Consider the following 72,089-nt stretch of genomic DNA (forward strand, 5'->3'; position numbering starts at 1 on the left):
GTTTGACAGAGATAAAAGCTATCAATATTCCGGTGACGACCCATACAAAAATATGCTCTAATATGATCTTGTTTTTCACAGGCTACATCATCAAAGATCATTAGTGAATTTAATTTTGCATCTTCAGATTTTATTACTTCTGCATGCTCATTATACGGGTAAAATCCAATGTCGTTAATTGGTTTAAGTATAGATTCCAAAAACTTGTATTTTGGTTGATTCAATGATTTTGAGTAGAGATAAATATTTTCAAATTTCAATCCATTGGGTTGTATTATAAGTGAAAGTAGAGCATTTGTTTTTCCACAATTTGAAGGTCCACAAAATATTGCGCGTAAACTGTTGAGTAATAATGCACCATGCCTTTTATTTTTATTTTCCAATCCGGAACCTTGAAAAATTTTATCAAAATTTATAACTGGTAGTTTAGCCTCTCGTTTTTTAAAATCCATGTTGATGGTTCACCATAATGTCACAGACTCAGTAATATAAATATAAGTAGCAGCTTTTATAAAAATTTAGTTAGTGATCATGTTGTTATGATGGAGTGCAGACGTAAAAAAAAACTTGTGGTAAAGGTTTACTCAACAGGATCATCAATAAGCTACCCGTTGAATTACATATACCGGGGTATCAGTACTGTGGACCAGGTACAAAGTTGACTGAAAGGTTAGCTCGTGGTGATCCTGGTATCAATCCTTTAGATGCTGCATGTAAAGAACACGATATTGCGTACTCACAGAATCGTGAGAATTTAGAAGCACGACACGCAGCTGATAAAATTCTTGCTGAAAAAGCCTGGCAACGTGTAAAAGCGGCAGACTCAAGTTTTGGTGAAAAAGCTGCCGCTTGGAGTATAAATAAAATTATGAAAATGAAGAGAAGATTCGGAATGGGCTTAAAGAAAAAGGGGGTGAGGGGGAAGAGGATGAAAAAGAGGGGGAAGGAGATGAAGAGGAGGGGGAAGCGGGTGAAGAAGATGGGGAAGGGAATGAAAAAAAAACCTCAAGTGGCATTAAGAAAAATTGTAACGGCAGCAAAAAATTCTATACATCCTGGGGATAATCCAATTAAATCAGCTCTTCAAGGTGCTCGTCGGGAGGTTAAAAAATTAGGTGGAAAAAAAAATATTAGATTCCCTCGTATATTGCCTGCACCATCCAAAATTGGTGGAGTACTTCCATTCCTTATACCCCTATTTGCTGGTCTTAGTGCTACAGGAGCATTAGCTGGTGGTGCAGCAGGAATAGCGAAAGCTGTTAATGATGCGAGTGCTGCTAAACAACAGTTAGAAGAGAGCAAACGTCACAATTCCAAAATGGAAGAAATAGCTATGGGTAAAGGATTATACTTGAAACCTTACCGGCGTGGAATGGGTTTATATTTAAGACCATATCGTGTTGGTAAGGGAGTTAAAAATGTAAATAAAAAAAAACAAGTAAGGCTACCGCACCGGGCACTCACAAATATCGATTTATTGAGATATGCTAAAGAAATGAAAATTCCGTACTTTCGAGGTGTTTTCATGCGAAATGATTTACCAAAATCAGGTCCTAATAAATACGAAGCAGCTATTGTAAACCTTAATGACAAAAATAGTCCTGGAACGCATTGGGTGGCATACAAGAAAAGAGGTAATAGAGTAATTTATTTCGATAGTTTTGGTAATCTGCAACCGCCTAAGGATCTTATGGAATATCTCGGTGTTGGTAGCGTAAAATATAACCACAAAAGATATCAAGAGTTTGATACAATTATCTGCGGTCATCTTTGTCTTAAGTTTTTAAATAATCAACTATAAATTAATGGTATTAAGAGTACAATACATCAGTCATGGCTGAGTCATTCACATTAACGTTGACGGGTACATCCTTGGTGTTGGAGGCCAATTATTTTCCTCCAATTGAGTTGTCACCGAAAAAAAATTATGTTCTAGGATTGATAGAATTATTAACATTTAATTCAATACCTAACATTGATGAGGGAGCTAATAAATTTTATGTAATCTTACCACCTGTTAAAAAGCAAAGAAAGAGAGATGTGCAGGGTAATAATGTATCAGATGTGGTACCCCGGATAAGGACTGAAAAGGGTTTTGAAAATATTGGTTCAGTTGATGAGAGAGTTGTGATGATACCAACAGGGAGTTATGAAATTGGTGATATTGAAAAGTATATACAGAAGACATTACCAAAATTAAGTATCAGCATAAAAGCAAACAACAATGAATTACGAAGTGAAATCAAATGCGATCAGATTGTAAATTTCATACCTAACGATTCTATTGGTCGGCTTTTGGGTTTTACAAATCGTATGCTTGAACCAAACAAAACTCACTTATCAAATTTACCGGTAACAATTTTGAAGCTCAACGTTCTCAGAGTCGAGTGCAATATCACGTCTGGAGCCTATATCAATGAACGTAAAGTTCATACTGTCCATGAATTTTTCCCGGGTGTGCCACCAGGATTTAAGATCGTTGAGTTACTATCACACATCATTTACCTTCCAGTCTCCGTAGATGCTATACATAATTTAAGACTACGGATAGTAGATCAGGATGGAAATTTAGTAAACTTTAGAGGTGAAACTATAACTATAAGATTACATGTGAAATCTCTTTAATAATAATAATGGGTATTGTATTTGAGACAAAAAGCGGTAGTGGCTATAAAAAGTCATCAACATGGTCAATGAACATCAGTCACCGGAAATCCTACAAACCGCTAACACATCAGAACATTCAATTTCTCCGGAGCCTAGGATTAAAATTACGTGGAAAATTAAAAAAATAAAAATTTACTTTTGTTGTTTCGAGTGTACACGACCATGGCGGCGACGGCGACAATCTTAAACAATCAGAGGCCAATTATATTCGATGAATCAGTTGCACACTATGAATTACATGCACATCAACCGTATGCGTCATCAACGTTGAATAACAACGATGAAGTTCGAATTACTATACAAAATCAAAATTTTAGCATACTTCCAAGTAAAAGTGCATTACATATAATTGGTAAATTTACGAAGAATGATGGTACTGCAGTTGCTGAAACTACGAGACTAGTTAACATGGGAATTTGTCATATGATTAAAGAATTACGTTTATTTATAAATGGTGTTGAAATTGATCGAAATTCGAATGTTGGCATTACAAGTCTCATGAAAGGATATTTAACATTTAGCCCCAGTGAATTAAGTGCTTTAGAGAATGTAGGTTGGTTGTCTAACGATGATACGCAATTAACCAACGCAGATGGTTATTTTGATATTTTGATACCACTGAATTTACTGAGTGGATTTGCTGAAGATTATCAAAAAATTCTTATAAATGTTCAGCTAGAGTTAGTTTTAACCATTTCAAATACCGATATCAATGCATACATACAGAATCCAGCAGAAGGAGCCGCAGGTGAAAATGATAAAGTTACACTACAAAAAATTGAATGGATAGTTCCATACGTCACATTATCAGATAAAGAAAGAATTCAAGTGTTAAATTATATTACTGGTGATCCATCTATTCCGATTAGTTTTAGAACTTGGGAGTTGTATGAATATCCACTTTTACCTGCAACACCAAGACACATTTGGGCTGTCAAAACATCAACTCAGCTTGAAAAACCACGCTATGTAGTGCTTGGATTCCAATCAGCAAGAAAAAATGATGCGAGAAAAAATGCTAGTCAATTCGACCACTGTAGCATTAGAAATATAAAATTATTTTTAAATTCACAGAGCTATCCTTATGGAGATCTTAATCTAATGATTGATCAAAATCAGTATGCTTTATTGTACAGCATGTATACAAATTTTCAGTCTTCATACTACGATAAACAATCCGAACCACTGCTGGCGAAGAAAAAATTTTTGGATAACGCGCCACTGTGCGTTATTGATTGTTCTAAACAAAACGAAGCGATCAAGTCTGGACCGGTAGACATACGTTTAGAATTTGAGTCAGCAGTTCCATTTCCACCTAACACGACTGCTTACTGTCTAGTTATTCACGATCGGATTATTGAGTATAACCCTATAAGCAGTACTGTAAGAAAATTAATCTAAAAAATGGTGGTGGAATTTAATTTAACGCCAACGATACATATATGTTCGCATGGAGTTATGCGTACAAAACAGCTAGACGAGGTCCATGGGAACAAGCAGCTCGAGATAGAGAAAGATTTAAACGCAGAATCAATAACTTAAACGTTATTATTGAACCTGTAATGTTAAAAAAGTATAATGATATAATGAAAGATAAATAAAAATGTTTAATAGATAAAAAAATTTTTTTTTTTTATTTAATAACCTTGAATAATACATTTACTTTACAAGAATATTATATAATTTTTAATTAATAATCTTGTACAATACAATACATTTCGTTTATAAGAATATTATATAACTTTTTGATATTATTTATTCATTTGACATTTAGGGCAATCTTTTCGGTATGGATAATGCCATATTCCACAGATATCCCAATCACCACCAGTCGCTGGGTAATGATCCATACAAAATGAATAATCTCTTAATTTATCATTGTTCTGTAATTCGAGTGATAATTTATCCCACACATGACGTATTTGAGTCCTTGCAAAACGTAGAAGAAAATGATAATCGAGACAGGCGATATCACATTTTTGCATTTTTTTCAGATCAGACAATTGATAATAAATTTGTACGGATCTTTCGTATGATGGTTCGTTACCCTGGAAATCCAAAAACCAACGCTTTAGTTGTTGTACATTTTGGTAGGCACATGAATGTGTTCTTCGGCGATGAATGCTTTTATATGGACATTTTTCCTTCTGATAGTTATCCACGTTTTCAAATGAATAATGTCTCATTAGTTGAATATCGATTATTGATGTTGAGTAATCTGTCATAATCTCCAACCATTTATCCTTTTGCTTTCCATCAACAAAAAAATAACTTGCTGTGTTCACCAATTTTTTGATTATTTTTGGAAATTGATCGTATGGTATTTTACCAGAGTCCCAGCGAATTCCATGGCCACAACCACTCTCATCAACACTTTCTTTTGTTATTACGCCATCGTACTCCAATGGTGGTTGAAAGAGAAAAAGTTTACACTCATAAATACCTTCTGTGGTTTTAGTATTAGCTATATCTACTACGCACAATTCTTTTACAACGAACGTTTTATCAGGCATCTCAAACCCAACGAAATCAATGATATAATCCATTGTCGCTTATTTTTTATCGATCCGTTCTGCTAATTTTTCCAAATTTTCAAGTTTTTTATATAATTTTTTCACAGAGTCTTTTAACGCGCAACAGTGCGGACAGACTTTCATGTCACGTCGAGTTCTAATAATATCCAAATTATCTTGAAGAAGATGAAGGTCACGTAAAAAATTCTTAACACAGTCCTGAATAGGTTCGTCAAAATAACGTGGTAATAACTCAGTATAAAACACAGCGTATGGTGGATGATTTACTAAATACTCTAGTTCGTCTTCATTTAATTGATCCATATAAAAAAGAGAATACAAATGATTCGAAAGAATGAGAATGAAAGACTGACGATAAAGAACTAAGCGTCAACGGAAAAGCTTCTTTTATCCCCACCATATTTAACGAACAAAAAAGTCAAAACAGGTTAAGATGACGTGATATGAGATTTTTTTAACACAAAAATGTACGTACAAATAATGCTTCAAAGTAGCTTACATTTTTTCTACTAGCAACAGATAAATTAATGGCTACACCATATCCGCCGCTGATATTACATTCTGATATCCACTGCTGATATCTCATATCAACATCCACCGTCGACACCCGCCCCGCCCGTCAGCACCATCTGTCGGCACATGCACGACAAACAGCTGTCGGTAAAAGCGCGCGCGCACGGTCACTTACCGACGGTCGGTAGATCAGAATGCGATGTTATCGGGAGGGGGGTGAACTCCCCCAAAATAACTACTTTCCCTCACCCTCTTCCAAAAAAAAAAAAAAAACCCACAGAACATAGAGATCATACTCAGTCATGAGATGACCGTGTTAATGAGGTTCTTAAGCTTCTTCGGCTAAATCTCCTTGACGACAAAGAGCGTAAAGCAGTTATTTCCCTTATCCAGGAATACTTTGACCTCTTCCACGTACCTGGCGAGCTTCTCAAATCCATTGATATTATCACTCACAAAATACATACAACCGATGATATTCCCGTAAACACTCGGCAATATCAATATCTACCTACTGTAAAAGAGGAAATCGAAAAACATATTGACGAATTACGTAAGATGGACATTATTGAGCGATCGAACTCACCATTTTGCTCTTCTTCATGAATTGTCCCTAAGAAACTTGACTCTCAAGGTAACAAACGTACTGGTTTAGTAATTAATAACAAAAATTACAATGATTAAACTGAAAAAGATGGTCTATCCATTGCTATTAATTTGTGAAATTCTCGATCAACATAGTGGTGCTATATACTTTTTAATTTTCGATTTAAAATCGGATTTTCATCGAATTATACTATCTCGTAAACATAGAAAGAAAACAGCTTTGAAAAGACCTTATGGTCTTCATCAATTAACACGAATGCCTTTTGGTTTAAAAAATGCACGCGCTACATTTCAAAGATTGATGGACTTGCAGTCCAGTCATTATAGTGAGTTCACCTCAGAATTCGAGATACCCAGCTGTAAGTCTACTAATACTTGTATAATGACACCCTAAAAATTGTCTCAAAATCTATATATGGTATGGTGTACGCAACTATTAAATTTCAAGGTCAAAGTTCAGAAAAATCGGTTTTTTGCGATTTTTTTTGTAAATATCTCATTTCTTATGGGTTTTTCGTTATTTGTATTCATTATCAATATTGTAGAATACAAAATTCTCTACGAATTTCGTTGATAAAATTTTTTATACGGTTAACCGTTTTCGAGATAGAGGGTGGAGAGCGCGCGGTCACAGGATCACTTCAGGTCAAACGGTGCCTTCGGTCGAAAAACGCGCCATATATAATTGATAAAATATCGATAAATCAATGATTATATATATTTGTCAATGTTATATAGTAGATAATTTCTAATATTAATTAAAATATTTTTAAATATTTAATTGCCTATTAATGTCCAGGTTTGGCCTCGTTAGAGTGTCTATAGACCCCTGTTGGGCTGTGGTCGTCGATTATTTTATTTTATTTTCGTGATTTGAAGTGTAGTATCGCGCGAACCTGTCTCTATATTGTTTATTAAGATGTGGGATTTGGATAATCCTGGACAGCCGGTGGCAGTGCCCAGGATTGGATTAATTATTAGGTCGCCGGTGTCAGCGTTTCTAATAGCAGGACAGGAGGTGAGGATCGCCGGTATCCGCGTTCCTCAATGTACGGGTGAAATCTTGGGGTGCCAACAGAACCCCGAAATAAGGAGTTATTTGATTTAAAATTAAGTGTGGCTTATTACTTATTTATGGAGAGTCGAGGTTCGAGCTCTATGAGCTCTCTCGTAAGACTGACTATTTAGTCGTTATAAAAAAATATAATAGAGCCAATAGAGTTGACAAAATGTTGACGCTGCATCTCAGGTTCTCTATGAGAGAATTATCGTAGCCCGAGTCTCATGCGTCGTCATCTGTTTAGACTATCCGCGTGCCACGGCGATTCCCTTATCGCAAGAGATTTCCGTTACATTGTTGGTGATGACAAAAATAATATCGCCAACAAAGTAACTATTCGTTAATTTATTATTTATTATGATTCTAAGAAGTATCGAACCGTTTATTCGCCCACCGTAGCGAATAAATAATTCGAGACTTAAAAAAAAACAAAAAATTGTAAAATTTTTATTTAAATTTAATTAGAGCCAGAACGTAACAGTCAATTTTTATTAACTATTATATTTTATTTTATAATTTTTTTCCTTACCTATCCACTTTGTATTCAGTATTAATTTATTTAACAACACTTTTCTACCCATGTCATTGCAGAACTGTTAATGAAAATATAAGAATCATATTTGAATTTTAACGAAATTAATATTAATAACTTCTTACATGATGGAAAAAAAAACAAATAAATTATGAATTAATCTTTTTATTAAAAAATATCATCCAATACATTTATTTTTATTAAAAATTAAAAAAATGGAATAAAAGGTACACAAACTACAATTTATAATTTTTATTGTCTTATTCCTCTTCATCGTGGTGTCCCGGCTGCTGGTATATTTCAAACTGGTCTTCATTTTCGTCTTCAACGACATTTGTCTGAAGTTCTTCCATGATTTTGGGGTCAAAGGTTCCATTTTCGTTAGTGTAGCTCTGATATGGTAGAGCATTGAGACAAGCTTGCCCATTACATTGGCCACAAGCTAAAGAGCATTGCAAGTCCGCTTTCCTGCATCCGCATCGCGAACCACAACCACTCTTGCAGTTGCAGAACATTGTATTTAGCAAATCTTCGGGAGCAAGTGGTAAAATTGTTATGATAGGCTCCAGAAAATCGTTTCGCATTGCCCAACTCCCATACCTGGGGTTCCAAATCATGCCCTAACCAAGTTTAAACTTGATAATATACACGTTTGAGATGTTAATGAGCAGGTGCACTTGTTGGTAGAATATTTGAAAGCTGCACAGGTTTACTAAGTTTTGTAGACTTGACGTTATGCATATAACGAAGATGATCGAGACTTTTCACAGATTCCAGATCATTGTAGACTGCCAATAAGGTTTGAATTCCACTCTCTAATAATCTCTGGGCTGATCAATTTTCTTCCTTAAATGTTGCAGCAAGTTCATACAAATTTGTCAGTTTCTCAAAAACTTCTAAAAATGATTTTTTTCCTTTTTTAAAAAGCGCAGAAGTTGTGTCACCGCCACTTAATGCGTGCAGAAAAAAAAATATGTGTTCTAGAATGAGGATAATTATCAAACATTTAGTCGAGTATATCTCCGTTTTTACATTTCCTTTCCCAATTTTTTAAAGAAAATTTCTTGTTCGTAAGACAGTGTACACCCAGCAAGTAAATCAATATCTTTTCCTATTATAACTGCAGTTTTTTCAGACTTCGAGTCTTCAATGGCAGTTTCAACAATAAGAACATCCGTATCATCTCTGGTTTGTTTAGCATTAATATTTGCAGCTTGTAATTTTTCAATTAACATATTAATTAGCATATCTTTGTTATTTCGATTTGATAAGAATTTTTCTTGTGTAACTGGTACAACCATTGTTCCATTGAAACAGACTTCATACGTTTTTGAAAGTACAACAGTTCTTCTCTGCTGCTCCATAGCTTTTACGTTCTTACTGTAGTCTGATTATCCGTCAAATATAACAATCATTTTGGAACTGTAATGCCTTTGTAAATAATTCATGTATTTATCGAAAATAATAGTGTTCAGTCACGAGCTTGATTAATTTAAATCAAGCTTCGTGCATTTCCACTCGGTTCGGGAGAAGCCGAGCTCGCTACTAACTGAAGGTCAGAATAGTGCCGGGTCACTCGCTATTTGGGCCCGGCACATACTATTTCTAACTCAGGATCGTGTCAAGACGTCCTGAGAACCCGCTACAAGCTGACCAATCACAAAATTCGCTTCCTGTTGGCGCGCTTTTAAGCCAATGGGAAAATTCGTTATAGGCAGCAAGGCTGCCACGTCGACACCAAGCGTCTCGACGACTCAACGACGCTACCAATTTTCATTTCTACAACTATCTGTCTAACCGCTTCGCTCAGAGATTCTACAACGTGTCTTTGCTACGTGCAACCTCGTGCTTGAACCGCTTCGCTTATTAACTTGTGTGAAACTAAATCAAATCGCTACGCTAAATTATCCTCAATTCTTAGTCAGTAAATCAAGGCTGCTATTTATTGAGAATAAATAAATTATTCTTGTGATAATAAGTTAATTGTTAATTAATTATTATTGAAGTAACCGCTACTGACCACGTGTCAATTTTTATACGTGAATAAAATATCTGAGTTGCATTCGCTATCGCGTATAAATTTATCTAGTTGCATTCGCTATTGTATATATTTCTCATAATTTTAAGGTGTAAATCAGTGTAAATAAATCTATAATTTAATTTATAATAAAATCTGTGTAATTTTTAATTGTTTAACAAAACTCGCCTAAACCAGATCCATTAGTTTTATTCGCTCATTTTACATTTTGGTCCTTCGAGCCGGATCTGGCGAAATTTAAACAATTAAAAAATTATTTTAAATTAAAAAAAAAAAAAAAAAAAATTGTGAGAAAAAGTGTAGTGTCAGTTCTGTGTCGTGAAAATCGCTAAGTGCCGTGGGCATTGCTGAGCACTGCTAGAGTGCTGCCCAGGGTGATCTATTTTACACACCGGTGTAAAAAGGACACTTAATCAAAAAAAAAGATCGAAAACTTAGCGTCGGGTTCACGTCATCGCGTCCATTTTGTGTGCCACGTCAAACCAAGATGGCCGCCGAAGCTCAAGTCGCTCTTCAAATGAACCGCATCGACACGATGCGCAATATGTCTGCTCGCTTAACTGACGCTGTACTAGCTAACCAAGGTGCCGCCGCTATTGATGCTGAACTCGCTATTCTCAATGATTTGTGGAATCGCTTCAACACAACTCATGAGAGACTATTCGATGATGTGCTTGAGATCGTCGAAAATGAATATCACACAGGTAATGCATACGGTACAGCTAATCTCATATACACAGAGCTCAGAGTGAGACTCAGCGCTGCTAGACCCGCTCCAGAACCTGCTCATGAAGTTCAGCCCGCTAATCACGATCAGACCGCTTACTTTGGTGGAGTGCATAAATCTAACCTGCCACAAATCAAGCTGCCAACTTTCCAAGGGTCGTATGACGAGTGGGACTCGTTCAAGGACTTGTTCACGTCTCTCGTCATTAATGAAGATTCGCTAACTGGGTCTCAGAAGATGCATTACCTGAAGACGCAGGTAAAAGGTGAGGCCGCTGCATTACTCGCTAATCTCCAGATCACAGATGACGCTTTCCAACCCGCTTGGGAGTTGCTGAATACTCGCTACACAAATCCACGTCGATTGCTCGATATGCATATCGATGATTTGCTGGATCGCCAACCGCTAACTTCACACTCTGCTGCTGATTTGGACGCACTGTTACTCGCTAACAAAAAATCGCTGGACGCTATCGCTGCATTGGGAATTCCAATTGGTGAGTTGGACCCCTTTTTAATTCGTTTGACTGTTCGCTGCTTGCCTTCAGATCTGAGGGTGGAATGGATGGCTTCGCTTGGGTTATCCAATGAGTTTCCCACTTACCAACAGCTGCACGATATGCTCAAGGCCAAGGTTCGTGCGTGGGAAAACTCAGAGATTGGCGCTAAAATAACCTCAACGCAAGTTAAGAGTACCAGTGAGAGACCACTATCACCAAAGTCTTACGCTAAGTCAGCCGCTACAACCAAACAAGTTAAGTTTGGGAGCAGTAAATCCGCTACTCCTGCTAGATCAACGCCATCTACATCCACCGGTTCCGCTAGCTACGTCGCTTTCACTCCCAAGGAGCGTACGAGTGAACCGGGCATGTGCCCAATCTGCAGGGAGAAGCACTTCGTTCTATTTTGCCCCAGCTACCAGAAGGCGTCGCCACTGAACCGAAGGACGATTGTTCAGCATTACCGCTTATGCTTTAACTGTTTGGGACGCCATCGCTACGCTGACTGCAGGACTAAGCAGAAGTGCCGCCATTGTGATCAGCCACATCACACGTCGACTCATCTTGACGATGGTGCTGCCGCTAAACCAGCACAGGACGCTCCTGTAGCTGACCCAGGTAACAAATAGTTCCAATTTTGGTAACTTTTGTTTTGAATTCGCTAACTTAGTCTGCTTTCAGCTCATTCGCTCAATGTTTTACTCGCTACCGCTATTGTTAAGTTGAATTCGCTAACAGGAAGTACATGTACAGCCCGCGTACTTATTGATCAAGGATCGGAGTTATCCTTTGTGACGCATTCGCTAATCAAGAAGCTGGATATTCAACTCAGTAAAGCAGCTGTACCATTACGTGGAATTGGTAATGTGTCAGCTGGGCATTCGCTTGGGTCATGCAAGATGACGCTGCATTCGCTACACAACAACGCTTCTATTACCATCCAAGCTCATGTGCTTGCTCTATTGACGGTAAACTTACCGTCATTTACGCTAACTAAGAAGAAGAAATGGCCGCATATAACTGGGCTACAACTCGCTGATCCAGACTTCTTGACATCAAGACCTATTGACATCATTCTGGGTGCAGCACCAGCTGCACATATAATCAACGCTAAAATACGAAAAGGAAGTGAAAATGACCCAATCGCTCAGTCAACATCACTTGGTTGGATCATATATGGATCTGTGGACACCGCTACATCAAAATTGACCGCTCATGGTCATCATGTCGCTGTTGATGATCAACTACAAGACTTGTTAACCAAGTTTTGGTACCAAGAAGAGCCACAGACAGAATTCGCTACACGCTATACTGAAGAAGAAGAAGAGTGTGAACAACACTTTGTCAATACACACTACAGACAGTCTGATGGTCGATATGTCGTTCGCTTGCCGCTTAAATCTTCGCCAAGTCAACTGGGTGATTCGCTCAGAGCTGCACAATACGCTTTACTACGTCTTCGCAAACGACTGGAAGCTGATCCAGTCTACAAGAAGTTGTACTTCGACTTCCTGAAGGAGTATGAAGACTTGGGGCACATGAAACGTCTGAAATTAAAGGAATTACCACCGAACAGCTACCTGTTGCCTCATCATGGGGTTCTGAAAGAGCAGAGCACTACCACCAAGCTCAGAGTGGTATTCAATGGGTCCTGGAAAACTACATCTGGCGTATCTGTCAACGAGATACTTCATGTGGGCCCAAAGATCCAAGTTGACATCAGTGATGTACTTATTCGCATTCGGTGCCATCGCTATTTATTCGCTACTGACGTTACAAAAATGTTTCGTCAGATTGCAGTTGACAAGGAAGATCATCATCTACAGTGCATACTCTGGTTTGACGAAGATGACATCCCAATAGTATTTGCACTCGCTACTGTTACTTATGGAACAACATCGGCTCCATATCTCGCTGGAAGAGCACTCTTACAACTCGCTGAAGACGAAGGGAAAAAATTTCCGAAGGCTGTCGAACCGCTAACTAATACACGCTACGTTGACGACATCTATGGAGGTGCAGATGAACTCGCTGAGGCAATCCAAGTTGCTCTCGACACAAAAAATATGTGCGCCACAGGATGTTTTCCGCTTGCCAAGTGGGCAAGTAATTCAACTGAATTACTTTCTCAAGTCGCTCCAAGTGAAACCCAAGAAGATACACCAAGAGAGCTTGGGGATACTACAGTAAAAGTGCTCGGGCTAACCTGGAATTCAACACAGGATAAATTCCAGTTCGGATATTCGCTTCCAGAAGCATCACCAACAACTAAACGCACAATTTTATCTGAAATTGCTCGCTTGTTTGACCCACTGGGTTTCTTGGCACCGATTATCGTGAGAGCCAAGATGTTCATGCAGAAGCTCTGGCTGCAGAACTTTGACTGGGATGCTACGCTATCACCGTCGCTTCTTCAAGAATGGAATTTGTTTCGAGATGAACTACATCAGATCTCGAAGATTCAGATACCTCGCTGGAATCATGTTAAAAATGGTGTATCAATTGAATTACATGGATTCTCTGACGCTTCACAACTCGCTATGGCTGCTGTAGTTTATCTAAAAGTTACTGACGCTACTGGAAGCTCCAATATCTCGCTAGTGTGTGCCAAAACACAAGTTGCACCACTGAAGCCTATAACTATACCAAGAATGGAGCTCAATGCCGCTGTCTTACTCGCTCAACTGATACTCTACGTCAAGAAGGTTTTGAAACTTGAAAACGTTCCAGTTTTCATGTGGACAGACTCCGCTGTATCCTTAACGTGGATACGAAACAACCCAGCTAGATGGAAAGTCTACATTCGCAACAGAGTTACCAAGATTCAAGAATCGCTACCAAGTGTCAACTGGGATTTTGTTCCTGGAAAACTTAACCCAGCTGACTGCGCTTCAAGAGGTTTAACAGCAGCCAAACTAGAACAGCATTCGCTATGGTGGACGGGACCAAAGTGGCTCAGTCAATCAAAAGATAACTGGCCATCTTTTGATATCCCTACGCAGACGGTATCACATCTTGAAGAACGTCCAGGTCTGGTTTTTACCATCTTCAAGGCAGATTCACACCCGCTATACACGCTACTAGAAAAATTCTCTAAGTTGTCACCTTTACTTCGCACGCTTGGAATCTGTCTTCGTGCCATCGCTAAATTTAAAAAAGTGCCACAGTCCACACTGGACACACCACTCTCTACAGTTGACCTGGAACTCGCTAAGACTTTGCTGATCAAGTATACTCAAAGTCAGTACTATTCGCAAGAGCTGAAACTATTGAAGGATGGTGATTCTCTACACCGAAGTCATCATCTCGCTAAATTGATTCCCTACGTCGACTACAACGGAGTACTCAGAGTTGGCGGTCGCTTGAAGAATTCGCTGCTGGATGATGAACAGAAAAATCCAGCTATTTTACCAAGGTCATCACGCTTAAGTACGCTATTGATAGATCATTCGCATCGAAGAACATACCATGGGGGAACTCAATTGACTCTCGCTGATCTACGGAGATCTGTCTGGATAGAAGGTGGTCGAGTTCCAGTCAGATCACACATTCTTCGCTGCGTCGTGTGCACGAGACATAGAGGTGTTCGCGCACAACAATTAATGGGACAATTGCCATCCGCTCGTGTAAGACCATCTAAAGCATTCTTACACACTGGAATAGACTACGCTGGGCCAGTAACACTGAAGACTTTCCAAGGTCGAGGTGCCAAAACCTATAAAGGATGGATCGCTGTGTTTGTATGTCTCGCTACGTCCGCTATACATATTGAAATTGTCACCGATTACTCTACTGACGCTTTCGTCGCAGCATTTAGAAGATTCACTAGTCGAAGAGGCGCCTGCAGTATCCTATACTCGGACTGTGGTACAAATTTTGTAGGAGCAGACGCCACGCTAAAGAAAGAATTCGCAGCAGGATCGAGACAGCTAAAAGAACTTCAGTATTTACTCGCTACAGATGGCACAGACTGGAAGTTCAACCCACCAAGTGCTCCCCACTTTGGTGGCAAGTGGGAAGCAGCCGTAAAGTCAATCAAGTTCCATCTCATACGAACTATTGGTGAATCGCTATTGACTTACGACCAACTCGCTACAGTCTTAACACAAATTGAGGCTGTGTTAAATTCAAGACCGATCGCTCCGCTATCTGAAGATCCTGCAGATTTAACCGCTCTAACTCCTGGACATTTTCTCATCGGTGAACCACTAATCGCCGTACCTGGGCCCTCGCTACTGGAAAATAATTCAGCTACGTTGTCACGCTGGCAACAATTACAACAAATGTTCCAGAGATTTTGGAGTAGATGGTCATCAGAGTACCTGCAACGTCATCAATCTATTTCGAAGTGGCATAATCCGCAAAACAACATCAAAGTGGGTTCATTAGTCTTGTTGACTGATGAAAGATTCCCACCATCGAAATGGCCGCTTGCTCGAGTACTCGCATTACATCCAGGCAGAGATGGCCTGACTCGAGTAGTCACGCTGAAGACCGCTACCACGGAACTTGTACGACCAATCGCTAAGCTGTGTGTACTACCAGTGCACTCTCCAGAAGACAATCCAGTCGACACAGTCGCCAGCGCTGGGGAGAATGTTCAGTCACGAGCTTGATTAATTTAAATCAAGCTTCGTGCATTTCCACTCGGTTCGGGAGAAGCCGAGCTCGCTACTAACTGAAGGTCAGAATAGTGCCGGGTCACTCGCTATTTGGGCCCGGCACATACTATTTCTAACTCAGGATCGTGTCAAGACGTCCTGAGAACCCGCTACAAGCTGACCAATCACAAAATTCGCTTCCTGTTGGCGCGCTTTTAAGCCAATGGGAAAATTCGTTATAGGCAGCAAGGCTGCCACGTCGACACCAAGCGTCTCGACGACTCAACGACGCTACCAATTTTCATTTCTACAACTATCTGTCTAACCGCTTCGCTCAGAGATTCTACAACGTGTCTTTGCTACGTGCAACCTCGTGCTTGAACCGCTTCGCTTATTAACTTGTGTGAAACTAAATCAAATCGCTACGCTAAATTATCCTCAATTCTTAGTCAGTAAATCAAGGCTGCTATTTATTGAGAATAAATAAATTATTCTTGTGATAATAAGTTAATTGTTAATTAATTATTATTGAAGTAACCGCTACTGACCACGTGTCAATTTTTATACGTGAATAAAATATCTGAGTTGCATTCGCTATCGCGTATAAATTTATCTAGTTGCATTCGCTATTGTATATATTTCTCATAATTTTAAGGTGTAAATCAGTGTAAATAAATCTATAATTTAATTTATAATAAAATCTGTGTAATTTTTAATTGTTTAACAAAACTCGCCTAAACCAGATCCATTAGTTTTATTCGCTCATTTTACAAATAGAAAAAGTATTTTCTCTGCTCCATACAACATGATGAAAAAGAAATCCGCCGTCAATAATGAACGTCACATTATTTTCATTGAGAACAAAATCCATTGGGACGATTTTGTTGTTTTTCTCATGTCGTCATTATCAAATAGAGCTGTTGGATACAGACTCAATTCATATTGAAGATATTCTTCAAGATTACTTTCAAATTGTCAGCTAACAGTAATTCTTTGGAAGAGTAATAATGAATCCACTGCAACTTTATAATCATTTATTTTTACAGATTTGTTAACACTGGAAAGCGGCATTACTTTTTCGGAACGTTTCAACTTTATTTCATTAAATAATAAGCCGGTGATCTTCTTCATCGACTCTAATCTTATTTCATAAGCTCTGTGGCAGTTAATTTGCTCATTTCCAACAATTCCAGAAGCTATCGATATCAACTGCGTAGTATTTGGAAAAGGATCATGAAGATCAAACCAATCAAATAGTATATTTATGTCAGCATTGTCTTTTTTCACTCTTGAGTCTCTGGAATCTACGTGTTGCTCGGTCGACTCTAAGGAGATGTTACAGAACTACTCCATTTCCTCACAAATAGTATTTGTGGCGTACATAGCAAATACCCATTTACACAAAACACTTTCTTTCGTACTTTGACCACGAGATACTCCTCCTTCGGCTTTCATGGATTTCATGAGACTTTGTTCGATGACCATATCTGTTCATGTACCTGAATTATATTTTTCTGTTCGTTTCACCGTGAAGAATCCATTTCTGAAATTCTCATAAGTTTGCTCATCCACAGTTTCTTCTAGCTTGAGCATATCTTGCAAATACAGGTGGGCTGATTTTGCATGTAAGAAGTGACCACTGGCGTGAAAAAATATGGCAGCATCCTGCGCACTGCATCAAGGTGTTCTTGGAAAAGCCCAAGTCTTTCAGCGCGAAGAAAATCAAGTGCTATTGTAACCATTTCAAATATTGCACCCACAATTGTGCTGTTGGACCTCAAGCTTTGAAATCATCCAGTTTGTCCAGAAATGTTGAAAGAAAAATGTTAGAGGTAGCCATAAATCCTTTTACGTTTTAGAAGGATACATCTCGAGAAGTGATTTGCTGTATTAACTCATTCAACGTACCATTTTCAATCTTCATGTCGTACCAATATATGGCCTTTGATGCTTATTGAGTAAGTGTGACCGCTCAGCATCTTGTCAACAGAATTCGGTGCGTATATTTTATTACCAAGAGCTTTCTTAAGGCCACTTCCGTCCATTATGTATCCCATGCTTCCAAGAAAAGACATGAGCATATGGAATCCTCCTAATTTCATAACGACTTTACACAAGTTTGAGCTAGAATCTGACGCAGCTACCATTTCACGTGCTTTAGAGTAGAGGGGTTGATCAAAAGTAATTACACACGTTTTTTGTCCGTGTAACTTGGCAATATCGAGAGCGCAAAGTAAAGTTGTGTAAATTGTGTCTACATTACTGGCAGGATGATCGATAAAAGTAAGAAACATAACCTGAGATGTTGAAAAATTCATTTCATTTTTAGTGAGCTGCTCAAGATAACCGTTCCACCCTGGCAACGATGCAATATCCCACCATTTTTCGTATAACCACAAAAAATCAGTTCCGTTGATTGTTTTTTCTGTTAGTGCTCGACCGTCATGCAGATTTTCAACTTGAACTTTACTGTATCGAGGTACGACTGGTTAATCGTAAACTTGTAAAGATACATGTGATATGGCTGCCAACTCTTTCGCTTTTGGTTTGGTTGTACATTTTTGTTTCTGTTCATCGTAGAGAACAGCATTTTTTGGAGTTACTATCTCAATAATCCCCATAACATGAAGAGTGTTGTTACCATCAAGAGTCTGGACATTTATATTAGCATTGTCTCCAACATATCGTACAAGTGCACCTGACTCTGATGATAAAATACCTGGCTGTGGGTGATAAACTGCTGAAACTTCATACTGTACTGTACTACTATAAGAAGCTACAAATCCCAAACGAGATATAATATCCAATAGTATTTTAGATCTATGTCTTCTGTGAAGAAATACAGAAAGGCTCAAAAGTAACTGTGATCAAAAAGAACGTTCCCCGTATGGCAGCCATAATTGCATGGCTTAGTAAAGTACATTTTGTTTCTAAATGATCAATTTGTCCTTTCCTGTTTTTGACGATGAAGTCTTCTAAGGAATGTAATAAAGTTTTTAGAATTTCTTGAATAACAATATCCAACATTTTACTAGGAGGTGGATAAGATGTAATTTCAACTATAGATGTTCGGACATCTTTTCTAATAATTGCTGCGGCAGCTTCTACAATTCTTAGCCTTTCTGCTTCACGATCTATTTTTTTACTTACGTACCAAGCTTTTGATAGAATATTAGCTTGTAAATCACGGAAAGAAATGATTGTGAAAGCTCCAACTTTCTTCGTAATTACGATATCGGTTAAGTACTTCTGCTGTAGTCTTGCAATGATAGTTTTATCATCTGGCACATACCCTGTCAAGACATCTTTAAGCTCTTTTAGTGTGAATTGAGAATCATTCCTATTTTCGATGTAATTGAAAATCTTTAACATAGCTTCTGTAACTTGATTATCTTGACGAGGTATCTCAAGAGGCGATGATGATAATGAATTATTTGAAAAGTTTGTAAAGTAAGCAGCATGGTACTTTGCTTCAGCAGCGATCAAATCATACTGTAAAATTATACGACTTTTCACCAATTCTCCGAAATCATCCCCATGATCTTCTGTTTTTTTGATAACAGTATCTTTGATCTCAAGAGTACTCACATTTTTTATTTTCCGCCTGTATTTTTCTCTTTTCTTTTTCTCTGCAGCCTCATCAGCAACTTCTCCACAAAATAAACATTGATTCTTAAAATCAAACACTTCACCTCTTTTTTTACGGAGTACTAATGGAGAAGTTATTGTTTCTCCTTCTTGTTTCCGTTTTGCTGCTTGGACACAGTTTTTCCTAATGTAAACACTTTAGCACTTTTCATTCACTTTAACAGAGGTTACTGATTTTAAATAATCCATTTTTCTGTCGTTTCGTTCGACACTTGCAGTTCGTAAAGATTTCATACCGCGCACTATTTCAATAAGCGATTCACCTCCAGAACCTAACTTATTACATAGAAAACACAAATCAGCCATAGTTTTTGAAATTGTACGTCCGTAGTTGCCAAAATACGATTAAGACTTAAATAAAGAGAAGACGGTCGTAACTGTACAATACAATTAAACATCTGTCCCTACTGGCTATAAATAGAACGGTCCGTAGTGTATAATAGGGGCCCGTATAATCCTCAGGTATAATTTTTGACGCAATGGAAGGATTTTCAAATTTACAGATTTTAATGAAGATGCACTTAATTATTTGCTATTTAAAATGTCATTAATATAAATGGGAATATAATTATATTATGATTGAAGTTTTTCCCTTAATTATTTTTTAATTTTAGGAAACGGTTATCGGTATTATTGAATAGATATAGATTTAATGCATGAAGAAAATGATAAAATAGAATATAATAGTTGATAAAAATTGGCCAATATTTATAATCTTTAATTTATCGATAGTTCATCAACTATATATGGCGCGTTTTATACCGGAGGCACCGGTTGACCTGAAGTGATCCTGTGTCCGCGCGCTCTCCACCCTCTATCTCGAAAACGGTTCACCGTATAAAAAATTTAAAAAAAAAATTTGTAGAGAATTTTGTATTCTACAATATTAATAATCAATACAAATGGCAAAAAACTCATAGGAAATGAGATATTTACATAAAAAGCGCGAAAAATCGACTTTTGTGACCTTTGACCTTGAAATTTAATAGTTGCGTACATCCGACCATATGTAGGTTTTGAGACAACTTTTAAGGTATCAATATCCAAGTAATTACAGACTTACAGCTGGGTAACTGTATCAGCTTAACTGATTGGACTATTGGGTTTTAGAGGGTTACAAGGTTTCGATTTATTCGTATATTCAGATGATATTGTAATTTATGCACGACGCTCGAAGAGCATGCAACTTAATTTATAAAACTTGCAGAACGCCTGCGCATTGCAAACTTAACACTTCAAACAGAAAAATGCAAATTTCTTAAAAGAGATGTAATGTATTTAGGTCATCTAATATCAGCTGCTGGCGTCAACCCTGATCCAAATAAAATGAAAGCACTCAAAGTATTCAAAGTTCTTACTAACGTCACGTAGCGATTCAAACGTGAATCGTTGCGCGCACTTTTCCATCACGCCGTCAATTTAAAAACACCTCCTAGCTCAAATCAAGCCCATTTAATTATTATTATTTAAATATTTATATTGTTTTGATAAATTATTTTAGTATGATTTAATTATGAATTTATTGATATTATTGTTTATTATGTTGATATAAATGTTTTTATAATTATTTTGAATTTATATACTTAATCGATATTTTCATTTCAGTCAGTACCACGCGTGTGTGTGGAGCATACATAAAAATATCGACCGAAGTGAGAGTAAGTCGATATAGTGGGAATAAAATTCAATATTTTTCTCCAGCCACGTGGTGCACTGAAATAATTATTATGTTATCGTTTAAAGGGTTAATAATTATTATGTTTATGTGGATAAATAGGAAATATTATTTAACTTATTTTTATAACATAACTCAGGTCGTTTTATGATTTTAAATATTTTATTTTAATTGAAAATTTCGGGTCCGAGGTCATGAGAGGGGATAACACGGGAAAGATACCCCTCCTTCAGAAAAATCAACGAAAAATAATCAGAGAGGACCGGGATTTTGTAAAGAAAGGATGTGTTGTTGCCCGTGATTATTTTTGAGTAAATTGTTCGGGTCCAGTAGCCTTAGTGGAATAATTACAGAGTTAAAATTTGTTTAATTTGGATAATTAGTATCTTATTATATTAAGTCAAAAGTATAGTTTGAGTATTGTTTATGGCTAAATAGCTCCAGAAGTAAATTATTATCAACGCCGGTAAGTCAACTGTGTCATCATTTGTTGCATCGGCTATCGCTGGTCCTTCATTAGAGTTGATCGCGGTATTTGTTGCATAAATAATTGAACCTGAGTTATTGTTATAATAAGTTGAATATATTCGGCGTCACAAGGATAGCGTATGTAGCTTCTTGTCTTCAAACAATACTTAAAATATTATCTGTCTGGGTAAAATTTATTCTATAATTTAATGGTATGCAACCCAGTGTTGCCAAATATGTATTGAGTACCCGCGTCTTTCTCTCCCCAGAATAAAGAATATAAAATAAAAAAAAAGATTAGTATTATTTTATTTGTTTAAAATCTATATTAATCATATTGGGTAAAACTTTGTAGTGTGTAATTTGGTTTCCCCCAGTGGATAATTTAATAATATTATTTAAAGTGAATTGATTATTATTATTATTTGGCTTCTATGAGCATATCATTATTCAATCAAATCTTATTATAAAGAATTAATTACATTAATTATTCAAGTATTGTTATCATTTGTTGAGTTTATTTAAATATATTTTGAATTAAATAATTTCGTAAAAGGAACCCAGTGATAGCCAATATTTATTTATTTGTTTCCTGGATATATTTAGTAGCGATTATTCCTTATCATTATTTTTATTCATTATATATTTGTTTGGTTGTCATTCCGCTTGGTGCATACATTCTCGCTCGAGATTTTGTCCCGTGATCTCTCCCCTGATTGTTATTGGTTTTGTCCGTTTTGTAAAAACGGGCTGGCGCCCTCGTGCACTATCCCAGCCTGAGGAGCTGGTCCAGGCACACCTCTAATTTATTTATAATTATTTATTATTTTGAGTTGTAATTCTTATCGTTAATTATATTTTTTTTTTTAATACACTTGGGTGACCATATACGACTCCGGGTTGGTTTACGTTATGCTAATGTTAAATCAGCTCTGTGAACCTGGCGATTGACTCTTGAATTTTTGACCAAAAATTCTTGGGATCAATTGTACTACATAGGTACCAAATCGTACCACCCATATTTCCGTTTGTACCATAATGGCTATTGAAATACTACGAGCCCTTAAAACGGCTGAAAAAAAAAACATTTTCTTTGAAAAACGATCGTTTACAATCATTAATTAGTATTTGCACTCGATTGTACCGCTCTCAATTTTATCATAAAATTACAATTATTGAGAAAGTTTAGGGGCCGCTGAAGGGATTTTCTTGCCTTCCTCCTAGGTCACTAAAGATTTTCAATATTCCATTATACTATATTAGTACTCAATTGTACAAGTTGTGAATGCTAACAGGATCCGTTCTAGATAGCAAATAACACAAGGGTGACTATAGATATTTTTTTGCGATTTGAGTGAAACTTTGTACTTGCCACCAATCAATGGTAATATGCTAGAACCCAATTGTACCACATTTAATTGCCTTTTGAAGCACGTTTTCATAAGTGAGCGACAAAAGGGCCATGATAAATATTCCACTGCGTCTCATTGGGAACTTTGTACACGCCACCAATCAATTTTACTCCGTGCCCAATTGTATTAGTCTTAATTACGAATAAAAGCCCGTTTAACAATGTAAATGATATAAGGACCATAGTAAAGATTCGACTACTATTTGTCTGGAACTTTGTACTTGACAACAATCGATTGTACTCCATTAGTACCCAATTGTAGTACTTTTAATTGCCATATAGAGCACTACTTACTATGGTCCTTCTGCAATTTAGATAGTTCAACCTACTTTTATTCGCGATTAAGAGTGGTACAATTGGGTACTAACGGAGTACAATTGATTGGTGGCAAGTACAAAGTTCTAGACGAAAAGCAGTAGAATCTTTACTATGGCCTTTATGGCATTTAGGTATGTGAACTTTCTTTAAATGGCAATTAGAAGTGGTACAATTGGGTACTAACGGAGTACAATTGTGTGATGACGAGTAAAAAGTTCCAGATGAATAACAGTAGAATTTTCACAATGGCCCTTATGGTATTTATGTTTGAGACCTTGCTGTAAATGGAAATTAAAAGTAGTACAATTGGGTACTAATAGAGTACAATTGATTGTTGACAAATACAAAGTTCCAGGCATATAGTGGTAGAATCTTTACTATGGTATTTATGTCATTTACATAGTTAAACGGGCTTTCATTCACAATTGAGAGTAATACACTTGGGTACTAGCGGAGTATAATTGATTGGTAGCAAGTACAAAGTTCCAGATGAAAAGCATTAGAATCTTTAATATGGCCCTTATGGCATTTAGGTATGAGAGCTTTCTTTAAAAGGCAATTTAAAGTGGTATAATTGGGTTCTAAAATATTATCATTAATTGGTGGTGAGTACAAAGTTTCAGTCAAATCGCAATAGAACGGATCCTGTTAGCTTTTACAACTTGTACAATTGATTACAAACATAGTATTATGAAATGTTAAAAATTTTTAGTGACCTAGGAGGAATGCAAGAAAATCCCTTCAGCAGCCCTTAAACTTTCTCAATAATTGTAATTTTATGATAAAATTGAGAGCGGCAGAATCGAGTGCAAATACTAATTAATGATTGTAAACGATCGTTTTTAAAAAAAAATGTTTTTTTTTTTCAGCCCTTTTTAAGGGCTCACTGTATCTCAATAGTCATTATGGTACAAACGGAAATATGGGTGGTACGATTTGGTACCTATGTAGTACAATTGATCCCAAGAATTTTCGGTCGAAAATTCAAGAGTCAATTGCCAAGTTCACAGAGTTTGTTAAATCATTGGGAAAATTTCTTGGTCTCCATGCTTACTATCGTCGTTTCATCAAAGATTTTGCAATGATTGCGAAGCCTTTATCGGACCTTTCAAGTAAAAATGTAAAGTTCGAATGGACCACAAATCATCAAGTGGCTCTTGAAACCTTATGACATAAATTATGTTCAGTTCCGATATTACATTATCCAGACTTTGAAAAACGATTTATTGTAACGACTGAGGCATCAGGTTACGCAGTCACTGCAATTTTCTCACAAGGTAAGGTTGGCGAAGATCCTATGGTAGCCGCCGCTTCTAGAGTCCTAAATAAACATGAAAGAAACTATCTTACTACAGAAAAAGAAATGGTCGCAGTTCTCTTTGTTATAGAAACCTTTAGACATTGTCTCTACGGTAGACTGTGTTACGCTGTAAAACGGTTAAGAAGTATTTTATACGTCATGTCATATTTATTTGGTTAAATAAAAAAAAAAATAGGTTTTCTTTAATTGCTAGAATTATCAGTTCCATAAATCCCGTTATTTCTCTCGCAAGAGCCCATAATAGGAGATTGATGAGGAAAATCAATACCTATTCAGGTCATGTAGATGATGCCGTGATATAAGGCAATAGCTGACTCTCCGAGAATCAGTACTTAAAAAAAATGATAATAGTAGTTAGAATCTTTCGGCTGGTCTCTGTGCTCGTGATAAGCTAACAGGCTGCTACCCGATGTTTGTCGAGGCTTACTTGTATCCGGTGATATAAAAATTATACGTGATAGCTTGTTATAATTTTCAGGATTCCATTGTATTATTCAAAAATATTACAAGTCATAGCTGAAATCTATGTTAAATATGATACCACTTCGGTATCTCTTATCAGCCAAGTTACTCAACAAAGAGGCAGCCATGCCGGCGCCAAATTTTATTATAACCCGGATTACAATTTTAAAAGTCTTTCTTAACTTTAAAGCCTGCCGGTTCGCAGTCATAACTCCTTGTCTTCCATTATAAGATCTAGTCCCTTGCACTTCTAACCTACTTACTTGTTTATCCCAAGAAATTGTTCACCTGAGTCATACATTCCCCTTTGTTACTGAGCATCCCTACTAGAAAAATACTTCCCTTATCAGTCCCTCCTCCCTACTCCCTCCCTAAGCACGGCCGCATCCATCTCCCTAAGAAGAAGTACTATCCAGGGTACCCTTTTACCCACCCATTTTTATTCTTTCTCCCTACTCCGAGGGGTTCGGGCATCATTATCTATTTTATCAGAAGGCCGGGCCTTCTACTTGCCGGTAGCCATTATTTCACTCGGATCTTCCATTTTTTTTTATTCAAATTAGAGAAGCTTTACAAAAACTTAGTTGTGTACCACCTCCCCTCCTTCTTGTCAGTACCCGCCTACTCACTAGCATACATAAGGGGCCCACAAGTTACCACAGTATCTAGTTTTTTATAGTCTTTCAGTATTAACTTAAACACTATAACACATATCCACAGAACTTATGTAATTCATCATCGAATTTATTTATATTACTACGCGCACTTAAGCACAAATTAATAAAATTTTTTTCACTAAACTCGTTTAATTGATCACTGAATTTATTTTTTAATTTATTACTATTTGCGTCTTCAGTAACATCAAACGAATCACGATCGTTTTCTTTTTAATCTTTGCCTTTTCCGTTGCATCACGATATTTTGACAGATATTTTTATTCTCATTTAATATTTGTAAGCTTACACGATACACGAAAGTTACGCGCACTTATCCCACTTCTGACACCAAATTGTAGTGACTGGTATCTTAAATTAATATCACTTATACACTACAATAATAACACACTTATATTAGAAATAATAACACCACAATTAACAGCAGTAAAAGAAAGCAAAGAGATATATAGTTTATTGATATACAGATGTTTGCTGTTAAGATGTCAATATATGACTAACTAACTTAGTTGCGCATCTATAAAAACAAGAGAAGAAGGCATTTGTTTTCTAGCTATTCAAATATTTTAAAGCATCAGTTTCACATTCGTTACAGTATTATTCTTCACTCTTACTCTTCAATCGTATTCCTCAGTCTTAGTCTTTAGTCTATTGTCTGGTCTAGTGCCCATTGTTATCATTACTTGTCGTAACGAGCGTATCAGTAGTTACCGTAGATTGTTCTTTGTTACATTCTTTTGAAATTTGAGGAATTACTTAACTTTGAATCATACGATTGACTTGTTTCTTCCTGTAAAAAATAAATCATAGATGGCCATGTATGAACGCTCCTTGCACGGCCATAAATGAAAATTGGCCAGGCATGGCCATATATGACCATGTATGGCCATACATGACCATACATGACCATGCATGGCTGTGCATAGCTTGATATGGTCATATATGACTTGATATGACTATGTATAGAAATTTGAAACAAATTAAAAAAAAATTTTTTTTTTTTTCAATTATATGCCGACGCAGAGATTACCAGATATGCGAATAATTGAACTCCTTATTGAAATGGTAATTTTTCATTCAAAGAAAAAACGCTAGACTTATTAATGACCGTACCCGCATCAGTAGGATTCGAACCCGGGACCTTCCGTATGAAAGACCGATGCTTCGACAACTAGGTTTTGCGGCCAACAGTTACAACAAAGTTTAGTTGGGCTACGTAAAGTTCAATGAATATAATCACTTTTGAAAAAGCAAAATATAATCATCAATGTGCTGCTAGTGATATCAAAAAAATTTCCTATTTACACTACAACATCCTGTTTATAAGTAATTGTAATAAGCAGCTCGATTTCTTATATATATATATATATATATATATACCCGTGACAAATTAATCATACATGGCCATGCATGGAGTATATATGCCCATATATGGACATACCAACGTCTTTAATACAGTCATGCATGGTCATATATGAACCATACAAGGCCATGGAGGGCCATACATGGTTTTGTATGACTGCATATGGCCATGCATGACTGTATTAAAAAAGTTTGTATGGCCATATATGCTCCATGTTTGGTCGTATATGAGCCATGTACGGCCATGCATGGCTATGTATGAGCCATATACGACCATGCATAGCCATGTATGATTCATTTTCCACCGGTTTTTATTCATATATTATCCGGAAGTTATCGCTGATTATTTTCACCTTGTTATATTTTTCCGTTCACATATTCTCGTTTTTAAACTAAAAACTCGGTTTTTGGGAACAACATTAATTATTTATTGTAATCGGCTATTTGTAATCAAAAAGCTAAATTAAAATTATCGTCAGATCAACTCGGTACTTCATTCTTTTACAATCTCTCCTTAAGGCTTGAATATCGCGAAAACAGTAAATTCAGTGACAGTACAACCAAACAAGGAAAACGACCGGCAAAGTAACCACCTTCGCACCATTGGCCGCCAACTAGCAGCATCAACAACTCGGGAACGGTCCAAGCTTGTCCAGCCACCAGAACATCCGTTGTAGAGTACGATGTAAACAATAATTTCAATAAAACCAACGAATACAGTAAGTGCTGACATTTTTATTTTATTACATTTAAGAAACATATACATTTCCCGATTCCTATCCATGCTCGACACCGAATAACGTGGTCACCGTTACCCGAGTAAAAGACTTCAGTGTTTTGACTCGAAATAAGGGACTGAATTACACGTTATTTCATTCCGGACGTAATATAAATAAAAATTTTGGTGTCAAAAGTGGGATCTGCGTGTGAACTGCCCACGGTGTCCGAGCATGCCTAAACATTATTTTTTGGAAACGGTTCGAGATAGTTTGGATTAAACATTTAAATTAAAGCTAACAAGATGGCTACGGAAGAGTGCGTACGCAATCGAAAAAGACCGTGTATCCGAACAAAGGACGGAGGAGAGAGTGTGTATCGAATTGAAAAAGAAATATATATATATACATATATATATATAATAAAAATTATAATAAACGACTAAAAGAAGAGTGAGAGCGGAAGCAACGATTTAGAAGTATAAAAAGAGCGCGTTTAGAAGACAAACGAGTACGACAGGTAATTGAATTCAATCATTTTTTACTTACACGAGTGGAAACTTTCAGTTTAAAATATGAATCAGATTCACGTGATTTTGCCAAACTTCATTGAATATGAAGTCGAAGCAGTCCCTATTTCACTGGTCGGAATATACCACTGGCTTATTTTATTGAAGAGTGTAAAGAAGTGCAAGCGATGGTACCTCAAGAACTCAACTGAAATGTGGTATTAATGTTGCGGACTAAATTAGAAGGAGAAGCCCAAGAAGCCATCCGGGGAGAAGTTTTCGAGACGGTGAATGCTCTTTTATCTCATCTTAAATAATTGTATGAGCCTTCTAAATCATTGTATCAATTAAAAGGGGAGATGGGAGAAATTTTTCAACGTGATAATGAATCTATATTGTCATACATCATCCGGGCTCGCAAATTAGGAAATCAAATATTAGATGTAATAAGATCGAAGTTACCAAACAATACACCTTTAATCGAAGCGGACATCTTAAGATATGAAAATGAATCTCGAGACTGTTTAATACGAAAATTTAGACCGGAAATCGAACAAAAAATTTCAAAGAATCGGATCTTTCGAGAAACTGCAATTGAAGCCGTGAAAATTGAGAAGCAGTTGCACGCTAAAGAATTATTAAGGGGGGAAATTCTATCGCGAAGAGATATAAATGATCCCAGGCGCAGCTATGCGTACGATCAACCAGATAGTCAAGACGGAAAACGAGTAGCAGTCGTGCAAAAACAAGTAATTACACGTCAAATTTGTTACGAAACAGGCCATAGTGTCTTAGTATGTTACAAATTGGATCCTCACCAATATGGTAATATTGGTCTCTAGAAATATAATAGAGTGTTATAAAGGGTGCTGAGTACCCAGAAAAGGCCCTGAGAGTCTCTTTTACAAATCTAAGATAGCATAAATTATACGGATACAATATCTTTATTCAACAATAGCGACGTTAATGGTATTCTTATAGTGATCTGTAATTATAGCGGTAAAATAAAAGAAATACAATATTTATGTGCGAGCAGACGACTATTGAAATCAGCTTAACTATGGTAACTAACTCTTCTCTGTGATTGCATCTTCCACCTCAAAAATATCACTCCGCTGTTTTCCGCGAGAACTCTTTTCTTGCTGCATAAGAAAATATCCCTCCGCAGTCTCCAACAGAACTCTTTTCTTCCCACAGTCAACTGCTGACCACACAAAACATCTGCTCATCACGTTGTATTATAGAAGTAAGACTTAATGCGACTAATGGAATGCAATACTTATGTGCAGCTGTATAGCATCTAATAAAGTGCAATCAAATATATTTCTTTCTGAATTTAGATTTATCTTTTTATTATTTGTTAATTACTATTAGACGGATGGGCGTCAGCCTACCCGTCACACCTTCCCCCGGCTCGAAAAAGACAGTCATTCTCCCGAATGGTAAAAGGGACAATCCTATTTATAGGGTAGGTGGCATGTGAACTCCCTGATACCACTCGAAATCACGATCCCCCTCCTTATCTGGCCGATACGCATATTAATACTCAACTGCACAGTAATATACATTTTGTATTCCTATCAACAAAAGCAAACAAACTAAAAAAATAGTATAAAGAAAAAGATAAAGATTATACTTCCCTAAAGAGAATCTCTACATACTAAAGAAAATAGTATATTTGTCGAAATTACAATACATGTGAGGATAATAATGTTAGATATCTACTAATAAAATAATATTTTTTGTTCCGCTGCTTGCACGATGCAGTTGGGACCCTATCAACCCCAATCCTCCTGATCCTGAATTCCTATAGACTTGGACAACCGTCATGTTGGCTGCGTTTCCTTTTGTGGCGTAGCTGCAACAACAAAATACTTTGGGAAAAGGGAAAGGGGAGGGGATAGGATGCTAATTACTCGCCTACAGTCTCAAATTCTTATAGTGCCAAATACTGCAACGGACAGTGGTAGCTCTGGTTAATCCTTCCGGTCGTCGTCGTGATGAGGAAGTTGCATTAACTGAATTATCTCCATATCCGCATATGATACCCCTTATTGTTCCTGTGCTTCGTCATTTCCAATAGTCCTGGGCTTCTCTTCCAATCCGGAAGTATCCACTTTTTTTCTTTTTTTGTCCATCTCCATTTCGACGGCGGCTTTCGAATGTCTAACTCCTGATCCTTTTCTTTAACTGGTTCTATTCTAGGTTTTTCTATCGCTGTCGCTTCTTCTTCTACTTGTTTATCCCTGTCCACTCGAAATTTTCATTTTATACATATCTCCGGCTCTTCTACCGTTGAAATTTTTCCTTCCTTTGCCCGTTTCTCATTCTCTGCTTGAATTTTCTGTTTTATGTATAATCTTGAGCACAATCCACACAAAATTGAAAATATTACGACGCCTAGTCCCATATAGAAATACGCGGCCAAGGTCTTGATTCCCACGATTTCAGCTCGTATTCCTTCAATCTCTACCATATGACGCAGCTCCTGCCGCACCTCTGTGAACTTGACACCTCCTTTTTCCATGGTGGCCCCATCGACTTGCATTCGCTCTACCGCGGTCATTAATTCGTCAAGAACAGTATAAGTTCTTTGCAGTATCCCTTTCAACTCTTTTCCAATCTCTGCTCAACCGAGCTCTCTATTCATAATCTTGGCCACTGCGTGTACTCCTTGAGTTGAAGTCAAAAATATTTCGCCCGTTACTCCCTCACACTCTTCCCGCATCAACATAACTCCAGTTCCGTTCACTCTCAATTCCTCGGTCTTATTTTCCGCACAACTAATCTTTACAAAATCATCGCCCCTTGCAACTAACAGCCATGCATTTGTATTGTATAACTTCATCCAAAATGTCTTTTCTACCTTTACTACCCTCAATTCACACTCGTTAAGTCGACGTTCTTTCCTGTATACAGCCTTGCTTCGCCCCCTTTTTCGTCTTTTACCTGATGTGTAACATCTCTCCCCACCCCAAATAATCGATTACCGATTCCTTTACTCTTTGCTATGTCGTTTTCCGTAAGTGGTACATATTCACCTTCCTCTATAGCGGTGTATGGTGTAGTCGACATTATGACCATTCCGTACCTTGAAGCTGCTGACAGCATGGCGGGGAATGGGTAATGTTTCATCAATCTATATTTTGTTTTCATCATCAACGGTACCCTCCAAATGAATATAATTCTTTGGTTAAAAACCCATACCTCTGCATCTATAATCACCAGTAATGTTTTTATCCTATCTGAATTCGTCTACTGTCTTCCAAAGTAACATCGATGGCCCGCTGAAAATCCGACACTAACAATATCCCATTGTAAATCTGGCCTTCAGCTACCATGAAGGAGGCGAAAAACACTCTTCTACTAACAGACTCGCGCACTTCTAACTCCCCTTCAAACTGATCCAAGTCGACCTCGTTTCCTTCACTCCCTTTTTTAATGATAAATTCCTCTTGGAGTCTGAGTATGACTTCGTTATCCTCTGTTTTTGCTAAACTATTATTACCCCCCCCCCCCCACAAATTTAGATATTCTCTTATAAGAACTTATTAACTCGGGCGTTGATTCCGCTGTCTTCAGCCTACCCCAATCGTTACTATTCTCCACCTGCGTTTTCACTAGCTTAACCCGCTTTTCTGATTCTATGAGGTACTCCTCGCTCTTGCTATGTTCCCTCAATTCGTCAAATCTCTTCACTAACCGTTCCGTCTCAGCTTCTTCCTCATAAATGTCTATGAATGTTATTATCTTCCAGTCGTGCGAAAAGACTCTATACTCCCCAATATTCTCTAAGTACGATTCCCGTTAATTGTCCAATCTTATCATCTTTCCTGCAGTCTCTTCTCCCGTCATCACCGTGGCACTGTAACCATCAAATTGAAAATCATAATCATCCTTCTCTCCCTTTTTTTCAGAGAGAGAAAAAAAAATTTTCGAAATAAAATAACCGGTCCTGTAATTTATTTCTCTCTCGTTTTTTTTCACTTACTTATTTTAATTTGCTATTTATAAAACTAGCTTCCTTCTATTTTTACATTCCTTTGACCTCTTCTTTTTCTTGCTTTTCAACGGTTCTTCTGCTAACTGTAACAATAAATGTGTTACTGATGATAAAATTGCGCCCACTAAACACAAACTCCAGCCGTATGCTCGATGCACAATGTATCCATGTACTACTGTATCGATTATTATTTTCAGCATTTTTATACTTATCATTATGCCTATCAGACCCGCACTTGCCGTTCCGAATATTGAAAATCCTCCCCAAAATTTATCCCATCGTTTCTTTGCATTTGTCACGATTGCAGATCGTGATGAGCGTAGGTACGATATTCGTATAAAATGTAGCGAATAAAAGGGTACTTACATCGATCAAGGACCGATCCTATAACCTGGGCTTACGTGACCAAATGCTCAGTTTATTCTATTTTATATTTAATTCGCGCCCACACAATATTGTTGAAGACAATATTGATAAAACCCAAAACGATTTCCAATTTAGTATGTGACTGATCTAATTTCACAATCAAACGTCAAGGGGTATACGTAAGATTGTGTACCCCCTACTGTGAACTATCGGTCTGAGCGGCTAGACAGGTAGAAAAATAAGGGATAAAGGAAGTTGGGTTGCCGAAAAGCCTCGTGAAGCTAGTATCTCATTGTTAAAGTAAAATTGTCTGATAAATAATGTTTTTCAAATTTTTTATGTTAACGAGTATTTATTTATTAAATGACTCAATATTCTCAAAATACAAAAGGGGTACAATTGGCAATATTTAGAATAGTAAATATAAAAGTAAATGTTTCATGCATATGGGTTACAAATATTTCGGAATATATAAATATAAAAATACCAAACAATGGTTACAATGTTTAAAAACTTACCCTAAACAGGTTTTGGTGAGGTGTCAGGACTGTCAGCAGTTACACAGAACACTTATTCACGACGCGTCCTCGCGGTCAATTCAGGTGATTTAATTTATCGAATTATTTATTTATTGAGTCTACTTTGTTGTATCAATTTCAATGTTTATGCGCTTTTATACCTCCGTAGGTTAAAGTAAAATGAAGGTCTTCGCGCTTCTCGCGGTAAATAATTTCAATGTATTCAAATTATCCGCGTCTTCGCGGTAATATAAAATATAAATTTATAAAATCTTCGCGTATTTCCGCGGTAAAAGTATTTCAAAATATAATTCAAAATCTTCGCATTTATCGCGGTAAAATAATCTTTAATTTTTCACGTTTCTCGTGGTATATTTCAATATAAAAAAATAATAAAAATGAATGAAATTAAATAGATTACTATAAGATGAAGATAATCGATGCTGTACCGGTTCTGAACGGTTGATATTAGTTCACGACTTTCAACGATCAAGGACCAATCGTACGATCTGGGCTCACGTGATCGGATGCCATACGCTAATATCGCGTTGATTATGCTTCTGAAGCTAGTAGAAAATAATATACCGATTATACGAGTGCTTACGACGATCAAGGACCGATCTAATGATCTGGGCTCACGTGACCGAATGCTCCATCGGGATATCAATCCTCTAGCCACGAACACCGTTAAGTGTCCGGAGTTCGGTAAGGTTCATAGTTTGATTCCCAAAAGAACTGATGAGCTAAAGTCCATGGTCTTTTTATATGATCCTCAAATATGAAAAGTGGTGGTAACCAGTTTCCCATATGAGAGAACGCGGACTCGCCCGAAAGTTCTAGGCCCATGCACACGTGTAATCCCTGGGAAACAGATTTTGACTATTAAGTAGGCTGGCGCCAATCTGTCGCCGAGCATACCCGTGTAGGAAACCATAAATTTGGAGGTTTCCATTAGCTTTCTCTAATTTCCAAGAATCACATGCACGTGCGCATGAGTTGGGTGGTCTATAATTTTAAGATGAAAAATCAAAGAAGACTACCGCTTCTATGCTTAGATTAGTTAAATGGGAACGGATACATAAATTTCAAAAGTACGTTAAGTAAAAATGATGAAATTTCCAGAAAGAGAAATGTATAATACGCGTGGTCCATTAGTACAATACGACTTAATTGTAAAGCGTTGACAACGCTCAAGTAGGTATATTTGTCCGGTACGACTTCTGGCGTCAGTAAGTCGGCGTCATAAAAAAAAAGGTCTAAGTGCATGAGGTTTTTGGGTTCTCACGTATTGGGTGGACCCTTATGCGATCTACACTACTGATGTTCACTCTGTTAATTATTATAAAAAAAAAAAAAAACAGGACTGAAGGTCTATTCGGAACGCATCGTTTTGTGTTGTCGCCTGTGTCTCACTGTTTCTGACTATGTTGCCATAGTTCTTGAGAAAAATAGTTTTCTCATGTACTTTTTCTTTCTAAGAGAAAAAAAATAATATATCTATAAAAAAAAATTCTTATATATTTTTACGACTTGTAAGGATACGAGTTGAATGTATCAGCCGTGACACATTACTTTCGATAGTAGATCCATCCATAAACTGTGTCATTGATATTCCTGAGCTACCGACAATTGTGCGACTCATTGCCCCTCTTACTATAGTATTAACCAAAACTGGAGTTTCTATTTGTAGCATTATCCTATTCCTTAATTTTTCCAAATCCTTTTCCGTATATACCCCACTTGTTGCTAATCTTTCGTATCTTTCCGTGACAAACCAGCTCTGATTTCGATAAGTCACCGATAACTCCTGATAACATTCTTCTACTTCCGTTAACTGAACATCTACTGGTATACACTTAATAACGTAAATGATTTCTCCTGCAACTATTGCGTAGTACCCTGGCCCTTTCATTATCGCATAAGCGAATTCCTCCGACTTCAATCCTGACAACATCAGTGCGTTCAGTATTACCTGTCGTTCAACTTCGCAATTGTGTGTCAATATATCTCTATAAAGAGATCTCATTTGTCATTTAATGTGTTTTTCTACATACACGAATTTCGAATTTATGTATGCAAATATATCAAGGTCTTGCGTCGAGATTGATTTTACTTTTGTTGTTTCTTACCCTGGTTTGATTACCTTAGTTAATAATTTAAGATGTTCTGTTTGTATCGGAGTGTACCCACATATTTTCTTCTCCATCTTTTTCGTTAGGGCAAATGTGATCTCTTCTGTATTGATTGTATAGATTTCCGGTTCTCTTATTTCTCCGGAAAATAACGTACTAGGTCCCTCGCACAAAATTATGTGACTCGCTGTTTGACATGATTCCTCTCTTATGACCTCCCAAAATGTGTTACTTCCTATCTGATCTATGCACCCTCCTTTAGCCCAATCGCATCTTGCTCCACTGCTAAGAACTACCCTATTGTTCGTACATTCCACTGTAGCGAAGTAATTCCTGACCGTTATCCTAACGGTCTTCTCCACAATTACATTATACCAGGTGCCAAATGGTTCACTATGTTGCGTTCCTGCACACTTCCCATCCACCGTAGTAGTTTCTGCTAACATGATCGTCCTATAATGCGTTGCGTTCCTTGTTAATCCCTCCAATTCTACATTATAGCCCATCTTCAAACTGCCAGTTTCATGTAGCCTCTTACACCGTCTATATTCTAATTCTAAAATGTATTCTCTTCTTCCGTTTATCACCACAAATGCATAATATCACTTTCCACAATAAATTACCACCCGATTTATTTCCACCCGACATTCAAATACTTCCGTATTTCTGAATTCTGCCAACTGGAGTAATTGAAGCGATACCGACTTTTCCTCTGGATTTTTTAACGGTATGTTACACTCGACCACTTTATTTGCCGATATGGTGGTGACGTTCATAGATATGCCTCCGCAATCGTACCCCATTGTGCCTGTATGGGTTGAGCCAACAGGATTGTTGCAAGCAGTACCATTTTACTCTTGCGCTCCATCCTGCATTCAAACAAATCTTTCGTAAATTAGCAAAATTCTATACTTTGTAATTTAAATATATACTTGTTATAATTAAGTGATTATTAACTTGTCACTTTCATCCTCTGTTATATAATAAAACTAATTATTGTCGTTAATCGTGACTGTGCATACTTCCATTGTTTCATCTTTTCATTCAAAACATCATTTGTCACGTAACGATTCAAATTATTTAATTTTAGTTAGTTGTAAGTTAAATATTTTAATTTTACGTTAAAATTTGAATCGTTACGCGGGCATTCCGCAATTTCGCCGATGGAGACGACAGTCCGTGCACAGTGCTGGCGCATGCGCGCCGCGTATGAGAGAGCACGTGAGCAAAATAATTTTAACTTATAATTTAAAAATACAAACAATTGATTTTCGCTATTTTTAAGTATTTTTTTATGATTTTGAAACAGTTGGGATGCATAATCCAGTGTAACATTATGCCCCAACATTAGTTTAACATATTATCTTATTTAAACTTGTCATCCGACTAAGGATGTCAGTTTTGGTTTTGGAAAATATTGACCGCCAGGTAAAGGTAAATCAATACAATATTTAAATAATCATTCAGGTGTCCAGAAATTATCTTTATAATTTATATTTTTTTTAATTTAAAACTAGGCCCAGGGTTAAGAAAGATATTCATAATAGTAGTTAAGGGCGATGGGTGCGCCACGTGGGCGACGACCAACAGGTGGAGCATAGGGTAATTAAATTAGAAAGATAAGGACTAGCATTGTGTGTGGACGCTGTCCTTTGTACATCCCGGCATTTATATTATTTTGTTGGAAAAAGAGTATAGTTATTAAATTCCACCGGGTGAATTAGCTGATATATTTGTTCCAGCTCATATTACTTTGGTTGTCTGGAGTGTTAATTTTGAGTAAGTACTTTGGATTTCTTTCACGGCATATATTTTTCACGTGATAACCTCCCCCGGTAGTTTTTGGTCGCCACGGCGAGTGAAATTAGGTTGTTGATAATTAACTGCTGAATGATACATGATTTACGTTAGGTATAATTATTGTTAGATATTTCGTTTATTATTGTTAAAAATATTCTGATATTTCTATATATATATATTTATATATATATATATAAGTCAAATACAACGTAGTTAAACGTTGCCGGTAGACATATATATATCTATAGATATATATATCTGTAGTGCGCATACAGTACTTGAGTGAATTCCTCAAGTACTGACATCATCACTTTGGGTGAAAATTCCCCAAAGTTAAAATTATTTTTCTGTTTTCACTCAAAGTATTTGTATGACTATTGAGCATTATTATTTATATCTAATATTATTCAAAATAATTAAGTAATTTTATTTTCTTACACTTTTGATTTATTTGTTTACCCCAGCGGTCTAAAATTGTTGTTGAAATTTTTATGTTAAAATTATCAATTATTTTAATACAGAGGAATTTATTATCTCGAGTGTGAGTGAGTATAAATCCCGTGTCTTTATCTCTCTTACAAGTGTTGAGAGATAGAATAAGAAATAAAAAGATTGTTATTATTTATTATACTTATTTTGGAAAATTTAAAATTGAATAATTATTTCTTTTACTTAATACTAAATCGAGATTTTTAATTAAGTGAAATTATATTTATTTTTTTTTTTGGTCTATCAAGCTTATATAATTTATTGTGATACTGCGATCATATTTTGTGGCAATCACCAGGTATTGTTGTTGTTAATAATTTAACAAAATTAGATATTGTGAAATATTATTATTTTTCTATTGTTTATAAAAATAAAAACTGGAAACCAACAGCTGCCGGGGAAAATTTAATATTTATTTTCCTCTAGATTTTTTCCTACTGCTTCATTTTATTTTTCTTGTTCTTATCTATTACTTTCATGTAATTATTTATCATATCTATACTATTTTTCTTTTTCATTATTTATTTTATTTCTCTCGAGTGTTTATCCACTTCGTCACAAGTCACTTGCTCGGATTTTCCCGCTGATTCGACTTCCTGATTTAATTGCAAAAAAAAGTTTTTTAACAAAAGAGTACGAAAGGAAAAAAAAATAAGATGTGAGGGAAAAGAAAAAGAAAGGGAAAAAAAAATTCTAATCATCCTAACTGGTTCTTAGACTGTTGGTCTAACACTATTTACTACGCCTTTCCTAATACGTCAGTGTTTATGTATAATATTCCTAGATATAATGTAATTTACAGGTAAGTATCTCTATTAGAATTCTATGAACTTTAAATATTTCTTGCAAAGGTGATTTACCAGACTATAAATTATCGGTACATAATTAAAAATTTTTTTTTGTTACCTAGAATTTATGTAATACGTTTCCTACGATCAATTTCCACGGTATAATCGTTTAATTCTTATAGAATAATATCTTTTGCGCTTTTAAATTTTTCTGTTCATACCACTTTTCACTTTATTGTTTCTTTTGTTTAACCCTAGACTGGTCAACGTATGAGCGTGACGCCGCACTGAATTTTATTATTTTTATTACAATTACATTTTTCACTAAAAAGGTTTGAAAAAATTTGACTTTGTTCTTCAAACATTTTAGAATATCTTAAAATGTTTTTGAGCATATTTAATAACATAAAGTTGCTGTAAAAAAAATTCTAAAAAAAAGTGACGGATTTGCGGGGCTGTTTTCATCACTTGACCAGAGTCGTTAATAGATTTTCACTTGCAGCGTTGCCGTCCCTGGTCTATGTTCCCTCTTTCCGACTTCTCATTTTCATGCACAGACTTGCGCAGACTATTACCGGCTGTTATTATGTATGAAAGGTTATGTAGAGGTAAACATTTATTTTTATTAATTAACATTTCTAAAAACTCTGCGATGAAGTAAATAATTTTTTTATTTATTTGGTGGTTGAATTTATAAAAAATTTATTAAAAAATTTTTTTCTACCTTCTATTATAAAATATTCCCATCTACTGCCGAAAGCATTAACCTATGTTTAAGTGATATTGTTATTTATAAAAAAAATAGTTGAGTTCTTTTAAAATTAAATAAAATCAAATATTAGCAAAATTTAATTAACAAACAAGTATGTTCAGATTGTTTAAGTAACTAATTGTTTTAAACAGAGTTTGAAATTTTTGAAAATAAAGTTGAAAATTTTTTGTTCATGTTCGAATTTTTTACAATATTCCCGCCGGAAATAATACACCAATAGAAAACAGCCAGAGCGATCAGGCAACGTTGCACTCTCAAAAGCATTGCGGCGATTCTCTCATCACTTGACTAAAGTCGTTGGGTCGCGTTTGTTGACCAGTCTAGGGTTAAAGAACAACCACAACCGAGGAAAAATTCAAAAAAAAAAAAAAAAAGAACGTCCCTTTTTCCTAGAAAAGTCTATTTCAAAACTAAAATTGTATTATTATTATTATTTTTTTTTTATTAAATAAATGTTTTTTTTTTTTAATTTATTGATAACTTTGACTAAAAACAAATGTATTTCTTCATTAAAATTTAAGGATACACTCATTATCTGAAAAGTCTAAAATCTTAACAAAAATTCTTTTATATTTGTACTCGTTCTGTCATTTATTTATGCAATTTGTTTTTAGCTTTGTTTAATTAGCTTTGGCTACGGCAATTGTCGCAGCTTACTACTATTTTTTTTTAATTTCAGCCACAGTTTATTACGTATGCGCAATTAATACTTAAGGGCTTTTATAAATGTATGCATATTTTAAAAAAATGTGTGAGAAATTATAATAAAAATTTGTTTTAAGTAATCCTGAGGGTTGTTCTACATTTTATGTCATTCTCTTTGATTTTTGAAATCTAACAGCCTATTTCTCTCTTTTCTCTTCGCCGATAACATTAAAATTTTAGTGAGAGGAGAGAAAAAAAAATTGTACGGTTTTACTAATTCCTATTTTTTTTTTTTTTTTTTGCAAAAAACGTTCATTTTAATCTCCTTTTGGAATGATAAAATACGATATTCAGTGTTAGATTAATATTCCTAAAATTTAATGAGTTCTTGTGTAACTTTACCCGATTTTGTTTTTCTTTTTTTTTTTTTTTTGAGAAAAAAAATGTATCTGCATATTAATTTATCTCTTCCCATGTCTTATTTTGCACGTGTGCGTCTCGACACTCCGTTTGTCGTTATCAACCTCGTGAGCTGATGTTGCTGTTTTAGCGATATCTTCGCTTGCTCTCTATGTCTTTTACAAATGAGATCATTCATTCTGCGAAGTTAATTGTTTCAACACGTTGGTGCATGAAGAACACAAAAATAAAATTTAACATGGATCGACTCCTTACTCTCGAACAATGTTGCAAGCGATTCATCCCTGTTGATGTAAGTTACATTTCTATGTATTTTTGTTTTTCTTTAAACTCGGTAATTTATTTCTTTTTCATATATTCTCCAAATCATCCTCCGTATTTTCATATATTTCCGAAACCTAACTTATGATCACCATCCTCCACAACGCGGTGTTCTCTTGTGTGACCATGTCGATTATTTCATCCGCTGGTACCTTCCTCCTGGTCAGCAGTATGAATTGCCCGAGTCAGTCATTCAAACGTGGTTATTTTTCAGCGCTCAAACATTACAGCCAGGGGCTACACCTCGTCGAACTACCGAGTTTCACGCCCTGCATTGCTTGCCATCTGACCTTGAAATCATCGCAGTCCGTAAGATCTTTAGCGAACAGTAAGTTCCAAAAAATTAAAAAAAAAAAATAGAGAAAAGGTCAAAAAAAAAAAAATTACTTTTATTCATTTTTATTTTCCAGGGCTTTGTTTTCTTGTCTCGCCCCGTTCTTTCGAATTCTACAATATGATAGTTATAATATAATTTTAAGTAATTGATCATCAAATGAAAATCATTTAAAGGTTTAATCCTATCATCTATGGTTATCATTATTTATCATCAAAATCAAATATCATTATTTTTCCTAAATTTTTCCTGTCGAAAATCTAAAATACAACAATTATAGAATATAATTATAAGACATTTAATATTAAACTAAAAGCATTTAAGAGTTTTATCATGTAATTTATAATTTTTATGCAAGAAAAATTTTCATCCTAAATCTTACGCTGCTTAAAGCCTGAAGTAGACACTTATTAATTTTCTAACTTCCCAAATTAAAATTCTAAGGTACAATAGCTATAATATAATTATAGGGCAATTAATTTTAAACCAAAAAAAGAAATCATTTAAAATTTTAATCATATTATTTATAGTTTACCCCAAAAAAATGTATTTAGGTCGAGATTTATACGTTGCTTAAAATTCACAACACTCAGTCATTATTTTCCTTAATTTCCCGAATTAAAGTTTAAAAATACAACTTTTATATCATAATTATAAGGTAATTAATTCTAACTAAAAATCATTTGAAAGTTTAGCCCTATCATTTATAGTTTATCCAAAAAATAAATTTTGTCGAAATCTATACGTTGTTCAAATCCAAAAGCAGGCGCTTATTATTACTTCTCGCTGCTTAACCTGAATTTTTATGGTAAGAGACTCAATTGACAAGAATAAGGTAATTGAATATGGAATGTCAATTGTCTACAAATTTGCCGCAACTTTTATATTTCAGTTTACAAAGTTTAAAAAGAATTCAATATTTTGCGCTGTAAGGTGCTTGCGTCATTGCCCATGCGCGCCGGAGGAGGAATTTACTTATTGATTGTTAGATCTTTGCATACATACATAAAATTCCACAATTGACAGCTAAATAATAATTTTCACTTTTATTCAAGTTAATTTCAAAAATGATCTGATATTACCGAAAAAAAGAGAAAGAAAGAGAGAGAGAAAAAGAAAATTTTTTTTTTTTTTTTTCCGATGACAAGTTTTTTTTCAACCTCCCTAGAGAGAATCGCATTTTATTTCAGGTACTGAGTTTAGGTCAATTTGTACCACAAGTTGTATACAAATTGCCATTACAACGCTCAAGCAATTGTGTCATTAGGGTTCCTTCCCTTTCCTCTGTCGGTTGAAAGATTCCCTCATCATTTTATTAATCTTTTTTAAATTCGAGGTTTTATTTATTTATTCGCACCATTGTAGCTTGAAATAATTAACAAAACAAGGAAGGAAAATTACCAGGGACCCAAAATTAAATAAATTTATTACTATATTCTGTTCTGATTGCAGAACTATTATAACTGTACTCCCGTTATTACTATCGAGAATGAAAATATACTTTTTTTGCATCATCCTTTGTCTTCTATATACTTTGAAATTAATTCATGTCCGTGAAAATATTCGAAAACCCTATAAATTTCATTGAAATTAAATAACTCTCAGTTAGGATACCTAACAAGAAATCGACATCAAGTTATTTCACAAAGTACATACAATGTAGTTTCAATCTAAGTCACTGGTCTTCTTATCTACTATAAACATAGCCCATTACCAAATTCCGAAGTCAGAAAAATGATTTCATTCGGGCTCTGACTCTCATCATCGGTCTATCAAATTCAAAATTTCTTTTATTGTTTTCCTCGTCTTTAAAAAGTTCCCCTCCTTTTTTTTTTACCTTGTCCATGTCACGTTGGGGTGATATTAAAAGTGTGTGTTAAGTGTAAAACCCAAAGTATACTATTAAAAGTGTCTCAAATGCAAAAAAAAAATTTTTTTATATTCAAAGTGTAGTGTTCTGTGCGAAAATTCGAACGTATATTTTACTCAGACTTAGTGTTTTGAAAATTGCGTTCCATACAAGGTAATAATTATTCTCTTTTCTTTTATTATTTTTTTTAAAATTTATATAGGATTTATGATAGAATTATTACACGCTTAACAAAAATTTCCAAACTCTAACTTAACTATTTCCGAAAATCTTACAATCAGTGATCGGCAAAAAAAAAATTATCTATTTTTATTGACTAATTTTTTTTTGCAAATTAGTAATTACTCACAGAACAATTATTAGTTATTCAATAATGAAATTTTTTTTTTTGAAGTCTCGAATTATTTATTCGCCACGGTGGGCGAATAACCGGTTTGACACTTCTTAGAATCATAAATAAATAATAAATTAAGAAATCGTCACTTTGTTGGCGATATTATTTTATTCAACAATGTAATGGAAATCTCTTGTGATAAGAGAATTGCCGTGGCTCGTGGATAGTTTAAACAGACGACGCATGAGACCTGGGCCACGACGATTCTCTCATAGGAAACCTGAGATGCAGCGTTAACACTTTTGATAATGTATAACACCAAGGAGCGACAGAATCAAGTCAGTCGATCGCGAGATCTATGAGAGATAAGAAATCTGATCAAAATTACGTTGACTTGGTCCTGCCTCTTCGTTCATTTTAAGCAATAAATCTGTCACTACTACATACGTAGTAGTTATTATTAAAGACCACTTTTACCATGAGGAACGCTGCCACCGGCGTCCTCGCCTCCTGTCCTGCTACTGGGAACGCTGACACCGGTGACCTGGTACTCTACATGAGCGCTGTTACCGGCTGTACAGGTAATCCCTAAGCCTCAATCCGAGCTTATGCCAAAAAAGAAACGAGGGGGCAAAAAGGTCCAATTACGCCAGATTATCGGAACAATACACGAGGATTTCGGTCATTTAACTCACCAACGTCTCCGCCGAGAGATCGTTGCCGAGGAAGTCCTCCTCAATCCGGTGACGTTGGTCGTCCCAAAAACAGTTAACGAATTATCAAGTCCGGGTATCGCGCTAAGTGAGGTTCGAACGTCGTCAAGCTCTTGTGTCACTGAGCCGTCGAGCTCTTGTGGTGTGGTCCAACAGCTGAAGTATTTCGTCCTTACCGAGAAACCGAGTTTTCAAAGCCCTTCCTGTGCAGAAGAGGATTCACGGGAGAATCCAGTCCTCTGGACTGGTATCAGTGAGGGTTGGCAGTTGATTTCAGTGGACGTTCTATCCGTCCAACCACCTAGTGGAAGCATCCCGTTCCACGACCCTCGTTACGGGTATTATTCCGAGGCCTATTTCAAGGCCACCGGCAGGGATGAGTACGCACCGGCGGAGGAGAAGAATTTACGCAAGAAAGGGATTATTTGGGCCGAATTATCGGGCCCATAATCTCCACCATGGTGACTAAACTTTATGCATAAAATGAAGGAAGGTCAACAGCTGATGCACCTGGGGTCTATCGACACTCTAATAACGTCAACCTGGTCAATTAAAAAATATTCTGTCTGATAAATAAATAAGCCAGAATGTAACACATGCCTTGATAAAAATTGCATTCAATGTTATTCCGTTACTGTATCTTATAGTCTCATTCTCTTTTTTTTTATTAATAAATAAATCAATTATAACCTATCCAGTGTAACTACAAGTAAAATAATTTCGTTAAAGATTCATAATTAGTTATTATCCTTTTTTCTTTTCGTTAAATTTAGATATTAACTATTGTTTAATTAATAATTAAATCATGATCAATTAATATTAGCCAAATTTGTGTTAATGTAACCGATTGATTTATTTTGCCTCCGTTATGTCCTATTTAATTAATTATAATTGAGTCTTTCTTTGTTCTATATTTAAGATTTTACAATTATCGTCATTTTATTTAACTTCTCTGAAGGAGGTCCTTTTCACTCCAGTCGAATCAAATAAAGTGATTAAAAATCGGTCTGTCGGTTGACCCTGCGGGCCAGCCCCAAAACTTTCCGCTGTTTTCGACCTCAAAGAGCTTGAAAACATTAGTGTAGATATATTTTCGAGCTCTTCGAGCTCGAAAATGCTATCACATGCAATTGTTTTTTTATGATCTTTTCAAGCTCTAACAAGTTACCTGTTATGCTGAAGTTTGAAAGTTTAAGAATCGAAAATCATCAATGAAGCGGTTTTTAAAATTTAGTTCCTAATTTTGTTCAGTAAAATAAGTGTATTGAGGCAGAAATCAATGTCGGAGATCAAAATCAAGATTTAAATAAATTTTGACTCATGTAAGAAACAATAAAATATGAAATATCCGATAAAAATATTAAAAACTACGTTTTATCGATTTTTTTGTTGATAATATGATTTAAACTAAAAACCAAGTTCGATGACATTATATGATCGAAAGAAACCATAAAAAAGATGAGTTGGTATGATATCAGGCACATTTTAGTACGTTATATTCTGATTTATCCGGAAAAAATAACATACAATGTTACTTTTTTAACTTTTCAACGCCGATATCTTTTGAACTAATCAATTGATTTTGATAGTTGACGTGGCAATCGACGCGTTTTATTGAGTTCTAGATCTGATTAAAATTTGAAATCGATCGCGTCAGTCGTTTTGAAAATATTTAGAAAAAACCGTTTTACACCATTTCTTTCTCCCGTGATAACTCTCGAATGAATTATCCGATTTTGATGTTTGAGGTGGCAATCGACGCGTTTTATTGAGTACTAGAGCTGATTAGATTTTGAAGTCGATAGTATAAGTCGTTTTTGAGAAATCAATAAAAAACTTAAAAAAAAATGTATTTTTTTTTCGTAATTCGCCAATATTTTGGAGTCCATTCGATCAAATAATCTGAAATTCTCAGGAAAGTTGAAGGCCAACAAGCTCTTTCGATTACCATCTCAACCATCCAAATCGATTCATTAGTTCAAAAGTTACAAAGAGTTTACATACATACATACACACACACACACACACACACACACACACACACACACACACACACACACACACACACACACTCGGACATCATTCTAAAAATAGTCAGAATAGCTTCCTAGGACCTCAAAAAGTCGACATCTGATGAAAACTCGATTTTCGAAAATCGGGGTGAAAACAATAACTTTCCAAATTTTTTTAAAATCGTCGATTTTCTTAGCGGGAAGTTAAAAAAAATACCATCAGAATAAATCTTTTAATTGAATGGAATAATTATTTACAATAATGAAGAACAGTCTTGAGTCAACTGAAAATTATAATTTTATACTAAAGTCTTTTAATTTATACTATTAATTAATTTTTTTCTTTTCAATTATTCCCCCCCTTCCCCTTTTTTTTACTACCAATCGATAGTCAAGATTCGCTAATAGTACAAAAAAAATTATTTCTAAGTATATGTATAAGTTTTAAGTTTCAGGGTTTTGATTTTTTTCTGATAATTATCTGTAAGATGTTTCTTGACATTAGTTTTAAAATTACTACTATTTGTGACTTACTCTTTTTCGTGACTTGCCAAGCTTTTTAAATAGATAATATTTTTTTCGATAACAAAATTCCTCCGTTTATGTCAATATCATCGAAGTGAGCTATTTGGATTATTATAGACACTTATTTACATTTTTCCGCCTCAATTCCGTTGTTGGGATCTTGGTTTGGATGATTAACTTATTTCTTGCATACATAGAAAAAATTATAAATTTAAACACACCCGATGATTTCATCATAACTGTTAAAAATGAATTGTTACTCCCCCTTTTTTTCTGCTATTCAGAAAATAATTGCATCAGTATATTATTATTATTATTTTTTTGTGTTACCTAGTTTAAGATATATCTATATTAATATTAATTTACTACCATGTGTGCTATACTTTTTCCATTTTTTTGGTTGCAAATAAAATTTAAATCAAATAAATACTAATTATACATATTTTTTCTTTTTTTTTCTAATTTTATATTATTCTAATAACTCCCACCACCGAAAATTCTGTAATCTGCTGCAAGTACAATTTCATCTTACCTCCTCTATTTTTCTGCATGAACCCAGAAATCTATCCTATCCAAGTAAATTTCATCATTTATTGAAGTTACAAAGTCATCAAAAGTGTCAAAGTAGAGCTTCTATGCTCACTTTTCAATCAACTGTTAAGTTTTAATTATACTAACAAAGATTTCCTCTTTTTTTTTTTTTCATTTGATTTACAAATAGATATTAATTACCAACTAATAATTGATTGACTGATTATCTTATATATTAAATATATATATATATATATATATATATATATATATATATATATATATATATATATATATATATATATATAAAGAAAAAATCAATTCATTGTAATTTTTAGGATTAAATAAGGAGTATTTTCCATTAATTCGTTGGTTAATTATTTAATTATAATTGATTAATTATTAAAGACGATTTAAATGAACTTATCTTCTTATTATATACCTATATATATATATATATATATATATATATATATATATGTATTCGAATGTTAAGGTGAGAAATTTAATGGGAACGAGCAAATATCGAGGAATATAGTTAATTATTTCATTATTTCTCTGCGTTATTTATTTAACTTCACCTCCCGCTGCATTAATTTTTTATCTATTGTACCCATATCCTATTTCCAAATTCCTTTCACTTTATTTAGATCCAACTCACAACGATGCCAGCAAGAAGTCTCGACTACTGCATCAATTGCGATTATAAATTTACAAAACATGTATATATAGAGAAAAATTATTCATTTCTGCAGAGTAAAATAATAAAAAAAAAATTCTGATCTTCAAACGTCCTTGGTCAAAGCTTTTGTGATACCAGTTGGTGCAATCAAGTTTTTCCAATTGTGTAAAAAAAATAAATGTGTTTAGTGCCAGTGTTGTATTTAACTATTAAGATCATTTCAGCGATTTTCTTTACAAGTTGTGTTCCTGCAGGTACGATATTCGAAATCAAGGCATCTTGCAAGGTAATAATTATTCTTTCTTTGCTTAAAATTCTATAACTAAAAAATTCTCTAAGGAATTAAGATGTCTTCACCATATCGTTACCCCCTCCCCTCTCCCCACAAAAACAAAAAAAAATTTTCTCCCTTTTTCTTTTTTTTTTTTTTTTTTTATGGTTTTCTTTTCCTTTTCTTTTTTTGTTCATTCATTGTTTTCAATATCTTCTGTCAACCCTTCCCCTCCCCAATTTCAATAATTTCCAATTCTTCTAATTATCTTTCGAACAAAAGAATAGTCATATATTTTCTCAACGTACTGGAGAGAGAGGAAAAAAAATATACCTCTTATTTCCTAATTAAAATTCCTTTTTCAACTTTTCATTTCTCATTTACCAAAATATTACTCTTTATCACAATGATTAAAAAAAATTTAATATCTTTCCTTTACTCAAGTAATTTTCTGAACAGAATTTTACCGGCTCTTAATTAACTATTTTCAGAATGTAGAATTTTTTCTTAATAATCTAAACATTTCCTTCAAAAATTAAATTGTTATCAATTCAATTCGAGCAGGAAAACTGTAACTGCTTAGATATAATTTACGCTTACATTTACTTTAAAACGTGAATGACTTCCATTTCCCATTGCCTATTTATTTTCCCCTTTTTGTTTTGAATGACCAAAAAATTTTTTATGTCTATTCTCTTTTATTTTTTTCCAGACTGTCAACTGCAGAAATCTGTTGGATTTTGTTTCGATGCGAGATTTTAACTATCGTGTGCTTCATCTTCCCCGGAGTGTAATTATTTATGTTCATTTCTTATATAGTTTTGGAGCATGCCTTTAAATATTTCTATTTTTTTTTTAGATTCTTGAACAGCTTAGGGACATCCTGTCGTACCTATGTCGAGCCCACTTCCCGCCGGTTGTGGGTCTAACATTCCTGGATGACATATCCTGCCTCACCGGGTTACAACTTCCAATAATTTTCGAGGACCTTTTTACCAAACTCAATCGCATAGTTGCAGTGCGGCGGAGGCAATTAATTCGGGCCCAGATATCTCTGGAGGAACGCCACTGCTTCTACCATTACCTCGGTGACCTGAACCCCGTTCGAATCCTTCTAAACAACATCCAGGACATACTACAAAGAACTGCCTAATTTTTTTTCTTCCTCTTTTTCTTTTTCACACCCTCTTTTTTTTGTAATTTCATTTTACTTTAACCCGTTCCCATAAAATATAATTATAAATGATAATTATTAAAAATCAATTATTACTTTGATAAATTATCCAATTAATAATCTTTCCATCAGTCTGCCTTCCCCCCTTTTTGTCTTTTACCTAATCCCGTTTAATTTCTCCGTTTTCCGTAGTATTAAAAAAAAAAAAATATTTATTATTATTATTCTTTTTCTACTTTTTTATATATACACTCATGCCATAAATTGAAGGAACAGAAAAATTTTAGAAATTTTTCAGTGATTTTTGTAAGTCTGTAACTTCGTGAAAAATAATCGTATCGGAAAATAAAAAAAGTATTTTGTGGCTTGAACTTTCTAGTTTCAACTCATTTCCATCAATTTTTTTTCATACCTTCACCCATTGCGCAAACATGAGAAATACCGCGAGACAATAATTTTTCTGAATTTTTTCTTTTCTTGGAGAGAGTCCACGGGCTGCAAAAATATTTTTTTAGCTAAACCAATGAATGGGTCGGTTAGCAAATTTAATCAGCTTTAATTTGCATTTTTTTTTTTTTAGATTCGGACGATAAATTGTCGTTGAGATATCAGCCTTCAAACAAAAAATGCTCCTTTGGGGTTTGATCATCGATATTTTAGGTACTAATGAGCGCACAGTAAATTGAAGGGCGGCGGTTAAAACTTAAATGAATTCTCTACAAGAGCCTTTCATCAGTTTTTGAAAAAAAAAAAAAAAATTTTATTTTCAACATTCATTAGAAATACAAAAAAATGACTTTTTTTTTTTACTTTTTTCGTAAATCAACCGCTACTCTGCAAATATCGATAGAAAAAAATAATGTTGCCCGGGACTGTTTTAGCTTAATGTACTCCCAATAACCCTGCAAATTTTCAAATTGATGCATTGAGCTGTTTTTCGGGGTGGATTGATCAAAGCTTTGCAAAACAGTTAAAGGAACAAGTTTTGTTCCTTTAATTGTGTAATCATAAGCAAAATGGAAAAATATTTTTTTTTCTACTTTTCTCAAATTTTTGCATTCATTACTCATCAAATGCAAGAAAAAGACAAAAAAAACTTTTAACACACAAAAGAACAAGTCGCAATTTTTTTTTTTTAATTTTTTTTCGACATTTTCTGGAAATTTTGTTTTTTTGTCGGGGCTGGTTTTAAGTTTTATTGTACAGGAAGGAAAAGGTGAGGCGGTAAAATTTCGCGGACTTGGTAAGTTATTAGCTTTCAATTCTATTTCCTTAACTAACTTACTCACTTTAATATATAAAAAAAATATTATTTATTTAGACGACCTCGAGCCTTAGTGACGATAATCTGGGGACATGTGAACCACGGATAGCTGAATTGCAAGATCGAAACGCCGTTGATAAAATCCATCGATTCCGTAATTAATTGTTTAGCAGCTAACTTATTATTTGATTACTACTACTACTACTATTATTATTATTCCTGCAATTTTATTTCTACTTTTACATCTATCTTTTTAATAATTTCCTCAACAATAATATAGTTCTTTACTTCCCTTTATTTCAGCCTTCCCCAGCAGAAGACGAATCTTTTACTTTTTACTTATATTCCTCCTCTTTTTTATTCGCTACTCAATTTTTATTAAACATCCCGTAGAATTATTCACAGTCATTCGTAAATCATATTCTTAACCTAACTAATAGTAGAGAGAAAAAAAATGTCTCTTATTATTATTACTTATTACTTAACTTATTAAGTAGGAAAGGAATTTATCAGAGTTTAGATAGAGTAGTCTCAAGCCATGCAATAAAAAGTAGCCAAGTAAAAGTTAAAGAATAGATACCGGTACCAGATTTTCATGCACTGAAATATTAAAATTGTTTCTCCCACTCTCTTATTCTCACTTTACTTGTTACTATTACAAAAAAAAAAATCAGAGGGTGAAATTCGAGTTAATTTTATTCTTTATTAATTTCACACGCAACTATTGATGCACTTAATAATCATATTCCATTATTATGTATACATATATACTTTTTTCTTTGCCAATTCACGTATCTACGACGATTTCTTTTGATTTTACTTCTTTTTCACATTTAGAATTATTGGTCCATGCGTGTCATCTTGATGAGCTCCTCATTATTTATATTACTAACGATTTCATCCAACACGTACTTTGGCAAATCTTCTAATGGCATCTTGCTGTTTCTTGTCGCGTTATTTAGCACTCGAATAGCTCGTTTGACAAGCTTCTCCCTGTATCTCGCCGCCACGACTTTTTCTAACAATTCATTCCCATAGTGGCCGATCTTCCCTCCTCGAAGATTTCGGACAAAATCTTTATGTCTCATAAATCGCCCCATACCTTCCGTGGATGCTTTCCACACGTCGGTAGGTGTCACTTTCCTTTCTCCTTGACTCACTAACACAGTTTTTTTCATTTTTTCCACTTCCTTTCTACATTTTACTTCGTACTCCTCTTCAGTTTGCTTTAAGTATAACAATCCCAGCTTCAAATCCTGGTTTATCATATCTCCCATAACCCTTTTTTATGAGGAACTGTCTGATTATCAAATGCGTCCAACTGGCGTGTCTCTCAGTGACTGACCATATTTTGTCCGGTTCTCTTTCGTATCCTGCAGGCATATCATCATCTTGCTGCGCGTATCTGCAATATTATACCACGTTTCTTCCCTTTATATCTTTTAAATTAACATTTGTCCCATTTTCTAGCAGCATTGTTACAATTTCATCATATCCTCTCGCTCCCGCTAGGTGCAATGGTTTTGCCCCTTCATTAGTCGTCTGCTGATTGACATTGGCTCCAAATTTTATTAGCATTCCCGTCATTTCCATCTTTCTTTCGTGATCCGGACTATACAACCTGTCTCCTTCATACCGATGAGTCAAAATTTCCTTAAATATCATGAACAGCGGTGTCCATTTCCATGTACCTCTTTCGTACATCTAGATGCACAGCTGCTACTCCTTCACGATTTCTCGCCTCTACTTCGACTCCATTTTGTAGCATGTATTCCATTATTCCTGCCAGCCTTGCCCTGATTGCTCCTGTTTCCTGTCCAACTGCGATGACGAGTTGATGTATCGGTCGATTTCCACTGTCATCGTTATTTGCATTGATATTTGCACCTCGGGTAATGAGTAACCATGCTAATTCCGTGGTTGAGTATTTTAAAATTCTGCATAATGGAACTATGGAGTTTGCATGATTTGGTCCATTTATATTTGCATTTTGCACAATGAGAGTCCCCACCACCTCTTCCTTTTTTCTTAGCAGTGCTCTTATAATTAGCGAACATCCTTCCCTCCATTTTGGTACATATAACAACCCGTATCGTCTTATTATTGCTGTCACCTCGTCGTTTCTGTTTGTATCTATTGCCTCGTTCATCAGCCGTTTTGCTTCCTCGTACTCCATCTTTCCTCTTCTTTATTTATCTGCCAACAGAGTAATTTTATTCTATCATTCCTGTAGTGATTTAGCACGCTGTTTAATAATAACATATTTTCTCATTATATCTCTAACTGTGGGTCTGCTGAATCAGACTTGGAAGCAGTATGTGCAAGTTTTATTGTATCCTGATGAACTACACGATTTTTTCCTTTTACGATTAGTTCGACGTTCTTGTTGTCAAATATTCTACTTCATACGGACCGTCATAATGATCTTTCATTTTATCTGCTCTCGGTTCTTTCAACAGCCACACCCAGTTGCCGACCTTAAAAATTCTTTACTTTGCGTTTCTATCATTATATTGCTTTGATCTTTCCTTAACTTTTTCCCAATTTTCTTTTGCTAACTTGCGAATTGTATTAAGCGTGTCAACCAATTCATTCAGGTAATCATAATACGATCTTTCACCTGTCACTCCGTCTCGTGAAAATTCAGATGGCACCAGCGCGGTTCGCCAAAAACGAGTTCGTGCAGAGTATAATTTGTTGCCTCATGTACTCCTGTAATGTATAAAAACATTGCAAAATCGAGCCATTCATCCTATTCTCGATATTTGTCCATAAAAGCTTCTAAATACTCAGTAAGAGAGTGGTGGCTCCTTTCAATTGATCCATTATACTGCGGATGATACGCTGTTATATCAAAATGTCTTATTCGGAACAAATTATATTAGCATTGTATCATATCACTTATAAAATTTATTCCATGGTCTGTTAGAATCGCTCTTGGTGCCCCGAACAAGCACATTACTATTCCTGCTAACGCTATCGCTATATCTTCAGCTTCTTGTTGTCTGAGTGGAATTGCAATCCCGACTTTTGTTAATAAGTCCTGCACAGTTAGAATATATTTATAGCCCCGTCGTGTTTCTTCTCGTGGTCCATAAATATCCATGGAGATTTTTTCGAATGCGGTCTCTGGCGTATCAGTAATCATCATCGGCTTCTTAGGTTTTACGCGTACTAATTTTCGTTGCTGGCAAATAAAACAATTTTTCACTAAATTCCTCATATCTTGCTGCATCGTTCTTCAATAAAATCGAGTTCTATATTCGGCGATATGTTTTTGTCATTCCTTTGTGTCTTCCAACAGCAGAAGTATGATACTCTCTCATTAATGACCTTCTGCTAATGGCTTTGGGTACCTTTAGTTTTCCACCGCACACTGTTATTTCTATATCTTGTTCCTTTACAATCTCACATAATTTTCCAATGTCATAATCTTGCAGTGCTTTATTGAAATTTTCACTTTCCGCCGGGATTCTTAATGTTTTACACTCTTCTAGCTTCATCAATATTCCCAATGACACCATAGACATATTTATTATTTTCTCTAATGTACGACCACTGGCATCCACTGCACAGACCAATTCCAATCCGTGTCTCTTTCGTTTATTTATTATTAAAATATCACCTTGTTCCAGTTGAGTTCTTTGCAGATTTATCATATTTATCCACTTCATTTTGAGCAACACATCCGTTAAACTCGAATTTAAATCCCCGTTGGCTGGTACAAAGAAAGCAAAATTATTATTGACTTTTGTTATATGCTGTTTTGTGTGTGTTAATTTTGATTCTTCTTCCGGGTTCGCATAATGGCTATCCGGTGTATCTAATTCCATCCATGAGTTTCTCGAATCTGAGTCCAAATCCGTAGATTCGTTAACACACGTGCTGCTTGCTTTAAAATCCTTCGACAACAGGAATTGCCATGGTTCGTCACCATTCTCGCCATCTTCTTCATCGAAGTTTTGTTGGTCCTGATGTCCCGTATCTTCTTACTCCATTGGTATCTTCATATCTCCTTCCATCTCACGTTCAGTCAATTCGGGCTTTTGCACTTCAATTACTTCATCCCCTTTCTTCTTTCTCACTTTTTCTTTAGCGACTAATGGCGCCTTTGTTTTTCCTTTCACCGTTATTCTGTGCTTCCCTAATCGTTGTTGTCTCTCAGTGTTCTGTCTCACTTCTTCTTTTACTTCTACTTGCTGTATCTTTCCTTTCGCTTGTAATTTACATTTGCTTCGTTACGGGAGACTACTGACAGCCCGTGGCTCCACTCCAGATTCCGACGCTGACCCCGACGGCACGTTATACTCTCCACTTCCATCATTCGCTATTTTCTGTGGTGATTGGATGTCACTGAGGGGCATCCGTACCACTTCCTTGGGTCGTGACTTACTTCCCCTCGGACGTCCCCTTCGTCGTACTTGTTTTTGTTGTTGTATACCCGACGGCCCCACAGCTTGAGTAATCGTAGTTGGTCTCGACTTATCATTTTTCCATGTATTGTTATCTTCATTAGTTAGTCTTCATTTCGATATCAGACTCTCCTGATGATGGATTACCTAGGTGGTCATCTGCCCTTCTTAATTTCTTCCTTAAATTTTTAACCTTTCCTCTTTGCCCCTTTCCATCAGCTGATGAATGTGTTACTGATTTTTCCTCCTTCGCTGTTTTACCAACATTTCTTTGTCCTTGCATAAATTACCGCATAGTCAACATAAATAAATAGTATAACGCCCTGCAATCTAGATAATACGTTTTCCATCATACTCTGAAACGTCGGTGGACCACCTTTCAAACCCATCGCCATCCTTTTGAACTGATAATGTCCCATCGAGACTGAAAATGCTGTTTTATGACGATCTTGCTCTGCCAATGGTATCTGATAAAATCCCGAATCGAGATCAAACACAGAGAAATATACAGCATCACCAATTTGGTCCAAAATATCTCGGACATCTGGCAACGGATACGAATTTAACATTGTTTTGTCGTTTAACCTCTGAAAATCGATTACCAACCTCCAATTTTTAGTTCCGTTAGCTTTTTGGTTTTTTGGGAACGATCCATACTGGTGAACCGTACGCAGAATCCGATAATTTGATTATGTCAGCATCAATCATTCCTTGTATTCGATCTTTTAATACGTCCTTCAAACGATGTGGTATGCGATACTGCTTGATAATAATTGGGCTATCGTCCTTTGTTCTTATCAGATCTGGTGGGACATTTGCCGCCTCCAGTCATTCGCCTGGTAATATGTAAACTCTTGGTTCATACTCAATGTTTTGTCTCACTATATTTAGCTCTTCTTCATCCAGATGTGTTACTGTTATTAAATCTAATACTCGTTCTGTTCGTTCTGCTTTACTTCCTCTATTCTGCTTCGTGTTTTGAATGAATCTCACCTCTTCCTCAGCCGTTATTTCCTCAAAAGATTCAGCTTCAACGTACGGTATCGCGAAATCATGATCTTTTTCCGAGGCATTAAATGCATACATCCATGCTGTGCCTTTGTGGACTAACACTACAGCTTCCCCCAAATATATTCCTGGCGCAATATCACGCCTAGGAATATACCCTTCCAAAACTTTATTTACTACTCTTACCTCTATTAACTTTATGCATCTTCCGGGAATTCTTATAATATCCCTCAAAGAGTCATATTTCTTAATTTTGATTGAAACTGTTTCGTTACCAAAGTCAATCTGTGAATTTTGTGCTAAAAAGAACAGCTGGCCCAATATGCCATCTTCTTTTATATTAAATTCCTCTCCTACGACATCAAACAGTACCCGTTGACCTTCTATTTTCAGTTCGACTTGGCCCACAGTGGTTATAGCATAAGATATTTTGCCTTTCGTCAGCGTTCTTTTCATACCATCAATTATTGTTCTTAATTCTAGTGAGTCTCGTCATACTAAATTTATCTCTGCACCTGTGTCAATGAGAAAAATACCCGTTCCTCCAAGTACTTTATCAGCTCTCAATTTTACGTGTATATGTGCAGCACCCATTAATTTGACAGATTTTACTTCCCTGTCTTCATTTATTCGCTCCTTACCTGTTTCTTCTGAGTTAGCCGTTTCGACGGTGCTTGTTATCGCACCGGCCGTTCCTAGTTTAAAGGCCGAGCGTTTTGAGCCCTGTTGGACATCTGATTTCCCTGGTTCTGCTGATTAGCTCCACTTGATCCATTCCACCTATTGTCATAATTACCCGGCAAACTGTTCATAAGCCGCTGCGTCTCGAATGCGTTTGTCACCATCGCACCTGAGTTACCGTAGTTATTGTACCGTCTGTTAAAATTGCCTGGAGTTTCTTGACCTCTGCCCCTGCCGTAATAACTATTATTTTCATAATTTTCCTAATGATTTCCATAATTATTTCCATTTCGATACGCATTATAAGTGTTGCCATTTCGTCCATATACATAATTACCATTATTCTGCTAATTATTACCGTTTACTCTATAATTATATCTTCCACTTCCTCTGTATCTATCGTTTTGCGCATAATACCAGTCTTGTTGTTGTGGAACTCTTCCCCGGAATTCCTGCTGATCCGTTGGTGCCCAAGTATTTTGCTTGCCTTGTATTGGGATTGGGCAATTCCGTGCAAAATGTCTAACTTCCCCGCATCTAAAACAACTTCATTTGTCTCCATTGTCCGCAATCTTTTCGTTAGTAATCGTGTACGTCAATTCCGCACTGGGTCTTAGTTTATCAATATTTTTTATGTCTCTTTGGTTACCTTCTTCTTTTGCCTCTTCTTCAAGCGTCACCTGTCTTATTCTCGCATGCTCTCTTCTTCCTTAACTTAAGTTTTCCTTCCCTCATTCTTTCCACCGCTTTCGTCCTCTCGTACTGTATCTCCGCTTCCATGGCAATCTTTATTGCGTCTCCCAAATTTTTGTATTCTTTGTTTAAGACCACAAATGATAATTTCTCGTATAATCCGATAATGAAGGTTTCTAGCACTGTCGCATTCAAATCCTTAGTTCGATAATCCTTCTGTTCTACTGTTAATTCACTCCTGCTTATTTTATTCTCTGCCTCCCCTTTTATACCCTCAAGTCGCGCACTAAATTTTGTTACACTTTCGTTATCCTCTTGAATCATTCCCACCAGCCGATGTATTACCGCATGAAATGTTTCTGTCTTGCCGAAATTTTAATTTTGACGCAGCTTCTTGATTACTTGATTGAGGCTCGTCGCCTTCCTTAAAAATATACGGATAATACTTAAAGCCAATCTCTCGAATCGCACCGACCCCGGGAAAAAAAGTTCTTATATGATCCCTAGAGCCAGGAAGTTTACCCTGCTGAAAATAGCGCTAAGAAAATTTTTATAACGACAATTTTGATTGGCTCATTTAATTTTTAAATTAAATCGAATTCGAAAGAAAACAAAAGAACGATCTACAATGAAAACAATTTTAAATATTAGTCAAATATTTATAAGAGATAACTTAAAATTCTTTCTGTCAAATATAAAATACAAGAAAAACCAATTTATTTTTTATAGAATGAAAACTAGAAAAATTATGATAAAATATAAATGTCAGCAAGGAATAAAAGTCAAAGAACAGGATTTTTTTTAATGAAAAAAAAACTGACTAGGTCTAAGTTTGACAGCTCGACCTCTTAGTACTCCAGCTTGTTCGTCCAACTACTCCAATTTTTTTTGCTGCTTAGAAAAAAAAACATCGTCTCGGTTCAAGTTTGACGGCTCAACTACTTGGCACTCCAGCTTGTTCAATCAACTACTCCGATTTCTTTTACATTTAAAAAAAAACAATTGACTCGGTCTAAGTTTGACAGCTTGACATCTTGGTGGTCCAGCTTGCTCGATAAACAACTTCAATTTTTTTAGCTGTTTAAAAAAGAAAAAAAAAGCGAACTCGGTCCGAGTTGGACAGCTCGACCTCTTGGGACTACAGCTTTTTCGATCAACTCCTCGAATTTTTTAGCTGTTCTTCTTCTATAAAAACAAAAAGTTGACTCGGCCCAAATTCAAAAGCTCCACCTCTTGGTACTCCAGCTTGTTCGATCAACTACACCAATTTTTTTTGCTTTTATAAAAAAAAAAATCAGTTGACTCGGTCTAACTTTGACAGCTTGACATCTTGGTAGTCCAGCTTGTTTGTTAAACTGCTCCATTTTTTTTTGCTGTTTTTTTTTTTTTATAGAAAAAAAAAGTTGACTCGGTCCAAGTTTAAAAGCTCGACCTCTTGGTACTCCAGCTTGTTCGACCAACTACTCCAATTTTTTTACTTTAAAAAAAAAACCAGTTGACTCGTATTTGTTTGTTCATTTAACTATTTTATTTTTTTCAGCTGTTTATTTTATTAAAAAAAAAACCAGCTTGCTCGGTCCTAGAATGACATCTCAATCTCTTGGCACTTGATGTTGTGTTTTTGTTCTGACTTTTTCAGAGGATCGAAAGTTTTTCACGCTGGTCTAGCCGACACAAAGTTACGGGGTAGTCTACGTTCGAAATTTAAATTTTTAAGAAAATTGCAATTTTTTTCTCAACATTTTTAGGGAATAAATTAGGGAATTTTTCAGAGCAAATGTAAAAAAGATATAGACAAAAATAATATCTACAAAAAGAACTTGAGTGTTATTAATGTCTGTGTAGCCTAGACAAAGTTATGCTCAACTCTTGGCAAAAATTTAATTTTTGTCAAAAGAATTAGATTGTAATTTTTGATTTTTTTATATTCTCTTGAGCTTGCTAGGTAACGGACTATCTAAAAAAACTTAAAAGATTATTAATTGATCAAGCTATAATAGATTTAACATCTCCCTACAACCTTATTTCGTCCAGATTTGACAAAAATTTAGTTATCGAAAATCGAAGTAAAGATATTAATTTCTTAGTTTTCAGAACATATTTATTTCCAATGCCACATGTAGCAAGTAGTACCATATGCTTAATCGGCGTTATTCGTTATTTGGTTATAGGTGATGTTCACTTTTAATAACGACCAAGTTCAGACAACTGTGACAACTTTTTAATTATTTATTTTTCTTTTGTTTGACGTTTGTCTTCAATATTCAATATCGTCGTTTTGATAATTCTGTCTGAATTCCTATCAATTATTAATTTTCGCAATTTTTTTAACATGTACGCTTTAATTTTTTGACCGAAACGAAGAACTACGAGTGTAATCAAGTCAACGTTGATAAAAAATCAACAAACTTTGAATCATATGTCTGTTCGATGGGGGCGAAAACTTGTATCTGCTCTCGTTATCGCCGAATGTAGTAAGATTTGCGATATTTTATCTCTTTTTATTCACTGATTAATTTTACTTATTTCCAAAATAATAGATGATCGTGATTGGTTGGAAAACCTCATCGTCAAAACTGATGGAATTATCACCGGTTACAGTGCTATTTCTGATACTTCGGCTACTACAACTGATATTGAAGCTCCTATTTCTGCTAACGCTCCTGTCACTGTTACTTTTACTCCATCAACATCGACTGTTTGTAATCCTATCACTGGTGCTGTAACTGCTACTACTGCTGGCACTACTGTTTCTTCTAGTTCAAGAACTACAATTACTGGTACTGCTGCTGCTGCTATCTCTATTGTTTCTCCTACTTCAAGAACTACAACTTCTGGCACTGCAACTGCTACTGCTGGTCACTCTACTGTTTTGGCAGGTTCTTCAACTACGACTACTGGTGTTGCATCTGCTACTGCTGCTAGCACTACTCTTTCTCTTAGTTATACGACTACAATTACTGGTGCTGAAACTGCTGTTAGAAGTACTAATGTAATTGCAGCTTCTACTTCTAATATAACTGCGTCTGAACCTATTATCAACTCTTTACCAACGATTGTCAATGCTACCTCTAATACAATTACTGCAACTACTTCTGCAGCCACCAGTGAAACTATTAGAAGTAAAGATATGATTGAGTTGCTGAGAGATAGTCATGTTTACATAAGTTTCATCAAGTTAAAAGACATTATGCGTTTTAAGAACAAACCGAATGAGATGACGCGACGACTGCTACTAAGTATAGTGGGTTCAGAGCAGCTTCAGCAGATGTCAATTAATGGAGCTAATCATCAAGGCGTTATTCCACCTGAAGTCCTTGAGGCTGTTGAAAGTAAATGATAATTACATTACTATTCTATTAAAGTTATAATTTCTGCTATATGTATATAAAAAAATGTGACGTTGTGATTTTGTTCCACAGTTTACGTTGCAACATACAGAAAAAGATAATCAACTAACCAGAAAAGAATTCACAAGATGTGTGACTCTTTTTTTATATAATTTGAAAAATCCAAAGAAAAAAATTGGAAAATCAACCTAATCTATAAACAAAAAAAAATTGAATTTTATTTTTCAAAAAATTAATAAATTAAATTTGTTCAAAATATTTACATTCTTAATTTTTTAATTACAGTGAGAATTAGTTTAACTTAAAATTATAAGTCTATTTACAATTACATATTGTTTGTTCAGTAAATGACAAAAAGTATTTTGAAAAAAGTATGAAATCTAGCGATAAGTCACCAGGAGAAGACTTCCAAGATATATTCAAGAGCTCCTTGATAGTCATTTATATCATCGTAGAGTTGGACTGATTATTAAGCTGACAATCTTCAAGATACTGATCTGGTTCAGGGTTTTGCTCGTAGTCTTGTTCACGATCATGTTGGCAATCTTTCTCGTCATCTTGCTGAAAATATTGCTCGAGACGTTGCTAACAGTTTTGCTGGCAATCGCGCTTGAGATCTTGATGACACTCTTGCTGGCAATCGCGCTTGAGATCTTGATGACACTCTTGCTGGCAATCGCGCTTGAGATCTTGATGACAATCTTGCTGGCAATCTTGCTCAGATCTTGCTGACAGTCTTGCTGACACTCTTGCTCACGATCTTCCTCGCAATCTTGCTCGTGATATTTCTAGCAATCTTCCTCGTGATGTTGCTGTCAATCTTGCTCGTGATCTTGCTGACAGTCTTGCTGGCAATCTTGCTCTTGAACTTGCTGACAATCTTGCTTGGCAATCTTGCTTGGCAATCTTGCTCGCGATCTTGCTGACAGTCTTGCCGGCACTCTTGCTCGTGCTCTTGATGGCAATCTTGATGACAATCTCACTTGCGATCGTGCTGGCAATCTTGCTCGTGGTCTTGCTGGAAATCTTGCTTGTGATCTTGCTGACAGTCTTGCTGGCAATCTTGCTGGTGATCTTGCTCGTGATCTTGCTGACAGTCTTGCTCCTGATCCAGCTCGTGATCTTGCTGACAGTCTTGCTTACGATCGTGCCCCTGATCTTGCTGGCAATATTGCTCGTGATCTTGTTGACAGTCTTGCTGGCAATCTTACTCGTGATCTTGCTGGTGATCTTGCTCTAGATATTGCTGACAGTCTTGATGATCTTGCTGACAGTCTTGTTCGTGATCTTTTTAGCAATCTTCCGCGTGATCTTGCTGGGAATCGCGCTCTTGATCTTACTGAAAATTTTTTGGCAAGTTTGCTTGTGATCTTATTAACTTTCTTACTTGCCATCTTGCTCGTGGTCTTACTGAAAGTATTGCTGGAACTATTTCATGCGATTTTACACGTGATTTTTGGCGTCTTCACCGCCAATCTTGCTTGTGATCTTGCTGATATTATCTATAGTAATTAACGTGGTTAATAGTAGAATATACTTAAGGTAAACGAGCTGTACAATATCCAGACCCCTTACTATAACCGAGAATAGAATAGTTTTTTCGTCGGATGATAAGCTGATAGGGAGGACTCTTAGAATGATAATATCCATGTTCTATACCAGGATAAAGAAAAGGAAATTTTTCACATTTTCCAGCTCGGATCATTCAATTACTTTCAATTTTCATTATTCTCCTATCTTTTTCAATAAAAAATAAGTTGACCCTGCCAAACTTGGACGGCTGCAGCATTTGGAACCTCAGCCTTGACCATAAAATCTACAGTAACATTTTTTTTTTTAAAAACGAAATAGCTGACCTGGTCACACTTAGACTGCTGGAACACTTAGTTATTCAGCTTGTATCATAAACATGACCTAAATCATTTTCATTTTGAAAAAAAAGCTGACCTGGCCCATCTTGGACAACTGGATCACACTGTACTGCAGCCTTGACCATCAAATAAACCTCAATATTTTTTTTCTTTCTATTTTCTGTACAACGGACAATTAAAAGGATGATTTCCAGACCAATAATCAAGGTGCATGGTAGGATGTCATTGAGGTTTTGTAAAAGGACAATACCCAGACTCTTTAGCAGAATAAACGATAGAATAGTTTTCCCGTTGGATTAAAGGACGATAGGAAGGACTATCTGAACGAAAATATTTATACTCGTTCGCAGTATGAACAAAAGGAATTTTTTTTTCCAGTTTATTTCAGTTTACCTTAAAATTATTCTATTGTTTATCCTGTTAGCTAGTCTCGCTGTTATAAATATCTTAAAGCTCAACTGAAAGGACATTTGGAAAGACAATTTGAAGGACAATATCAAGGCTAATGACTGGGATTCATGGTATAATATTTTTGACGTTAAGCAAAAGGACAACATTGAGCCAAGTTAATAGGATAAATAATAGGATACTTTCAAGCTCTAATAAAAAGAAGTAGGAAGTATTATTTATCTGATAATATTCAGACTAGTTCGCGGGATAGAGCGTAGAATAATTAGAAGGTCATATAAGAAGACAATGAAAAGAGTAGTCTCATAAAGGATATCTATGTCGGTAAACAGGATGTTTAGCAGAGTAGAACTTGAAAGGTTGGGTAGAAGAACTATAGTGGTGACAGTTTAACGAACAAAATCCGCGTGGGATCAATTATTTTTCTATCTGCTATCAAAATAATTAAACACGTGTTTTTCCAAGTTATCGAGTGTAAATCCATGACACTTGACTCCAAAAACAGTTTTAAAGTCCGAGAATGATCTTTCCGTATCACATGTTGTAATAGGAGCATGACTCATACACTGCACATCATTATCATTCCATGTCGCAGGAATAACTGCTCGTTGATCACCTTGCATCCGTAGGAAAATATTCAATAAAGTCTGAGTGAAACCATTATTTCTAACTAAAACATTTTCCATTTTTTGGCATACAATGTCAGGAATTTCGATGTCGATCATAATTTGTCTAGCTGCATTCACTACAATATTGATTTATTTTTCTAGTTCCATACCTCTGGTCTCTAATGTAGTGATCACGTGATGGATAATTGAAAATTTTCTATGGATAAAATTAAAATCTCGATGAAGGTTACGTCTTTTCCATAGAGATTGAACATGACGTACAACAGCAGAGTCAGGAATTACTGCATTCATTACTCGTTGTATTTGATGGAAATTTTCATTATAATATGAGGCGGCTTCGAGCCACTCGCCCCAGCGAGTGATTATTAGTTGTGGAGAAAGCGGAATATGAAGCAGTATCTCTTTAAATAATCTTTTTCTTTCTGGTGACTTTATAAAAAGCAATTTTGTATCGGCGATAACGCGATTAACGTCTTCGTAAGAATTCCGAATTTCCTCAGCAACTCTGTGAAAACTGTGGGCGAGGCAAGTGATGTGAATCATTTTTTCGTAATTTCTTCGAAGTAGATTTCCTGCAGCAACCATGTACGGAGCTCCATGAGAAAGGAACAGAAGAACACGATCATTCTGGATTCCACCGGGCCATAATTTATACAAAGAGCTTTCGATAAATAACACAATGTTGTCAGCATCAGCTCTCGGTATTTCGCTGCATTTAATTAATCTTGGCGTACTTATGTTACCAACAATCAATGGTGCAATTATCGCGTGTGCGGTGAAACGTCCCTGTGCGTCAGTTGTTTCATCAACAGATATATAAATCGGATGATCTGCAATTTCTTCTCGAATCTTTTCCAAACGCATTCCATATACGGTGTTGACATACGTTTTACGCAACGTTGATGGATCAGGTATCATTTGCAGCGTATACTTTTGCAGAAATTCCCAGAACAGCGTATTATTGAGTTTTTCTGGTGGTATATCAGCAGTCATGAGTGCTTCGCTTAGCTCATAATTAAAAGTGCTCTTACGAACAGGGCATGCTTCAAGTGCATCTTGGTCTGCAAACGGAGGTTCAGCACGAAAATTTGCATTATTCACATGCTTGCTATTTTCATGATGACGATTAATGTCACGCTTCGTAACGTATGTTATGTTAACTTTACAGAAAGTACAATAAATGCTATTATCACTAGGTTCATACACTCCAGGTGGCAATTTCAGTTCTTGAAAGATGCGTTGCCATTTTTGTTGAAACGTCGGCAGTAATCTGGGCATTATTGAAATAGATAAAAGTTATTAGCGAACAGTGACGAACACTAATAAAATACGACGAGACAGTTTAGTTATTAAATTAAAATCAGAGCTGATTGAACAAAATTATTTGTAATGTATTTGGTTTTAAGAACTTTTCAATAACTTACTGAATGAAATAAGTGACAAACGAAAATATTTTAATGAGATAATCGTTCATTTGTTAACTTTTTTTTTCAATTGCTGTGATTAATCGAATGCAAAAATTTTTTAAATGACTACAATTTATATTGTTATTTTTGAAATTTAAATTTAAAAAAAGGGAGCTGAGAAAATTTCTGGTCATTTGGCCATCAAGGCTAAAATACCAAGTACTCTAGGTGACTAAGATAAGCAGAGCCAGTTATTTTTTTACGGAAAAAAAGAAAAACAATAAAAATAGAAGCAATTTAATAATCTAAACAAAAGCACTGTCATCCAGTTGTCTAGGATGGGGAAGTCAAGTTTTTTATCCTAAATAATAATTAAATAAATTAGAAGAAATTGCGTAACTCAAGTTGAAGTACTGAATACACCAAGATGTACAAAATTATTTTATTTCTATCAAATAACAAATTCTTTTGATACTAAAAAGAGTTAGTTGTCCAACTCGAAAAACTTGAACACTAAGTACTCCAGCTTGGTCATTAAATTACTCCAATTGTTTTTGTTTTTTTTCTTTGAATAAAAAAAAGCTAATTTGGTCCACGTGAGACAGCTCAAGCACTTGGCAATCACGGCTGGTCATTCGAATAGTTCGATATTTTAAGCTTTTTTTTTTTTTTTTTTTTAAAAAAGTAAAAAATATTGGAGTAGTTGATCGTACAAGCTGGAGTACCAAGAGGTTGAACTGTCATACTTGGACCGAGTCCACTGGTTTTTTCTATAAAATAAATAAAAAAAATTGGAGTAGTTGGACGAACAAGCCGTAGTACCAACAGGTCGAGCTTTTAAACTTGAACCCAGGCAGCTTTTTTTTTTTTTATAAAAAAAAACAGCAAAAAAGAATTGAAGAAGTTTAACAAACAAGCTGGACTACCAAGATGTCAAGCTGTCAAACTTAGACCAAGTCAACTGGATTTTTTTTAAATGTAAACGAAATCGGAGTAGCTGATCAAACAAGCTGGAGTACTAAGTAGTAGAGCCGTCAAACTTAAACCAAGACGATGGTTTTTTCTTTAAACAGTACCAAGAGGTCAAGCTTTAAAACTTGGACCTAGTCAGTTTTTTTTTTTTTTTTTCAATTAAAAGAATCCTGTTCTTCGATTGTTATTCCTTGCTGACATTTATATTCTATCGTTATTTTTCCAGTTTTCATTCTATAAAAAATAAATTGGTTTTTCTTGTATTTTATATTTGACAGAAAGAATTTTGAGTAATCTCTTATAAATATTTTACTAATATTTAAAATTGTTTTTATTGTAGATCGTTTCTTTGTTTTCTTTCGAATTCGATTTGATTTAAAAATTAAATGAGCCAATCAAATTTGTCGTTATAAAAATTTTTTTAGCGCTATTTTCAGCAGGGCAAACTTCCTGGCTCTAATGAACACATACATATCATATAAAAGTGACTCATATAAAATCATGTAAAGTTTTATAATGAAATTGGTCCTATAAAAACTTATATGACTTTACAAAATCTTATATAATCATATAAAGATATGGATACCCGGAAAATATTATTTTGTCTAATTACACATATAATAACCTAAACCTGATTAGATCTAAAAATCGGCAGGATCTGATGACATATAATTATATACAATCATGCATATACGAATTTAAATAAAAACGGCCATTCGGCAGCCGAAATGGAAGGTAGAATTTTCGAAAGTAACTCTTACTTTCAAATGTAAATGTGTCTTTCCTGAATAAGTCGATCGCAAAAAAAAACATAATAATAATAACAATAATAATAATAATTCGAGACTATGCCTCTCATCTCAGGCGAACACGAAGATCACTGTTAATGAACAGACGATTATCTCATCGTCTGTCTTTTCCAGCACAATTACATCAAGAGAAACGCCGGTATTCTGAAGACGCCGACAATGATTTTGACACACGGCAAGTATGTATCTCAAATAAGATCCACTACCTAAAACATCTACTTGACACGGAAAACCAAGAACTATCTGCCCGGATTCAGGAAGATTCTACTCTACTCACCATCAATCAAGCTGTCTACGATGCTGCTTCCTTACTCTTGGCTCCAGCGAGGAGAAGTACTTCTTCTTTTGAGGCTAAGATGAGAGGGCGCATTGGGCAGCTTTCACTGAAGATTGATGATCTCCGGAAATATGTCTCCTGCATTCAGTGTGTGATTGAGTATGTAAATGCACGTAAAGCATTTACATCTAAAGTCCGCCGCATTGCGGCTGGACTACGATATCAGCATCACACACTGAATAAGGAAAACCTTCTTAACATCAAAGAATGTTCCCTTAACAGGTCGCGGGCTCTAGTGACTGCTTAAAATTCACTAGAGAAAAAGCTGAAGCGGCTTACCGATAACTCTTTGTTTCGGTCAAGTCCTTCACGCTCTCTGACACTTAAGACCTCTGTTTCTGGCGATCCCCCATCCATCGAGTGAATAGAAGCTTTCTGGTCCGAGTCGTATGGTGATCAACCAAACGTGAATCGTGACACTCCAGCTCTCAACGACTTCAAGGCATTTTGTCGACAACATCCCAATGACAATGCTGATAAAGAGAGCCCTGAAGTCAGCGTGGAAGAAGTTCGTTCAGCTCTGAATAATTGTAAGAACTGGGCTACTCCGGGTCCAGATGGAATTAACTTGTTTTGGTGGAAGAAATTAACTTCTACCCATAGTTATCTGGCCCGGATTTTTACAGCGTACATCAGAGGTAGTGAACCAATGTCATGCTGGCTTGTAGAAGGGCGAACTGTGCTGATCCAAAAGAAAGAAGACTTGTCTGACCCGAAAAACTACAGGCCTATCACCTGTTTGAATGCGTTTTATAAGATTTTCACCAAAATCTTGAATAATTGCATTCTGCAGGAGATAGACCCTGTATGGCAGCAGATATACGAACAACGTGGCAATAAAAGAGGCCTGTCAGGTTGCAAAGAGCATCTGTTAGTGGATCGTTGTGCCATTCAAGACGCGATCTACTATCAGCGTAACCTGTCAATGGCCTGGATTGACTACCGCAAGGCATTTGATTCAACATCTCATGAGCTTATTCTCTTCTTGCTCAAATGCCTTGGTGTCAATCGCGATACAGTGGGATGCATTCAGCGTACGATGCAACTTTGGCGAACACGGTTCCACATTTCATGTGGCAACGACAAACGTGTAACCGAAGTTGTATAGTACAAACAAGGAGTCTTTCAGGGAGATTCTCTAAGCCCTCTGCTATTTTGCATCTCACTGCTGCCAAAATCTGTTACACTACGCCGCACCCGTGGATACTCAGTGGGCCCACCAAATGATCGAAACTATTCGATCACCCACTTACTCTACATGGATGATCTGAAGGTCTATGCTCCTGATGAGGAAAACCTTCAGACAGCCTTGAATATTGTAGGGGAGTATGACCGGGATATCGGCATGGCTTTTGGGTTGGACTTTTTTGTCCGCATTGGCTAAAATCCCAACTTGTTTATCGCAAGTTGAGTTTTTGGCATCGCGGATGCAAAAGGCTGTGATTCTCGGATCCCTCCGTCTCCTAAGGCAACGAAACTTGGCCTGCTGCGCATGCTGATCATCATGTTGATGAAGCATCGCAGCAGTAATGATTTGGCGCTCAGCTGAGGCCCTCGGTAGAGTCGGACTACCGGGGATAACCCCCTGAGCATTTAACTTAAAAAATAAATAATAATAATAATAAAGCGATTTAAAACGATTTGTGATGTTAAATGCTCATAAAAAGGGTGATTCAAAAGTATTCAAAAGCATCAAAGAGTATTTAAAGGTTTTTTTTTTTTTCAATCGTTTTAAATCATTTCTTTTAATGAGGGTTAGCATCAACATCTCGAAACGCATGAATGAAAATAGTCGATTTTTATAGATAAAATCATGGATTTTATTTTAGAATAACTACCCTGATAGCCACCTTAACTACAAGTTAACTTCAATCTACTACCGTTTTCTGAAGTTGATTTAAAGGAAAGTATTGGAGAATAAATACGCAGAAAGAAATTTTTCACAGATACCACTATCCCTTATGTTTGATTCGACCATACTGTATGGTAGAGAGAATTTTTTCATTCGTTCCCAAAATTGTATGCATAGAAGATTTGACCATACGGGAATGGTAACATTCATCATAATCACGGCGTATTCTGCCGTGCTTAGGAAGATAAACCCACGTTATCATGAATATTAATTATTTTCAGTATAAATTATATGGTTTTTTTTTATTCCTGATTCAAATCAATTCATACCAATTGAAAATTCTCGATGGGGTTCAGTGGAAAATAAAATATCATAAAACTGTTCTGAAATATATTGATTGCTTTAAATAATAAAAATGAATATTTTAGAAAAATTAATTTTCAAATTCTAAGGCATTATTTTTTGTAAAAAATTTAAAAGATAAATAAGAAAATAAACTATTAATTTCTTCTTTAAATTTATTTATTTATAATTTCCTTTTAAATTGATTAATGTTCACCATTATTGATATTAATAAAGACTATATAAAAAAATTAGCAACTACATTTACGCAGTATCGATAGTAATCCAATAGTGTATTGACTACTCCACAAGGATCCATTGTGACTCAGCCTAGTGGCATTGCGATTTCTTCAATGCAGTATGGGTCTCAAGTCCATACTAATTTAGCCTATCCCGCTATACAGACATGTAAACTTCACAATGATTTTTGTACTATACAGTATAATAAATAACTCCATACTTATGGTACTTGCTGCAATACTATCATAAGAGTATGGCGAAAAGCACCATATATTTCTTTCCGTGCAGTTACCTTTAAGTTGACAATAAATTGTCTGTGACTTGATTTACTTTGACTATAAGTATTATTGTAAGACAATGATGTTAAGTTGATTGAAAGTTTCACTTCAAATTGACAGTAAGTTATTCTGTCAAATTACATTCAGATGACAGCAGTTGATTTGCATCAACTTGCATGCAAGTATTATTGAGCCGAGATTTGCCAGAAACTTGTCGTTAAATTAGCCGAAAATGTTTCACTGCAGAACTTGCTAAACAATTATATTTAGAGTGTGGCTATCAGGGTATACATACTAGAGTAAAAAAAAATACTCTACAGTAACATATAGTAGTCCCGGCGAAAATGTCGTCCTCCCACTACCATTAGCACGTATTTCCTATACCCCCACTATCTATTTTCGACTACTATATAATTCACGTTAAAAAAATGTAAATAATAAAATATGTGTTAATGAAAATTTATAATAGTCCTGACGAAAAAGTCGTCCGGAAATGGATAGTGGGGGTAAAGGAAATACGTGTTGACTAATGGTAGTAGCAGGATGACTACTATACACAATTTATCAAAAATTTGAAATTTATATATTTATTGAAATTATCAAAAACGGTGCAGGCAAATATTTTAATATTTAAAAATTCAAACTTTATTATAAAGCTCAAAGATTTCTCATGAAACGTGTAGAGAGTGACAATAGATTAATGAAAAAATAAATAAATAACAGTTACAATTGATATTTATTTATTATTAATAAATATAAATACAAGAGAGATTAAACAGGCATATGACACTGGTATAGAGGCACTGTTGATTCGCTCCGCCACATTCCCATATATATATATATATATATATATATATATATATATATATATATATATATAACCAATTTTGTCATCACGATTACGCCCACAATTCTTATTGGATCCTATTGAAATTTTTTACACTCATTTTTTTACAAGAGAGATTAAACAGGCATATGACACTGGTATAGAGGCACTGTTGATTCGCTCCGCCACATTCCCATATATATATATATATATATATATATATATATATATATATATATATATAACCAATTTTGTCATCACGATTACGCCCACAATTCTTATTGGATCCTATTGAAATTTTTTACACTTATTTTATAGACGATTATCACGGTTAAGTTCGAAGATGGGCTGAATCGGTCGATTAGTTTAAAAGTTATGGCTGTTTGAAATTTTCACGATTTGTTCGAAAAAATCAATTATTATTCACTGTTAAAGTTCATATAACTTTCAAACTAAAACTGATAGACGACTATCGTAAAAAATATCTTAAAGCTTGTTTAATAAACTTTAATTTTTGACCTTAAACTTTAAGTTTTGATCATTCCTTCCAATAATTTGATAGCTTTGAATGCTTAGATAGAATCAAAAAATTTAGAAGAAATGGTTTTCATTCCGGATAACTTTTGTATTTCCCACGATAATCCAATTTCGTCAGTTTTATTTTATTTTCAACAAAATAAGCTTTAAATTTCACAGCTATTGTACATTTTAAATGTATTTTTTTTATGCTTATGATATTTCAAATATACCTCGACGCCCTATGATTATTATAGGTCTTGTCATGGCGTTAGCACCCACAGTTCTTATTGAATCTTAATAAAATTTTCACTATTCATTCTATAGACGATTATCTTGATCAAGTTCGAAGATGGGCTGGATCGGTCAATTAATTTAGAAGTAATGGCTGTTTGAAATTTTCACGATTTTTCGAAAAAAATCAATTTTCATTCACTGTTAAAGTTCATATAACTTTGAAACTAAAAATGATAGACAATTTCCGTAAAAAGTATGTAAAGGCTTATTTAATAAGCTTCAATTTTTTAACTTAAACTTTATTTTTTAACTATTTCTTCCAATGATTTAAGAGTCTTAAAAAATCAGATAAAATTAAAAAATTTAGAAAAAATTGCCTTTATTCCGCATAACTCATGTATTTTCTATTATAATTTAATTCCGTTAGTTACATTTTGTTGTAAATAAAATAATCTGTAAATTTTACAACTATTTTTTATTTTCGAAGTATATATTTTATTACTTATGATGTTTCGAACGTACCTGTAAGCCTTATAATTATAACTGGTCTTGTCATCGCGATAGCACCTACAATTCTTGTCAGATCCTAATTAAATTTTTTACACTTAATCTATAGACGATTATCACAGTTAAGTTTGGAGATGGACTAAATCCGTCGATTGGTTTAGAAATTATTGCTGTTTGAATTTTTTTTCGAAAAAATTAGTTTTTATTCTCTGTTAAAGTTCATATAACTTTAAAACTAAAATTGATAGACAATTCCCGTTAAAAACATTTTAAAGCTTGTGTAATAACCTTTAAATTTTTACCTTAAACTTTGTGATTTGAGTATTTCTTCCAATAATTTGATAGTCTTGAAAGTTTTGACATTATGAAGAAAATTAGAAAATATGGTTTTTATCCCGAATAACTTATGC

General features: G+C 35.3%; 3 protein-coding genes across 3 annotated transcripts; all 3 read left to right on the forward strand.

The window, feature by feature from the left end:
* Window positions 1-2,829: 2,829 nt before the first annotated feature.
* On the forward strand, window positions 2,830-4,068 carry LOC103575946 (uncharacterized). Its single transcript, XM_053741550.1, has one exon. It carries the CDS (start codon window positions 2,830-2,832, stop codon window positions 4,066-4,068), a length of 1,239 nt encoding a protein of 412 aa, XP_053597525.1.
* Window positions 4,069-10,437: 6,369 nt separating this feature from the next.
* LOC128668471 (uncharacterized) lies at window positions 10,438-16,930 on the forward strand. The gene is made up of 3 exons (XM_053741551.1): window positions 10,438-11,794; window positions 11,858-11,923; window positions 16,824-16,930. The coding sequence occupies exons 1-3, from the start codon at window positions 10,438-10,440 to the stop codon at window positions 16,928-16,930; spliced, it is 1,530 nt and encodes a 509-aa protein (XP_053597526.1).
* Window positions 16,931-67,530: 50,600 nt separating this feature from the next.
* On the forward strand, window positions 67,531-67,989 carry LOC128668472 (uncharacterized). The gene has a single exon (XM_053741552.1). The coding sequence runs from the start codon at window positions 67,531-67,533 to the stop codon at window positions 67,987-67,989; it is 459 nt and encodes a 152-aa protein (XP_053597527.1).
* The last annotated feature ends 4,100 nt before the right edge of the window (window positions 67,990-72,089 follow it).

Source organism: Microplitis demolitor, chromosome 8 (genome assembly GCF_026212275.2).
Source record: "Microplitis demolitor isolate Queensland-Clemson2020A chromosome 8, iyMicDemo2.1a, whole genome shotgun sequence".
NCBI lineage: Eukaryota > Metazoa > Arthropoda > Insecta > Hymenoptera > Braconidae > Microplitis > Microplitis demolitor.

Coding starts and splice junctions, on each gene's coding strand:
- LOC103575946 (XM_053741550.1), top strand. CDS start 2,830: ATGGCGGCGACGGCGACAATCTTAAACAATCAGAGGCCAATTATATTC.
- LOC128668471 (XM_053741551.1), top strand. CDS start 10,438: ATGGCCGCCGAAGCTCAAGTCGCTCTTCAAATGAACCGCATCGACACG. Junction 11,795..11,857: donor CGCTCCTGTAGCTGACCCAG/GTAACAAATAGT, acceptor GTCTGCTTTCAG/CTCATTCGCTCAATGTTTTA. Junction 11,924..16,823: donor TTCGCTAACAGGAAGTACAT/GTACAGCCCGCG, acceptor TTATTTTTACAG/ATTTGTTAACACTGGAAAGC.
- LOC128668472 (XM_053741552.1), top strand. CDS start 67,531: ATGTCATGCTGGCTTGTAGAAGGGCGAACTGTGCTGATCCAAAAGAAA.